The following is a 65,118-nucleotide window of genomic DNA, read 5'->3' as shown; positions in this document are numbered from 1 at the left end:
TGCAATTGCAAAAGGAATTATTTTTTCCACTTTTTCTGACACTTCGTTATTAGAGTATAGGATTTTTGAATGTTGATTTTGTATACAGAGACTTTATTGTATTTGCTTACTGTTTCTAGTAGTGTTCTTGTGGAGTCTTTAGGGTTTTCTATATAGAGGATCATGTCATCTGCAAAAGTGACAGTTTGACTTCTTGGTTTCCTATTTGGATGCCTTTTCTATCTTTCTCTTGTCTGATTGCACTTGCTTGGACCTCCAATGTTGTATTGAATAACAGTGGCAATAGTGGACAGCCCTGCCTTGTTCCTGATCTTAGAGAGAAGGTTTTTAGTTTTTCACCATTAACTATAATGTTGGCTAAGTGTTTGTCATAGTTGGCCTTTATTATGTTAAAGTACTTTCCTTCTATACTGATTTTGTTAAGTGTTTTGATCATAAATGGATGCTGTATCTTGTCGAAGGCTTTTTCTGCATCTATTGATATGATTATATGATTCTTATTTTTTAATTTGTTTATGTGATAGATCACATTAATTGATTTATATATGTCGAACCATCTTTGTGCCCCTGGGATGAAGCCCACTTGATCGTGGAGTATAATCTTTTTAATAAGTTGCTGTATTTGGTTCGCTAGTATCTTTTTGGGGATTTTTGCAATTGTGTTCATGAGAGATATTGGTCTGTAGTTTTCTTTTTTTGTGTTACCTTTACCAGTTTTTGGTATCAGGGTTATATTGGCCTCATAAAATGAGTTGGGAAGTATTGCCTCTGCTTCGATTTTTTGGAAGAGTTTGAGGAGAATAGGTATTAAATCTTCTTTGAATGTTTGGTAGAATTCACTGGTGAAGCCATCTGGTCCTGGACTTTTACTTTTTGGTAGGTTTTTGATGATTGTTTCAATTTCCATACTGCTGATCAGTCTATTTCTATTTTCCAGATCTTCTTGATTCAGTCTAGGAAGGTCGTATTTTTCTAAGTACTAGTCCATTTCTTCTAGGTTATTAAATTTGATGTTATATACTCTTTCATAGTATTCTTGTATGATCCTTTGTATTTCTGTAATATCAATTGTAATTTCCCCTTTATCCCTGATTTTGTTGATTTGTGTCCTTTCTCTTTTTTCTTTAGTGAGTCTAGCTAGGGGTTTGTCAATTTTATTAACCTTCTCAAAGAACCAGCTCTTTGTTGTATTTATTTTTTCTATTTTTCTACAATTTCATTTATTTCTGCTCTAATTATAATTATTTCTTTCCATCTGCTGATTTTGGGCTTCAATTGTTTTTCCTTTTCTAGTTTTTTAAGATGACACATTAGGTTGTTTATTTGGGCTCATTCATGTTTTCGGAGATTGGCCTGTAATGATATGAACTTTCCTGTTATGACTGCTTTTGATGTGTCCCCAAATTTTGATATGTTGCACTATCATTATCATTTGTTCCTATGTATCTCTTGATCTCTCTTTTTATTTCTTCTGTGACCTGGTTATTCTTCATTAGCATGTTGTTCAATCTCCATGTATTTGTGGTTCTTCCTGATTTCTTTTTGAAGTTAATCTCTAGTTTCAAAGCATTTTAATCAGAGAATATGGTTGGTATGATTTCAACCCTCTTATATTTGTTGAGGTTATCTCTGTGTCACAGTATGTGGTTGATTCTTGAAAATGTTCCATGTGCACTAGAGAAGAATGCATTAGCAACTGTTTTGGGAGGAAGGTTCTGTAAATGTCGATTATGTCCCGTTGGTCTAATATGTCATTTAAGGTTGTTATTTCCTTGTTGATTTTATGTTTGGATGATCTGTCTACAATGGGGTATTTAGGTCTCCTATTACAATAGTATTTTGATCTGTTTCTCCCTTTAGTTCTATTAGTAATTGTTTTACATATTTCAGGTCTTCTTGATTGGGAGCATATATATTAATAAGTGTATGTCTTCTTGGTGCATGTTTCTCTTTATCATTATGAAGTGTCCCTCAGCATCTTTCTTTATCATTTTTATTTTGAAGTCTATTTCATCTGATATTAGTACCACTACTCTCGTTTTTCTCTGAATGCCATTTGCTTGAAATATCATTTTCCACCCTTTCACTTTGAGTTTGTATTCGTCTTTGGAGCTGAGATGTGTCTCCTAGAGGCAGCATATAGTTGGGTTTTGTTTTTTGATCCATTTGCAACTCTGTGCCTTTTTATTGGTGAGTTCAGTTAATTTACATTTAGGATGATTATTGAAATATAGCCATTTTATGTTTTCCTTTCTGGTAGCTCAGTGTTTCCACTGCTTCCTTGTTCTCGTGTTTCTGTTTTCTTTATTTTGGTTGGATTTTGTGGGTTTTACCTCCAGTTCTTCTTGTTTTATGTTATATATTTCAGTTCTGAATCTTTGGTGTGTGGTTACCATTATGAATATGTAAAGGATAGTTATATATACATATATATATACAGTCATCCATTTTCTTTTGTGCATGCCTTATCTCCATTCCTCTTTGCAAATTTGGATCTTTGAATCCTCCCCTTTTTAGTCACTGTTATCTCAGTTTGTCCCTATGTATGCTGAACGTTCATTACTATCTTGCTATAGCAATTCTCTTATTATTTAAACTTATAATGCCCTGTTCTCAGTAAGGATTGTACTCCTCTGCTTCTATTTGCTGGATAGTCACTTTACTCCTAATTTGCTTTTTTTTGGGTCATTTTGTTTTTGGTGAGCTGACCCCTTTCAGTATTTCCTGTAGTGTAGACCTCGTAGTGGAGAATTCCCTCAAATTTTGTATGTCTGGAAAGGTCTTAATTTATCCTTCATATTTAAGGAGAATTTTAGCTGCATATATTATTCTAGGCTGGTAGTTCCTTTCACTTAATAGTTTAAATATTTTATTCCATTTCTTTCTGGCTTATAAGGTATATGCTGAGAAGTCCAATGATAATCTAATGGGTTTTCCTTTATAAGTTACTGTTTTCTTCTCCCTGAAAATTCTATCTTTATCACTGATTTTTGATAACTTTCATATAATATGTCTTGGTGAAGGCCTCTTTGGGTTGAGATAATTGGGTGTTCTGTTAACTTCTTGAATTCCAATCTCCAGCTCATTCCTTAGATTTTGGAAATTCTTGTCGACCAGACTATTTGTCTGTAAATGCTTTCTAGACCCTGCTCCTTTTCCTTGCCTTTGGTAATGCCCTTTATTCTTATGTTTCCTCTCCTGATGGTATCAGCTAGTTTTTGTATTTCTCTTTCATTATTCTTCATTCTTTGGTTTCTCTCTTCCTTCTGATTTATTTCTAGATTTCTGTCTTCGATATCACTGATCATTTCCTCCATTTGGTCAACTCTATTTCCCAAGCTTGCTATTTCATTTTTCAACTCTCAAAAATGTTCTTCATCTCCAGAAGTTCTATTTGGTTCTTTTTGAGAGTTTTAGTCTCCTCGCTCTGCTCATCTAGTTGTTTTTTCAATTCTTGAAATTGTTATGACTTGTTTCAGAGCTCATTGAGTTTTTTTCAGAAGTACCATCCTGAATTCTCTGTCATTTAACTTGCGTATTTCTATGTCTGTTAGCTTGTTTTCTTGAGATTTTTCTCTTTCTTTCTGAGATGCATTGTCATCTTTGTTTTCATGGTGTTTAATGGACTATTTTTCCTCCTAGGCATTAACAAAAGTGTATTCTGCTTTTTTTACAGAAAGAAAATTTATTATAAAAGGTCTCTCTTTAGCCTATTGCAAAGAAGACACTTTTCTTTTGGTTTCCAATAGGTTGTGTCTAAGCCACTTGGATCCCTGCTTTATATAAAGCCTTAAAAATGCCTTTTTATTTTCTTATAGATATTTAATCATGCTCACTACTCTCAGTTTCAGTCTCTGTCAGTGTCAGCGATGGTCTTGGCAGCATTTGCTCAGATTCCTCTGGGACTCCACAGTGATCGGTCTCGGAGAGTATGGGGTGAGTGGCTCTCTGGGTTGGGAGTTTGGGGCTGCAGCTCAGTCTCGGTTTTGCACCTAGGGCTGGTAAAAATCAACTGTTGTTTCTCTGTGGTCCTGTCGTGCTTCTCTGCTTTCTGCTCTGATGACTGGGCTCTGCCGCTGGTGGCGTAGAAGTTGCGGCATAGAAGTCACTGCATTCCCAGGCAACGCTGTTCAGGGAAGTTGCCACAGCTTCTCCCCTCCCCCTTCTCTTGCAGGGAGCTCTGGAGGCTGCAAGAGCAGCTTCAGTCTCAGCAACATTTGCTCAGATTCCCCTGGGTCTCAGGGGTATAGGAGAGGGGCCCTCTGGGTTGGGAGTTGGGGACTGCGGCTCAGCCTGGGTTTTTCAACTGTGGCCAGTAAAAATCACCTGTTGTTTCTCTGTAGTCCCATTGGCTTTTCTGCCTTCTGCCCTGATGGCTGGGCCCTGCTGCTGGCTGCTAGAAGCTCTGGCACTTCCAGGCAGGTTGATCAGGGAAGTCGCCACACCTTCACCCTTCTCCCTGCCTCCTGCAAGGAGGCAGCTTCTTTATTTGCCCCAGTCTACTGCCTGACACCCAGGTTTCTGACCTATGGTAGCTCTTATGTGCAGATCCCACGCTCAAATGTGCTGGTATGCAGTTTGGGTGTTTTTTGTTGAATTTTAGATGTTCAGCTTATTGTTGTTTCAAGGGGAGAGATCTGAGGACATCTCTCACTCTGCCATGTTTTTCTGACTCTCCCCTCTTTATCCTTTTGTCCACTCCTCACCTCCTTTCTCCTCTGGTAACCACTATTCTGTTGTCTGTATTTATGAATTTATTTTTTATTTGTAAAAGTATATGTAGCTTTATGTTCATTGCAGCATTGCTCACAATAGTGAAGAGATGGAAACAATCTAAGTGTCCTTTGACTGATAAAGAAGATGTGGTACGTATATACAATGGAATACTACTCAATCATAAAAAAGGTGAAATATTGCCATTTGGTCAGTCTGTTTATTAACCTTATAGGTGTGTAGTGTTATCTCACTGTAGTTTTAATTTGTAATTTCCTAATGATTAGTAATACCAAGTTTCTTTTCATATGTTTGTTTGCCTTCCATATATGTTTTGTATATATTGGTGAAGTGTCTGCTCAAATATTTTGCCCACTTAAAAATTTGGTTTGCTTATTTTCTGCATTGTGAGAACTAACTATATATTCTATATGCAACTACTTTTATCAGAAATTCAATTTTAAAATATTTTCCTCTGCATTGAGGCTTGCTTTATTCTTCTTTTTATAGTGTCTTTTGAAGAGTAGTAGTTCTTAATTTTGATGTGGCTCAATTTATAATTTATTATTAATTTGGTAGATTATGCTTCTTGTTTGATATCCTAATGACACAAAGATTTTTCTTCTGTTTTCTTTGGGAAGTTTATAGTTCAGGTTTTACAACTAGATCTACTTCGAGTTAATTTTTGCATATGAGATCTTTAGTTTGACTTTGTTTTTGGAAATTATTTTCATTGGCTTTTGAATTCTAGGATGACAGATACATATATCTGTTTCAACAAGAAATCTGCTGCTTAGGACACACCAAAGGTAAGCATTACTGCATTATTCTTGTGGAGTTTCATTCTTGTTCATATATCTTCTGGACACAGATTGTGACCATTCAACAACCAGAAATATGTCATTTTAAAACAAGTTAAACTTAATTCCTGTCTAAAAGTAATTGTTTTATATTTCAAATGAATTCAGTAGATATGGTCTTCCAGAGATATAAAGGACTTTTAAGTTTGGGTATGACCTGAGCTGGGGCACCACCACATTATACATGTCTGAGGCTTACCATGTAGGTGTTTTAGGAGACAACATGACGATAGGAATTAGACGAGGATCCTCTGCATTTTTGGAATAAAGCATTTGCTGCTTAGCAAAACATTTTGCCGGGCAAATCAATCTTGGACCTGTCCCCAAAGAGAAGTATTAAAAGGAAATCTCTATCGACAAATTTCTCCCAAGATACTTTTAAGTAAATAAGTTTTGATTCATTGATATAATTGAATAAGGTAAAAATTTATAGTTCGTATTGAAACTTTCATTTGACTATAAAATTAATATTATAGATTATTATAAATCTTTTTATTTACTGACTTCTGCAATAAATAAAGTCAAAGATTTTATTATAGTATTAGCCTGATTTGTGGAAACCACGCTAATTTTTGGTTAATTATAATTGCAGTTAAAGGCAATTTGCTATATTTAATGCTAGAAAGTAGGTAAACATTTCAAATTAACATGTGAAATACTTTCTGAAATTCTGCCAAGATATTAATAGTATAATATAGACACATTAAATAAGATAATATATAAAATAATATCCATATGTAATTGAAACTGCTTTCAAAATACACTGTAGTTTTTGCATTTTAACGAAACAAAGAATCAAAGAACTAGAAAGAAATTTATTCTATTCCATTCTATTTCTATTTATAACTAATATTGGACCAATTCGTGAGAGAAAGATAGGTATTTACCTATTTTTATTTTTATGTACTCTAGAGAAAAAAATTTCTACAGTTGAATAAGTACAATTAAATAAAATCTGGTGAGGTATATGATGTGGCTATTTTCTTTAATCTTTTAAGATACTGTATATCAGGTTTAAGAAAATAATTTCTTCTTTCAGCTTAAAAGCCAAAGCCTATAAATTGAAATATTTAACCAATGAGCAGAATAGCAGTCTAAAAAATCATAACGATAAATTACCATCCATATAAAAATATTAACTGTTAAATGTTAATAAAAATGTTAGTAATGACTGTCTCTTTAGTTTTCTTTATCTAATTAAAAGTATTATCATGCATTTCTACATACATACCTGCTTAAAATATTTGTATGTATTCTTATTATTCTCATACAGAATAAGAGTAAAATACAATAATGAGGTTTAATGTGATTTATTTTTTCTCAATTCTTTGAATTAGTCTTAAAATTGAGATTATGTCTTTTCTTATAAAAAATTTGTTACTCAGCTATGTTTACCACAAGTTGTTTCTTCTTTGAATCATATGTCTATTATATCTATTGTTGTCAATTTGATTACCCATATCATACTGGAGTCGTCACTGGGTTATTGTTCATTTTGAAGGTAGAATCAAGTCCATAAATTGCTAACATGACTATTGAATTTAAAGCAGTTAGCTGAAGTCTCTTTCCCCAATATCCCTCTTTAGCAACTACCCTCCCCACTTCTGAAGTTCTTTGAATCATGGTTTTATAATATGTGACCATGATTTAGCTGCCTTTAGTTTAATTTCATCACAATAGACTTTTATAAAATAAGCTCTTTATTTCTTTGGAGATTATGTATATATTCCCCCCACCCAATTTTTTTATGTATATATATGTGTGTATACACACACACACACACACACACACACACACACACACACACACACATACTTTTTTCTGCTTTTCCGTTTATACTGTGTGTAATTTGGGTCTTAACAGTAATGAAAATTCTTTTAGAAATAGAATGGCTAGCTTTCATTCACTTAGACATCTAGAATTATCTGTGATAGGGTTAGTATGGAAAGAGAAATATTACTTAAGACATTTTGTAACAATAGTCTATTGGATTCATCAGGAAAAAAGAGTTAGGGACCCAAATAGCTTGGAGAAAAATTGTAGCATTTGTTTCTTTCATTTTAACATGCTATGATGTAGAATATAATGTTCTTCCTTATATTTTTTTTTTCCCAAATTTTTTTGGTCTTAAGTTTGCTAAAAATAATGGCATAGAAACAGTGTATTTTTTAGGCTTATGAGATGACAGGAGAAGTCTTTTCATATGTGTGGCAATATAAAGAGCTGAGACAATGGGGAACAAGCACCATAGCCGGCACCACAATGCACTTAAACATTAGGCACATGCTCCATTTCCAAGGGCATCCTGCTGAATATAACCTCTGAGAAGAATACCTGATTGTGAGGACATGTAGTGCACATCATTTTAACAAATAATACTCAAATGAACTTAAAAGCCATTTCTTTTTTATAAATGGCATTTCCTCTTAAAGGACATTCTTGATAGGAGCTTTGAAAATATCAAGAATTGTGTATAAGCTGCATCTTCTCATTAAAATGGTTTGGGTGGCAATATCCATCGATTATTATCCATTATTGTTGTCCTGAGATAGGAATACAGTGTTATTGTTCCTTTAAAGCCAATGGATTGCCCAGTATTTTCAGTTATCTGAAAGAGTAAGGGTTATCAATTACATTACCAGATTTGATCTTTTGTTACTTGTTGAGAATTGACATTTGGCATACTTGAGTACTTTACCTCTTATCAAACGTAATGTCAGAGGTTTTAATTGCTTTGGACATGTTTGATGAGGATAGGATATTGGGACAACTTAAGCAGCCAACTTTGTTTTCTATTGAATTAGCAGTATTAAGTAAGGTGATTCCTCTGAAGCACATTCTATTAAATAAGAGAGACAGCAATAATGAAAAGATTCATTCTTGCATCCAATCTAAGTATCCTGCTGGGATAAGAGTTTTGTAACAACACAGTCTTACAGCTGGTTAATAAGTTTTCAGCACAAAATGATTGTAGTAAACTTCATTGGACTTGTTTTGAGATACTCTTATCACTAACTATGTATATTTATCAACTTCTATGCGAAACTACATACACACATATGTATATCACACTATGCATGTGTATGAGTTAAATTAATATTCGAGTTGTTTAAAAGGTTTTTAAATTTTTTTTCTCAGTCTGTGTAATAGGTAATTGTTAACAAATCATGGCTTAAAAACATTGCTTAAATTAAATCTTTCCTCTGTGTGTGCTATAGTTATAGTATTGATGATCTTTGATCAAATCATGAGGGAACAGTGTAGCAAAACAAATACTGCCTGGAAATCCACAAATCTGAATTTGAACGAAGGCACTGCCACTCTGAAGCTCTATGACTACGAGAAGCAGCATCCTCTAAAAGATCTCATCCTTCTCCTCTTCGTCAAGTAGATTAACAGTTCTCTCACTTGGCATACCACAATTCTTATACTCACTTCTGTTTGCTTCTGTTAGAGCAGTAATCACAGTGTTTTGCAGTTTTGTGCTTCTCTCTCTCTCTCTCTCTCTCTGCCTCCTTTAATAGTCTGTGAGTTCTTAGAAGGCAGTGATGATGTCATATGTTTAATTCTCACTGAATGATGCAGTGTTTGCCATATTAGAGAACATGCAATAAATGTGTCCTGAATGAACATATTTGTATATGAGAGAGACAGAGTAGAGTATTTTTAATAACTTAATGATTTATACATATAACTTGATATTTAGTTGGTAGTTATTTAATAGAATTGGTCTGTAATAAATTTAGTTGAGTGAATGACTCTCAAATTTATCATTGGATTATTCCAGATTACAAATTCCTGGATTAACTGGGTTTTCCATGGACATCTAAGGTCTGTTATGCATTGGTTTGCAACTTACTAAAAATAATTGGAATATTTTATAGTCATTCAGTCATATTCTGATCCTTAACAGTAAAAGAATTTATGACTATTCATGAAACAGAACAATATAAAGATTATTGATAATCAAAAATGTATTTTTGATTATTAATAGCATCAGCTCATTGAACACATTAGTTACTGACATTGCTAAAAGAGGCAGCAATGCCATAGTTTTAAATGTGATTTTGATACTTAAACAACACCATTATTTTACTTCTGTATTTCCATGTATATGTAGGGATGGACCTTCATCTGGATCTGAAGTTTGAAGAGAAATAACAATTTGGCTATTGAATTCAACTCTGGGATTAGTTTATTGTTTCTTGGGCTTAATTATTAGGCTATGCCTCAGGTAACTGGTTAGAGAAAATACCCCACAGATGATTTATTCTGACATTCATAGAATTCTATATTTAAATATTTACATATTTTTAATTTTGATTGTCTTCTTTAAATTTTAGTGTTGTTTATGATAATGAAATATATTCATATAGTTAAAAATTCAGAATTACAAAAGAATGTGTAATGAAAAGTTGATCACATACCACTGATTTCGTTCACTTAGTTCCTCTCTCTAATGCAACCAGTATTATCTACAGCAATATTATATCCATAAGAAGTATACACAGACATATATATTTTCCCTTTTGAAAAATTAAGTTGGTAGTATGATATATAATTTTCTACATCTGTTTTTTTTTTAATCTAATGATATATTTTAGAAATTTCTTAGGTTGAAATTGTTGAAAAAACTAAATTCAGTCAAAACAGGGGCATGGACTATATAAAACACCCAACTTCTTTTTTAGACTATTCATTTGATCTATATTTTATTTATAGCTGTTATTCTTACACTTATATCTTATTCATATGTGTTATATTGTATATAATTTTTAGTCTATTTGGTCATGATACATTTAATCATGGTGTATTCAGTATGATCAACTATTCCTCAAACTGACTGTGGGGAAGGGAAGCAAAGGATAATGTTTGTGGGCATGGTATAAGTTTATACTCTGAGCTTCACCCAAAGTCCAGTTTCCTTCAGCAAACACACAATAGAATATACAGATGTCAAATTATAATGTACACCTGAAAATTATATAATTGTATTAACCAATGTTACCCCAATAAACTTAATTAAAAAAAATAAGAATAAAAAAGTAAACTCTGGGCTTCAAACAAAAATTTTTATGTAGAACAGAGGGACTATGTTATTCAAACGTGTAAAAACTATGATTTAATGAAGAAACATGCAAATAAATGAACACTCAATTATTGTCCTCAAATGTTTAAATGTTATGTAAAAGAGCAGTCTCCAACCTTTTTGGCACCAGGGATCGGTGCTACTAAGAGAATCTAATGCCTGATGATCTGAGGTGGAGCTGAGGTGGTGATACTAGTGCTAGGGAGTAGCTGCAAATACAGATGAACCTTTGCTAGCTTGCCCTCTGCACACCTCCTGCTGTGCGACCCAGTTCCTAACAGGCTATACAGACCAGTACTAGTCTTCAGCCTAGGGGTTGGGAACCTCTGATTATAAAAAGCAATTAGACTTATGTGGTTCTAGAGCACAGAACTAGAACTACACTGAAATTTATAACACACCATTTCTCGTTATCTTAACTTTAAGCATACTGTATTAAGTTTCCAAAATGAAATAAGCTGTCTCATGAAGTGCACAGCAGAGACTAGAATGGCCTTTTTCTGGAATTTTTTTTTTTTTTAATAAGAGATCCCTGCACTGTACACATGAACTACGTAACCCCTTTAGGTTCCCAACCCTGACATGTTCTCTTCCACACCCGTGCTCCTGACAAGGCCAAGTATTGGGGCTGCTTAAGGCTAAAACTACTCCTCAGTTATGCATTTCCCTATAGAGGGAGCAGCAATGCCAACAGCAGATCACATTTGCAGGCAGGGGTGAACCGTCAGAGCTCTTACATATGAACAGATAAGTATAATAGAAATAAAATAGATTTTCTTTGCATGAAAAATAATAGAAAAAATGTAAGAAACATTTCAGACCTAAATAGCACCATTTTTATGTTGAAAGAAACAGTCCATGTGGACATAATTTTAGTCATTTAGAGCACCTGGCTGTATAGGTCAATCTTAGTGCATATATAGTGAATAGTAGAACAAGAAATTCCTTTCCAGAGCTGACTAGTTTCTTGATCTATTTTTTTAAAAAAAATTATGTAATTAAAAGTTTTCAGAAAGCTTCTTGAGACCAAGGTCGGTGTCTAATACCTGTAAAAAATTATCATCCTATCACAGTGTCTTGCTCAAATAAGTATGTGTTGAATACATTAATAAGACATATGCTTGGTGCAGGCCAATTTCTTCACTGTCCTATATGAATATTTGTAATGTTCATTATTAGTAGGCATATACCCTCAATAGTATTTCTCCTTCTGAGCCTTCATTCATTTTGATTTACTAGCCTAGACTCTGTCCTTTTCTCTAGTTTTTTCCCCCCATATTCTACAATCCTTTAAATTTGGGATCTACCTTTGTACACCTTATTATTGACTCTTTCTCTTCTCACATCTGTCTTTAGATATCTTAATACTTGCTCCATATAATTTACACTATATTATCACAGTCTTGTATCATGTATGTATACACACACATACATACACTTTTTTGCATATGTACAGATATATACCCCATGGCTACCAGTTTCCCCTAGTAGTAACATCTTGCATTAGAGTGGTACACTTATTACAGTTAATGAGCAAATATTGATACATTATTAACTAAAGCCCATAGTTTGCCTTAGTGTTCACTCTTGGTGTTGTACACTTTATGGACTTGGACAAATATAAAGCAACATACATTTATCATTATGGTACCACACAGAATAGTTTCACTACCCTAAAAATCCCCATCGTCCTTCTCCCCACCGCAGAAACATCTGGCAACCGCTGATTCTTTTACTGTCTCTATAGTTTTACCTTTTCTAGGAGGTCATATCATAAGAATCATATAGCCTTTTCAGATTGACTTTTTAGTTTAGCTATATGCATTTAAGTTTCCTCCATATCTTTTCATGTTGATAGCTCATTTCTTTTTATTACTAAATGATATTCCAGTGTATTCATATACCATGTTTATTTATCCACCTATTAAAGGCCATTTCTGTTATTTTCTAAAGAATAATATTTTCTTTATGCAGTGTTTAAAAATTAATGCAGTAGTAAAAACTATAACTAATATAGTTTATTATTTCCAGAAACAAAAGAGATTAGAAAATATGCCTCATAGTGAAACATTTAATTAAAATCTTTTTAGCTCTGAAATAAATATTTATTTCATCATTAAATGACAATATTTAGATTTTTAAAATAAACACTCTTTTTCTAATAAAAAGCAAACTTAAAAAAATTTATTTTCTGCATAATCAAGATTTCCAAAAGCATGAGAGCGTAGAGAGAAATCTCTTTTGGGTATTTATCTCGCTATTACTTTTCACAAAAAAAGTGGCAGTAAGAAAGTTCCTAATGTATATATTATTAAGGCTTATATTGTAGAGTCATTGAATATACAAGGGAAGCTTAGAGTCACCTGATCCAATTGGTTACTTATATCTGAATTTCTTTTCTGATATTGAAGGCAGGTGGTCTTAGAGCATATGTTTGAACATGTGGAGTAATAAGAAGGTTACTCTAAGTCAATGGGTTTCACTTTTTTAGATAACTCTTAGCATTGGAAAGATATTCCTTTTATTGAGCTAAATTCTGTTTTCCCATAATTTCTACCTACTTATTCTAATTCTATTCTATGAATCATAAAAAAATAAATTTATTTTTTTCTAATGATAGCCATTTGAATATTCCAACTATAGCTATAATGTCCCTTTCCATATTAATATTCTTAAGCACCTTGTCATAGACATTTTCCTCTAAATGGTTGTGTTAATGCTGCTCTTCCAAAAAACATTTTGTGGATGCATACCTAGGTTTTTCTCATTCATTTATTCATTCATTCACTATTTTTTAAGTGCCTATTACCTGCCACACACTGCATTAGGTGCTGGAAATATAATGGTAAACCTGACAAAAAGTGTCCTTCTATCATGAAACACACTTCCCAATGGGTAAATACAGATGAACAAAGGGCAAAAGTAAATGAAATAAAATGGAATAATTATAAATAGAGAAAGATATTATGAAGGAAAGAGAGAAAGATCTAAGAAAGAGACTAATGGGATAGGGAAGCCTCTTTAGAAAGGTGTTCAAGGAAGGCCAGCCTGAAGAAATGCCTAAAGAAGAGACTCCAAGGAGAACATTCCTACACATGTTCACATGTGTAGAAAGGAGTTAGCAAGTTCAAGGAATTGAAAGACTATCACTGGGACTAAAATACAGTGAGAAGAGTTTCATGTGGTGGTTTTAAAATATGTCTGCATATTTTTTCCAAAGATGAAGCCTATTCTTTCCTCTTAAATAGAATGTGCAGAAATGATGCTATGTGGTTTCTGAGACACGGCCATAAAAAATAAAAAAAAAGAGTAGCTTCCACCTGGTTTGCTCACTCTTGGATAGATCATTTTGAGAGAGTCAGCTGCCATGTCGTGACTCAGCAGTCTGCAGATAATCCCATGTGGGAAGGAACTGAGGCCCCTGTCAACAGCAAGCATCAAGTTGTCAGTGTGAATGGTCCATGTGAATGAACCATTTTGGAAGTGGGTACACCTGCCCCCTGTGAAGCCTTCAGTTGACTGTATCCCTGGTCAACATCATAGCTAAAATCTCATGAGAGACACCAAACCAGGACCACCCAGTTAAGTCATTTCTGAATTTGTGACTCATGGTAACTGTGAAACAAGCCACATTTATTGTTGTTTTGAACCACTTAGTTTTCAAGTAGTGTGTTGTGCAGATAACTGATAGAGAAAGGATGTGTCAGTCAGATTGCTTTTGGCTTCAATAACATAAGCCCCAACTAAAAGCATCTCGAACAGTGTAGCACATAAGAAGCTGAGAGATAGGTCTTTGTAGCAGTAGTTTCTGTCATTACCTGGAGGAGAGAGGCACTTCCTCCTGTGCATCTTTTTACAAATAATACAAATCTTTCCCTCACTCTTGGTGGCTAGAACCGGATAAAATATTGTCCTTAAACCAATATCTGGCAAATGAGACAGAGAGAGCAGAAGCTTTGGATATGATACCTAGATTTCTGGCTTGAGCATCAAGAATAAGGTAAGTTTTTTGTTTGCTTTTTAGGCTTTTTTTGGGGGGGAGGGAGTGCTGTGGGAAAATCAAGAGTTCTATTTTGTATATGTTAATCTGAGATGTCTATAAGACATAAAATTGAGATGTCAGGAAGCAGTCAAATATTTACATTTGGAGTAAAAATAGGAAATAAAAATGTAAACATAATCAACGAAAAGCTGGTTTTTGAATACATATAGTAGATGACTTCACCACACAGGGATAGATGAGAGGTGACAAAAGGAGGCCAAGAGCCAAGCCCTGAAAAACTTGACCGTCTCAGAGCTGGGTACAAGAGGAGCCAGTGAGGGAAAACCCAGGTAAGTAGAAGGTGGGAGGGAAAGCAGAGAATATTGTCCTGGAAGCCACAAAGGCAGCGTTTTTCAAGAATGAGGGAGTGGTTAATTGTGTCCTGTTTGCCAAAAGGTTGAACAAAATAAAGACATAAAAGTGACCTTTGATTTTAATACCACAGTTTCTGTGGAGCAGTGACAAAGGAGGCTAATTCATTAAAGGTTGAAGAATGCAAGGGACATAAGCAAGTAGAGAGCACACAAATACAACTCCCTAGAGAAGTTTTGCTGTGAAGGAGCAAAGATATCTACAAGGTAATGTAGGATCAAGGAGAATGAGACTCAAGTCAAAAGACACTAAAGCCTAAAGCATATCTATATGCTAATGGAAACTTTCCCTCAAAAAAAGAATGATTGATAATGCAGGAGAAACTAGGAACAGCTGAAGATGTAAAATTTCCCAAGAACAACACATGCACATTTATATACATTCACATGAAATTTTAAGATCATTTATTAGAGTACAAATGAAATATCCATTGTTTGGTGAAAGGGATATAAGCAGGATGTTGAATTTATTAACTATTTTTTGGTGAGACAATTTTGCAAAGTAGCTAGGAATCCAGGATCCTGGAGACAGATCGTTGGAGGTTTCAAATTAGCTGTGTGACCTTGAGGAATTTACATAGCCTCTCTTTGCTCCACTTCCCTGATTTATAAAATGGAGATAGTAGGACAAGTACTCACCTCATAGGGTAGTCATCAATGTGACTTAAGTTAATATATGTAAAGCATTTAGAACAGTGCCCGATATATGGTAGATAATCTATGTGTCAGGCAAATACTTTCTAGTATTTGCTGGGTTTGGTTTTACTAAGTAACTTAGGCTAAAGGTGCTGTCTTTGGAAAAAAAAAATTGATTTAAATTTTATTATTTCTACATACTTCTTGGGTTATGGGTAGAACTTTATAAAAAGTGTCATATATTGAGATTCAACCTCAAATATCATAGTAAAATTTACATTTTGAAAGATAGTTATCTGAGCATTAGTAAAAAAATTGGTTAGTATTTCAAATTTATTATTTTCTGCTTTTTGAAACTCTTGTCTTGGTATATAAAAATATGATAGACATTTATCAGAAAGAATCCAAAGAATATTTTAGGAGAGGCAGTGTAGATGCTAAATTAAACAATATAATATTAAATAGAAGATGGATACAGATCTTGTACCCCATACACGGCACTCTCCTCCACCCTGACTGAATGTTAATTCCCACCCAAGACCATCTAGTTGTTTGCAGGAGTGTGCAAAGATAGAACATTTATAGGAGTTAATGCTCTGTAGGTATACAAGACAGTGACCCTGAAGAACTAAAAAAGCGTGAATAAATGTATTCCAATTACAGGCTAATGCAGGAAATGGGTTTATAGTACTTAGAGGACTGGATCTGTTCTCTGACAGCCTGCAGACATTAGGAGCCCCTCATGACTCGCCTGCAATGTAGGCATTATGGAGTGATTTTTACTTTACTGCCTTTTCCATCAGATCATCCCCTTTCTTTCACACACAAGGTTAATTCACTTCTTGATCACATTATTTCCTCGCTGCTCTTTGACAATATAAAAATTCTGAGTGGACAGCTCAATCCCTCTTCCATCTCAGATTTGATTGTTATGGTATTGCCTGGCGTCCCTGAGAGGCCTCCAGCAGCCTTTGCTGCACTTTATGACACTTAAATGGCTCGACTACAATTTTCTCCATCTATTCACGAAATGCTGTTAATAACTCATTTCCAAAGAGGCCCTTCTTTATGTCTTGGCATTAAAGGAATTTTTATTAGGTGCCAGGATAGGTGACACACAGCCCCAGTAACCAAAGAGTTAATTAATCTGTTGAAATTTATTGCCTTTTATACTGCACTCAGTGTGACAGTCCCTAAGAGAAACAGATACTATATTTACAACCCGGGTTGAAATATTCAGTAATATAGTCTGCATACTGACCTACTCCATCAGTGTATGCCTTCTGCTAGAACATCCATTAATCACAGAAGATGAATTTGTGTAATCTATCTTCTTTCTTATTCTGAGATTCCAATAAATATTGAAATAATAATTTATTGATTACCTTGCAATATAAATGTGTAGTAAAGTCACCCAAGACATTTGCATGGTAATGCATTTTGGAAGTTCCTGGCATTCTGTGGGAATGAAAGGGAAAACTGTGATAGGAGTGACATGGAGTACTCTTGTGGGCAAAACACCAAACTTAATTTTTTATTGTGTATAGACAAATGATAAGGTAGTTTTGAATTACTAAAAATCATAACCACAATCACAGTAATTACATTCTCCAAAGTAAATGAGTATTATCACATTTGCACCTTACCTCCTTTGTGTATTATCCCCAGAATATTTTAGATAACAAATAATTTCTTTGTGCTATTTTTTACTTGTACATCCCCTCTTTTCTACACTTATTGGACAAAGATGAAAAGAATATAGGAATGTTGGGTGCTATTTTCCATTTAATTCCATTAAAATTTCTGGCACCATTTTATAAATTCTTTAGGTTGAAACCTGTATTTCCTAGGACTGTTGTTTGGATAGTGATTTGGGCTCTTGTCCTACATCTGTATTCAATTCTACAATTTTCATGAGATTTTGCTATTACTTATGGGGCATTAGTTTTGTCATAATGCTAAGATCATGGTAATTTTTATATCAAATCTGAATTGGTCCAGAAATGTTGAACAAGTATATAAAAGGTATTATAGAACAGTGAGATGCCCTGTGGATCAAGCATAATTATTGTTAAAAAACTGAAAACTCTAAATGTCTTCGTGTCCAGAGATACTGTACTTATGCCATGTTGGGTTAAACATGAGCTGAATGACCAACATCATCTGTTCTGCACATGTACCACCACCAGCAGCATTACACCTTAGAGTTTGTTATAGATGCAGTTCTAGTTGAATCATGTACAGTTAATGTAGCCCATTTCTGGTCTTCATAATAATTTATCTCAGTTTTGGGTAACATTTTATGATCAAGATAGCTCTTAAGAGTGGCTGGAATTCTAATATGTGAGGTTTGTTTTCTATTGCTTTACCGATAAGGTTAACCAGATAGTGAAATGTAATAGCTTGGAAGATCCAGTTTTGATATATAGTCACTCATTTCTGAATGATAACAGAAAAGCAAATAGGAACAGAGCTTTTTATATTCTCTACTTGGTCATGAAATTGAAAATATACTTTTTTTGGAGGATAAAGAAGTAGCTCATCATAATTCTCCTGACATTTAAACCTCTTGGCTACATATTTCTAAAAGAAGAAAAAGTATCTTGAAAATTTTGCAATAAATTTATATATAGTATATTTACATCACATTTTAAAATAAAAATTATGAAACTTTTTAATGTCACCTGAAATAGTGTTTCTGATGTAGGTTTCAAAACTAAATATATTTTCTTCAATATTTTTACTAAATATGATACCAATTAAGTCATACGTTTCTATTATGTCTATTTTATTTTGATGAAACCTCAAATCGGTAATTATCAACATATTATAGAATTAAGTAGCGTTCATCTTTATTCTGCTATAACACTTCTAATTTGGCACAGATATTATTTATTGAAGATAGAAAATACAGCATTTCATCAGGTTTGCTTTATATTGATTTGAATTATTTTAATTATGAATATATATCTTAAGTATTTCACAAAGGTATTATGTCAATGTATTAGGCAACAGATATTTCTTTGGTGATTAGGATTTCTATGAGATGGCACATTACCATTGATGTACTACTTTTTTTTTTTGGTCCTTTTTACTTGTCGATATTAACAGTTGCTCCTTGTTCTGCTCACATAAAGTTACATTCTGATTTAAGTTCTCCCTTGTGTTTGGCTAATTGGACTATTCATTTAAAGTATACTATGTTTTATTACCTTATCTTCCATGGTATTTTATATTTTGGATTGACTGATTCTAATTCCTGTTTCACAGTAGTATAATTTCACAGTAGCATAACCTTGGGAATCCATTAAATTTGGCCTTTAAAACACTGCTTTGTTTTTCTTCATACACTAGTGAAAAGCTGTGGCATTTTCTGGCACCCATACTGACTCTCCCTTTATATAGCAATGCTATTGTCTCTTCCCTTTTTAATTCAAATCAATGCAGCACAATACATATTTATTAAGCATCCATTACATGGCAAGTTCTGTTATAGGTACTGAATATATGAACTTAAATAGGCATAATTGCTACTCTCAGTCTGTTCAAAGTCGGTTGAGTGAGACAGAAAAGTAACAATGATTTTTAAAAACGCTTTTTCTCTATCACATTAATTCTTTAAATTCAGAAACTTAAAGTTAGGTAATTTTGGAAGCTATCTGTTTATTGAGCCTTTATCTGAGGGCATGACATTTTTGAGCTCTTGAAATAGTTATTTTAGTACTTTATCTTAACAAGGCAAGTACTATCATTATGTCATCCCCATTCTACGGATGAGTGTTACAGAGATGTTAGGAGACCTGCCCTGGCCCTTAACTTTTAGTGTACCTGAGGAGGGATTGGAACGCTGCCACCTGACTCCAGTGATGGACACTTGACTACTCACTATCTCTGCTCTGCAGGATGAGACATAGGTTATTCCGAATAAGAACTACCATTCTATTGTGTATTTATTGTCCCATCTCTGATTATTGAATCTTTTCCCCAGAAATTGCAATACCTCTCTATCATATAACAGGTTCCTCACATACACAAGACTATTCCTAGGCTCTGTTTTATTCCTAGGTAAACCTATTCTTTTGATTTATTTGTCTGTTTCTACCCTATTCTTATATAATTTTTTTCTGCACTCAGGCAATGAATATTTATTAAATAACAAGTCAGGGCTAGGCTTTGTTCTGGGTGAAAAGAAAACAACAAACAAAATTCCTGTTTGATGAGGGCTTATATTCTGGAGGGGAGAGCCATTCAATAAATAAGTAAACAATTTTGGATAATCAACTTTCTCAAATTCACACAGCTTACCTATTATGTAGTACAGAACCCAGATTTTTTTTCAACTTTTATTTTTCAATTAGAGTTGACATTCAACATTATTTTATATTAGTTTGATGTGTATAACATAGAGGTTAGACATTTATATAATTTATGAAGCGATTCCTCAATTAGTCTAGTTCCCACCTGGCACTATGCATGTTAATACAATATTATTGACTATATTCTCTATGCCATACTTTATATCCCCATGACTAATTTGTAACTACCAATTTGTACTTCTTAATCCTTTCACCTTTTTCTTTTCTCAGTCCCCAACTCCTCTCCTGTCTGGCAATCAATCACTGGAATCTTCTTTGTATCTACCGAGTCTGTTTCAATTTGTTTGGTTTGTTTATTTATTTTTTTCTTTAGATTCCACATATGGTATTTGTCTTTCTCTGTCTGACTTATTTCACTCAGCATAATACCCTCTAGGTGCATCTATGGCTTTGCAAATGATAAGATTTCATTTTTTTTTTTTTATGGCTGAGTAATATTTCATTGTATATATGTACCACAACTTCTTTATCCACTTCTCTATTGATGGGCAGTTAGATTGCTTCCATGTCTTGGCTGTTATAAATATCGCTGCAGTGAACATAGGAGTGCATATATCTTTTTGAATTAGTGTTTTGGTTTTCTTTTGATGTATGTCCAGAAATGCAACTGCTAGGTCATAAGGTTTTTATGAGGAACCTCTAAATTGTTTTCCATAGCAACTTCACCAATTTGCAATCACACAAATAGTACATGAGAGCTTCCATCATGAATCTATTATCTGGGTCAAGAAATAAAATATTGCCTTGATATTTTTCTTGTTTTGATTCTTATTGATTTCATTCTTTTCCCAGCCCCTTTCTTCCTCCCAGTGTTAATAAGATGAAGGTTTTCATGTTCATTTTCCCTTGTTTTTCTTTATAGTTTTCCTATCTATGTGAATAATATATATATTTTTGTTTTAGTTGTTTATGGTATTTATATAATGAAAACAAGTTGTATGTAATTTTTCTAACTTCTTTATTTTGTTTAATGTTATGTTTTTGAGATTCATCTATGTTGACATAAATAGCTGTAGTTAATATATTTTCACTGCTGTATAATATTCCATAGTATGAATATAATAAATTATTTTTCATTATACTATTGATCGACATTACATCCATTTCAGGTTTTGCATTTATGAGTAATAATGCTGTTATCATGCTTGTACATATATTCTGGTATGCATGTGTAAGAGTTTCTCTCAAGTATGTAATAACTAGTGGAATTGCTGAATCACATGGTTGGCACATGTTCAAAATTTTTAGGTAATGTCAAAGTGTTTTCCAAAGTGTTTGTACCAATTTATATGCTTGTCAGCAGGTTGTGGGAGTTTTTATTGCTCTATAGTTTGCCAACACTGTGTTATCTAAACTTAAGAAAATTGTTCTTCAACCCCTAGGTATAAAATAATAATGCATTATGATTAAATTTTTTTATTTCTCTGATTGCTGATGTGTTTAAACATTTTTTGGCATATAATTTATATACATATAAGTTATATATATAATATTATAATATATAATATATAAATATATAATTTATATAATATTATATATATTTAAAATATGTATATGCATGTATATATTTGTTTTTCTCTTCTGTGAAGTACCTGTCTAAATCTTTTTATATTGGGTTGTTTGTCTTTTTCTCCTTGATTCATAGGAGTTATTTATATATTCCCAATATAAGCTCTTTTTCACTTACATGTGTTACAAACATCTTTTCCTAGCTTGGAGCTTATGTTTTCATTGTACGGTAACTTTTAATCATTAGACATCTTCAATTTTAACGTAGCTGAATTTATCAATATTTTTTCTTTGTAGATTGTTCTTTTTTGTGTTTTGCTTAAGAAACACTTCCTACCATAGGTCGTAAAAGATACTTTCTTATACTTTCTTGTAATATCTTTTTAGAGATTAATGCTTTTGCCTTTTACACTGATTTTCAATCATCCAGTAACTATTTTTTTTCTTGTATTGTGTGTGTGTGTGTGTGTGTGTGTGTGTGTGTGTGTGAGAGAGAGATCATTACTAAGGTTATGGTAACCTCATAAACTGAATAGGGGGTAATTCCCTTTTTTATTTTCTGAGAGAGTTTGTGTAATATTAGATTTGCCTTTTTCTTGACTATTTGGTAGAAGTCCATGTAAAGCCATTAGGGTCTGGTGTTTTATTTGTTGGAAGAATTTTAATTATAAATTTCCTTAATGGTAACAGGACTATTAATATATTTTTTTCTTGTGTTACTTTTGGTAAGCTGTGATTTTAAGGAGTTTACCCATTTCATCTGGTTCTAACATTTACTGTCATAAAATTGTTCATAATATAGTTTGATTATCTGTTCTATCTATGCAATTTCTGAAGTTATGTTCTCTTTTTTATTCTTAATATAGTTTTAAAAACTCTATCTTTTAGCATGATTACTCTTCTCCATGGTTTATAAGTTTTTTTCAAAGAACAAACTTTTGGCAGTTCATCTTCTCCATAGTATATTTGTTTTCTATATTTTTAACCACATGTTTTCTATATTCCTTGGGCTTATTCTGTGTGTTTTTTTTTTCCTTATTGTAGTATTTAATGCTATGAATTTACAACTAATTAATACTTTAATAACTACATCCCATTGTTTTAATTTGTAGTATTTTTTTATTTTTAAATCTTAAGGATTTTCCAATTTCACCGTTAATTATCTTTTGACATGTAAGCTATTTAGAAGAGGATTTTAATTTCCAAACAAGTGTTGTTTCCTTAGTTACTTTTTAATACCAAATATTGAGATAATTTTATTGTCATCAAGACTTTGCTATTCATGATACAAATTCTTTAAAGTTTGTATAGGCTAGCTTTGTGACCTAACACATGGCTCACAGGGTTCCATTGCATAGATAGACATTCCATATATGCCCTGTAAAGAATGTGTCCTCCAGATTTAGAGTGCAGTTATATAAAGCCATTAGCTTAAGGTTGTTAATTGTGCAATCACATCTTCTATACCTTCACTGATTTTATAGACAGTTACCTTAAAATCTCTCACTATGATTTGGAATTGACAATTTTAACTTTACATATATGGAGGCTATATTATTAGTATTTGTACTTGATATATCTTCCTAGTGAACTGAAACTGTTATCTCTGGTAATTTGTTTGACTTTTATCTCTGTAGTATGCTAGACTTTTAGTCTATTTTTCCTGGTGAATATATGTTTATGACAGCTTTCTTTTAACTAGTATTTGTTTGACATATCTTTTTTCCATTATTAGACTCTCTGGTTTTTTGCGTTGTGTTTTAGATGTGTTTTTTTAAAGTAGCATTTAACATTTTGAATTTTAATCTTATCTGGCCATCTTTTTCTGTGACCTGAAGGGTGTCATCCATTTACATTTTTCTACTATTAATATATCTGAATTTGGTTAAGCCAACCTTTGTTTTACATTATGTTTTGTCATTTCCATTGTTGTATCTCCACTTCTTTGCCTTCTTTTGATTAATTTCTTTTGTTTATTTTCATTAAATTTTTTTCCTCCTCAATCTGTTTGGAAAGTACTTGTTCTGTGTCTATTTTTTAATCCATAACCTAACTATTGTAACTTGCATTCTTTTTTTTTTTTTTTTTAATGCCTACAGCACCTAGTATTTCTAGGTGGTCTCCCATCCAAGTACTAATCAGGCCTGATCCTGCTTAGCTTCCGAGATCGGATGAGATTGGGCATGTTCAGGGTGGCTTGGCCGTAGACTTAACATGCATTCTTAACAAAGCCTAAAGTAAATTATTAATTCTCTATTTTTGAGTCATATAAGCATCTTAGAATGCATTAATCTTGATAAGTCCCTCTGAAATTAAATTCAATTGTTGACAAGTATTTTAGTTCTGGCTAAATTACACATTATTATTATTTCTTCATTTTATCAAATTTAAAAGATTTTCTCACATATTTTCTAATAGATTTTGTTACCAATAATTCTTAAAGAGCAGATTAATTTTGGGGGTCATTTTTCTTCTGTTCATAAATACTTCATTAAATTTTCCCTTATTGAAAGTCTTCTGGTGATAAACTCTCTACCTTTTTTCTTTTATAAATTTATTTAAATTAGTTTCAAGTTTACAGTACTTTGATTAGACATCTATATAGTTCATAAAATCTACTTTTTTACTTGATAAGATTTTTTTTCCTGGATGTCTTTGAGTTTTATTGTATTTTTTTAATTGAAGTGTAATTGACACATACGTTATATTAGTTTCAGATGAGTAACATAATAAGTCAATATTCGTGTACTTATAAGTTCTTTATTTATCCCTCATTTTTGAAAGATAGTTTAACTGCATATAGAATTTTGTGTGTACAGTAAAAGACAACATGCTCACAATAAGTGAAAAGATGGCAAATCTTGGGATAGAAATATAAACGATGAAAAAGAACTAAATGGAAATTCTAACATAGAAGAAATTTTACATTAAACATAATCCTTTAAGGGTCTTAAGAATATATATGAGTTAAAACATGAATAAGTTTACTTAGAAATGATTACTATAAATTATTTCATCTACAACTCAAGAGAGAAAAAATAAGCCAGAAAAATGAACAAGTCTTTGTGGAACTATTTTAGCCATCTTGACACATAGATGGACCATCTCATCTGGTTCAGATGTCAAGACTAATGGCACTATACACACACACCAAGAGGGTATGAATATGTTTATTACTCGCATAACAAGGCTGTTTGGGAGATCTAGGCAGGCCTCTCAAGTTGATCTGAAAAGGGCTAAAGAAAGTAAGGAAGGGTAGTGGTTGGAATCTCCTGCTGGTACCTAAGGAGGCTTTTCAGCTTCTCCATATGTAGGACAGAGGGGAAGAGAGTAGACTTAAAAGCTGTCCACAGTTAAACATTAAAAAACAAAGACAGACTTTTATTACAGAGATAATATCAAAATGTCTAAAATATATGTAGTTGGTGTCTAGGAAGCAGAGAATAAACGAAGATATGGCAGAAAGAATGTTGGAAGATATTATGGCCGAAAATGTCCAAATTTGATGAAAGACAAATATACAGACTCAAGGAGATCACAAACACAAAGGAAACCACAGCCAGTCAAATTGTTGAAAACTAAAACTAAAAAGAAAATATTTAAAGGCTACCAAATAAAAATTACACATCTTGCATGTACCAGATACCTGGAAGTGGGTTAACTAATTATATGATGTAACAGTCAGAGACCAATCAGGAGAAGAAATCACAATAATTTAAGCTGTGGAAGTATAATATAAAGAATTATTAAGCTATGTAGGAGATTATGTAGGAGATTAACTATATAGATGTAGAGGGAACTCTAAAGGATACTCTAGGACTAAGGGAGAATACCCATAGAATGATAAAGATGGAAGAAGGGTACCTTCCCCCCAATTGGAGTTAGACTGCATTGGAGGAAGTGCTGTTGCAGTATACTGGATGGTAGAGAAGTTCACTGGGTTGCTGTGGCCAGAGCTGGTCCCACAATTGCCAGGCAAGCAAGAAACAATGCTTTGGGGTGCAAGTGAGCTGACGAAGTGGGGCAGGTGCACAGAGGCATAAGGTTGCTGTTATGCAAATGAGGTCTTCATAACATAGTATCCATAGGAGGGCCATGACAAGGTAGTAATTTGGCCCAGGCTACTGCAAAGGGCTTGCCTATCTTGCATACTGTGGAGGTATATACCATTGGATACTCCCCACACAAGTACTGCAGATGGACTATGCAGATGAGCAAACAAACAAACAACAGCACCAGAGCCAAGAAGAGAAGCTCCTTGTTCCTGCAGTGTCTCTCTAGTACCCTCTACTGACAAAGCTTACAGAATGCAATCCTTTATTGCTGAGCAGCTTCTGAAAGATGAATTTGAAATTAGGCAGTACATTAATAACTAGTATGTGTGTTTAAATGTATAAAAAAAAGTTATACTGTTTTCCAAAGTATTTGTACCATTTTCTATCTACAGTGGTAGGAATGAGAGTTCCAGATAGCTCAATGTCCTCAGCAATGTTTAATATTGCTATACTATGTATTTTATTCATTCTAATGTATATGTAGTAATATTAAATTATTTTTATTTGCATTTCTCTAATGACTAATAACATTTTTATGTACTTATTTACTATCCATGGATTTATTTTGGTGAAGTGTCGGTTCAGATTTTTTTGCCTATGTTTTAAAAATAGGTGGTTCATCTTCCTGTTGTTGAATTGTAACTTTTAAAATATATATTCTGGATGTAAGCCCTCTTTTAGATTTATGGTTTATAAATATTTTCTTCCAGTTTGTGGCTTAACTTTTCATTTCTTGTTATCTTTAGAAGAGCAGATAATTTTAAATTTTGGTAGTGTTCAATATGTCAGTTTTTGTGGTTTATGTTTTCTGTCTCATTCTGGGACATATTTGTTTAACCTAAGTTCACAGAGATTTTCTTCTAGACGTTTTATAGTTTAGTTTTTATGTTAGATTATGTGATATAATTTGCGTTCACTTTTGGGATGTAATAATTTGTTTGTTTGTTTGGTTGGTTTTTGTTCATATAGCTTCTAATCATTCCGGGACCTCTTGTTGAAAAAATCTTTTCTTTCCACACTGAGTAGCCTTGATGCCTGCCTCTATTGAAAATCAATTGATCGTATACATTTAAAACTATTTGCTGAAATTTTGTTAAAAGTTTTTGCATATATATTTTTTCAGGGATATCTATCTGTACTTCTAAGTTGTTACTTGGAGTTGACAAACCAATTTTCTAGGGCACAGTCCTTCCCACTGCTAAGTCTTCCCAGGGCTTCTAAAACCAACTGCAAGTTCAAGGAGTTCTCAAAATAACCTGCAATTTTGATCATTTCTGGAACTCACAGAACTTACTCACAGCTGTATACTCGCAGTTACAATTTATTATAAGGAAAGGATACATTAAATCAGCTAGTGGAAAAGATGTCTATGGCAAAACCTGGGAGGATTCTAAACAAGAAGTTTGCATTGCTCTCAGGATATATAACCTTCCCAGTATCAATGGCTGACAATTCACATGAATTACTGACAATCAGAGAATCTTACCTGAGCTACTGCTTGGGCTTCATTACATAGGCATGATTATTGACTCACTGCCCATATGCGTGAACTCTATCAATAAGCCCCACTCTCTGACTAATAACATTTCATTAGAGGGCTCAACAGGAGTCACCTCATTAGCATAAAATATTAGGTGTATACTGAGGGTCCTACTATGAATAACAGAGCCACTTCTATCACCTTGGAAATTCCAATGGATTAGAGGTATCTCTTAGGAGCTGTGGACAAAGGCTAGACCTCTCTTTTGGGCAAGGCCAAACTCCTTACTGCACAGTTATCTTGTGGTTTTGATATCAAATTAATTATCTCATAAAATGATTTTGGTGATGTAGAATTGGTATTGTTTCTTCCTCAAGTATTTGCTAGAATTCACTAGTGAAGTCAGTTAATCCTGGAATTTTTGAGGAAAACTTTTCTACTAAGCCAATATCTTTAACAGCTATAGGGAGATTCATGTTATTTTTGAGGAAGCTTTAGTAGTTTGTGTTTTTGAAAGATAGTTTAACTGCATATAGAATTTTGCGTGTACTGCATCTGAGTCGTGAAAATTTTAGCACAGATTCATTCGTAATATTTAATTATTTTTTAGTGTCTGTAGGATCCATAGTTATGCCTCTCTTGATTTCTACTTTCATATTTACTATTTATTGTCTGTTTGCTTTTGGTTTAATTTGTTATTTTTGGTTTTCTTTTTCTAGTTTCTTAAAGTGGAAGCTTAAATTATTGATTTGAGACATTTCTCTTTTTATAAGTATTTAATGCTTTAAACTTCCCTGCAAGTATTTTTTTGTTTCAGACAAATTCTGGAATGCTCTGTTTTCTATTTTAGTTCAGTACAAAATATCTTAAAATTTTCCCATGTGATTTCTTTGGGCCAGGAGTTATTTAGAACTATGTGGTTTACTTTCCAAATATTTCCAGACATATTGGTTTATATTTTTATTCTATTATAACAAGAGAACATTTTTTATGATTTTAATCATTTTACTCTATTTATGACCTGCTTTATGACCTAAAATATAGTCTATTTTGATGAATTTTCTATGTACTCTTGGAAAGAATGTATATTCAACAGTTTTGGTGTAGAATATCCTGTAAATGTCACTTATGTCAAGTTTATTAACAGTATCAATTAACTTTTTAGTATCTTTGTTGATTTTCTTTGTTACTATTAATCAATTATAAAGAAAAGAGTGTTGAAATCTCCAACTATAATCGAAGATCTTTTTATTTCTCTCAGATCTATGTATCAGTTTTGTTTCATGCATTATGGAGTTCTGTTGTTAGGTGCGTAAACACTTAGGCTTGTTTTGTTCTCGATGAATTGACCTCCTTACCATTAGAAAAAAATAACTCTAATTATCCCTAGAAGTAATGCTTGTTCAGAATCTTTGTTATTATTGTTATAGCCACTCCAGCTTTCTTTTGGTTAGTGTTTCATGGCATACCATCTTTTTACATTCTTTTATTTTTAATTTATTTGTATCTTTATATTTAAAATAACTTCCTTGTAGACATATAAATAGGACAGGTCAGTGGCCTGTTAGAAACCCAGCCACACAGCAGGAGATTGAGCGGCGGGTGAGCAAGCAAAGCTTTATCTGTATTTGCAGCTGCTCCCCAGCACTACTAGTAACATGGCCTCAGCTCCACGTCAGATCATCAGGCATTAGTAGATTCTCATAGGAGCACTGGTTCCTGGTGCTCAAAAGGTTGGGACTAATGCTTTAAAGAGTTCTCTCCATTTTATTCTGACTTTCATAGTTTCTGATAAGTCTGTTTTATTCTTTCAATAGCTCCTCTGTATGTAATGTATCTCTTTTTCTCTGCTTCTAAGATTCTTTTTGTATTACTGGTTTTAGGAAATTTGATTATTATGTAGCTTGACATAGAATTTTTTACATTTCTTCTGCTTAGGCTTCACTGAACTTGAATATGTTTACTTTTCGTTTTAATTACATTTGGATATTTTTCATTTGTTATTTCTCCAAAAATGCTATCTGCTTCCCTGTCTTTTCTGGGATTCCATTTTCAAATATGCAACATTGCTAGATATTGTTCCATAGATTATTGATGCTCTACTAATCTTATTTATTATATTTTATCTATATTTTACTTTGGGTAGTTTCTAGTACTATGTATTTAAGTTCCATAGTTTTCTTCTCTAGTGTCTAATCTATCATTAATCCCACCCAGAATGTTTTTCATTTTAGGTATCGTATTTCTCATCTCTAGAAGTTCCATTTAAGTTTTTTTTTTAATATCCTTTATTTTTCTTTTCATCATGTTGTAGATCCCTCTACCTTCTCACACAGAGAGTGAATATTTTTGATAGTAGTTTTAAACTCATGTTGTTCTGTGTTATTTCTGTATCTTGTTCTATTGATTTTATTTTATTCTTTTCAAGGATTATATTGTTCAACTTCTTTACATGCATGACAATTTAAAAATATATAACAAATTAATTTTAATAGAATATATTTTTAAAAACATTATAAAACTCTTAAAGGATAAGGAATATCAGTAGAATATTCTGACTCTGAAAATGTAGGAATCATTGACCTAGATCAAATTGATATTAAAATATTAGATTGATATTGAAATGGCTCATTTCCATCTATATTTCTATCTCAGACTTTCTGCTCATAATATTTAAAAGAAGAAAATAAATATAAATGTTTTTGCCCAAATAATTCCACTCCCCACATGGCCTACTCTAACAGTAAAGGGAATACTACTGCTGGACAGTGATGAAATTATTGGCCACCCAATAAGAAACTCTAACAACAACTCAGCCTCAGTGTAGTTAAGTGAAATGGAACATTAGACTTTCCACACAGCCATTGCTGAGATAGGGTATGGAGCTGAAATTTTATTCTGTAGTGATCGGCTAGAATAAAGTGATTGTTGTATAAAGTATTTTTGCTAGGCTGCCATTTTTCTGATTATTTGGCTAGAGAAAAAGAGAAGGCTTTTCTTGGAGCTTTATTGTTCTTGTTATTGTTTGCATCTATTGGCATTTCTGGTTTTCTGGCTTCTCCATTACACAGTCTGGATATATTAAGCAAAAAAGAAAACCTAGATTTATTGCTGTGTTGTTCCTTTGGTCTGCCTTCTCTTCACATTTCAGAATCTTCTTATATTGTATTATAAATAATGTCCAGGTTTTGTTTGTTTGTTTGTTTGTTTTAGCTGTACTCAGCTAGAGGGCTGGGGAGAAGTATCTATTCCATCTTATCTCAGAACCAGAAAGCATGCTTTACTTATCATTTTCGTTTGGGTTTTGGATAATATGAATTTTATGGTCTTTGATGTTGATTTTAAAAAATATTCTATTAACTATTACTAGGATTTGTTCTGGGATGGAATTAAATGACTTTAAAAGAGTTTTGTTATTTCTGAGCTTACTTTTAAGTTTTGTTAGGACTCTTCGGTCTAGAGCTAATTTGACTTCACTCTTAATACAATATCCTCTATAGAACTGTACCTAATGCCCTATATATTGGAATGTCTTTCCACACTAACTACTGAGAAAATAAACTATTCTCAGCCTTCTTTGAGCTTCAAGGGATGGTTTCTCCTATTCCATACAGGTGGACCTTTCCTCGCCTTGAATAACATCTTCACACTCATGTGCAGATCAGTTCTTAGCCAAAATCTTTTAGAGGATCCCTCTGGAAATCTCTAGAGGGAACTCTTTCCCCATCTAGTTTCTTCTTTGATGTTTTGCTCCCCAAATCCTAGTCTTCTTGGTCTCTCTAAACAGTGGCTCCTTAATTCAGCCAGGCCAGGAGATTTTATTTGGGGTTTTCCACCCTGTGTTGCAGATTGGAAATTCTCTCCAGGCAGTAAGCTGGGGGAAATTATGAGATTCACTTCTTGTGTTTCCCTGTTATCCAAATGTTTAAAAACTATATATCATACATTATGTCTGGTTTTCTAGTTCTTTAAAGGCAGATAGTAAATTCTTCCCTTCTTAATTCTTCCAGGACAGAAGTGAAAGTTCTGCCTTCCTTCTTGTACCATCATTTTTCCTTTTGTGATTTTGTTTCAGTTACTTTTTAATTATTACTCATAGGTTTGTTTTTGTCTCTTTGTCTGTCTATCTATCCATCCATCATCTAGCATTTATTTATCTACCTATCTATCATCTATTTTTGTGTGTGTTTTTTTTTTGTTTGTATTTTTGCCAATATTTCAAGGGTTTGATTATCTAAAAATATCTTTATTAGGCTGACACTCTGGAATGATATTTTTGGGAAGTGTTATTCTAGAGTTTAAGTTATTTTACCTTAACACTCTAAATCCTTTTATTCCATTATATTTTAGCATTAATTGTTGCTAAGAAATATCTGCCATCAGCCTAATAATTTTTCTCTCTATATAAGTAATTTATATTTTTCAGTTGCTTGTAAGAATTTTTTTCATTGTTTTAATGTTTTACTGTTTCACTTTCACATATCTAGGTGTCAATTTGTTTATTTTGTTTTCTATAATTTAAGACACTTGTTTTTCTTTAATATTGTAAAATGCTCAGTTATATTTTAAAATATTAGGCTCTTATTTTTCTCCTTTTGATATTCCTATTGAATAGATATGAAATTTTCTCATTCTGTCTTCTGTGTCTCAACTTATTTTTTTCCTCTCTCACATTTTCTTACATCATTTTTAAAAAATATGACTCAAATAAATTTATAAAGAACTCATACAACTTAACAAGAAAAAAAAACAATCAAATTAAAAAATGGTCAGAAGACCTGAATAGGTATTTCTCTAAAGAGGAAATACAGATGGCCAATACACATATGAAAAGATACTCAATGTCACTAATCATCAGAGAAATGCAAATTAAAACCTCAATGAAATATCACCTCACTATGAAATATCATAATCAGATTGGTTATGATCAATAAATCAAAAAGAAAAACAAATGTTAGCGAGGATGTAGAGAAAATTGAACCCTTTTGCACTGTTGGTGTGATTGCAAATTGGTGCAACCACTATGGAAAACAGTTTGAGTTTCCTCATAAAAACTACCTTATGACCCAGCAATTGTACTTCTGGGTATTTATCCAGAGAAAACCAAAACACCAATTGAAAACGATATATGTACTCCTGTGTTCACTGCTGTGCTATTTAAAATAGCCAATATATGGGAACAACCTAAGTGCCCATCAATAGACAAGTGGATAAAGTATGGTACATATACACAATGGAGTATTACTCAGCCATTAAAAACATGAAATCTTACTATTTGCAATGACATGAATGGATCTAGAAGTTATTATGCTGAGTGAAATAAGCCACACTGAGAAAGAAAAATACCATATGATTTCACTTATTGTGGAATCTAAAGAACAAAAGAAACAAACAAACTAAATGAAAACATACACAGATACAGAGGACAAACTGGTGATTGCCAGAGGGAGAGGTTGGGGGGCTGGGTGAAAATGATGAAGGGATGAAGTACAAATTAGTAGTTACAAAACAGTCATGGGAATTTAGAGTATAGCACAGGGTATACAGTTAATATTATTGTAATGGTTGTGTGTAGTGCCAGATGGGTGTTAGAGTAATTGGGGGGATCACTTCATAAATTAAATAAATGTGTAACCATTGTACTGTATACTTGAAACTAATATAAAATAAAATAAATATGACTTGAATTTTTGGTTATTATTTCAGATCTATTATTTAGTTTATCATTTGCTTAGTTGCTTCTAATTCAGTTGCTTGTTAATTCAGAAATTCAATTTTAAATTCAGTAAATATGGTTTTGACTTATAGAAGTTCTGTTTGTTTCTTTTCTCAAAATTTCTCTTTTTATAATTCCTGGTTTTTTCATTATGTTTCTATTACTTCTTTGTTATCTAAGTATAGATAACATACTATATTATTTATTCTCAGATACTATGAAATACAGCTTCCTTGTATATTATTGTTTCTCCTGTGATTTGTTATATTTGATTATGAAATCGTCTTTAGCAGGAATCATTTGTTCTGTGGAGTCTAGTATACCTGTTTTTTTTAAATGTATTCCTTCAGAATATATTGTTGATATAAATCTCAGAGCATGAAGTTTAGTGGGGCTACCAGTTATCAATTTATTTAGTTTAAATTACTATGTCTACTTCACCTGTAACTTTTCTTGTTCTGTTGTTACTTTATATTTTATTCTTTCTGCCCCAGACTACTCTCATTTATAATTTGTTGTAGGTTGAGAAATCAGATAATCTAGCTTATGACTAGTTCATTTAAAATGCAATTGCTTTTGAAAAAATTTTGACCATTCTTTATCTGTTTATGTCAGGATGTTGAAGTTGCCTGAAATCTGAATTTTAGTTTATTGAATCATTTTAGTTAATTATTTTAAAATCATAAAATTTTTATGCAATACAACACCAGAGAGATTCCTTCTCTTTTATTTTCTAGATGTGGAAGTTGAGATCCAACATAATTTGCTTTAGGTCACATTGTGAAACAGCTGGGTCTAGATCCTAAATTTGGTGTTCAAGGTGTCATTAGTCTCAGTTAATAGTCATTGACAGTCTTAGAAAGGCTCACCAGTATGTTTAACCTCTTTCGGACTCACCTATCTCCATAGATAATTTTTGCTAGCTAATAAAATAATTATAAAAACTGTCACTTATAAATTCTCTCCTCTGCACCCTGCCAATTTTAAAATGAGAATCACCTTTTTCCTGGTCCAATCAAGATAGTGCAAAATGAAGAAAAATCAGATTATGTCTATTTATCTCAGCTCTTTCAGGCTAAATTTCGGGCTATGCTGTGTGTTGGGACTGTAATTTTTCTCAAAATAATAAACACGGAGTTACTAGTCTGAGCAATTTTGGAGATTTTTTTACTTTCAAAAGTAAAATAACATAACTTAAAAGCTTGCTTTTTACTTTTCTACACCTATCACACTTCTACACTTTCTCCATTACTAGGTAAAAATATTACTTCTTATGTGGTACCTTCTCCAACCCCTTAGATAGAGTTGACGCAACATTCTTTTCATTACAAAATTAAAAATACCAGCTTGTACCTATTAAAAATGTTGTGATGAATTAAGAGACCACCAAATGCTGTTGAATAACTGGATGATTAATGAAGAATATAATATGAAGGAGCCAAATTTTTTTCATTTCTGTAAAAATGTTGGGAAATATTGTTATCATATTATTGTTTCATGTGTTATAAAATAAAAGGAGGAAAAAACTTACAGCCAAGATGCTGAATTTTTAGCTTTAATTTAACTCATAATTATAAATTTGTTATCAAAAACTAAAATGGAAATGTAAAAATTATTAATGCAGGACTATAAAAAATAGGTGCATATGTATAAATCTTGACAGTAACAAATTGGCAGATAAAGCACGTTCATATTTTAAAAGCTAAAGTAAAAATACAAACTAAATCAAGTTAAGGATATGTTAAAGCATGTAGAATATGAACTACTGTTAGTTTATGTTTACCCATATCCATTAACTAGTGACCTTACATGTGGTGTTTATACTCTCAAAGGGAAAGACTTCAAATATTTGTTCTCTAAACTATGAGTCTATTCTATGAATATTATTCATTTCTTCCTGTTTCATTTGATACTACAGTACAGTTCAGATTTTCCACATACCTATTAAATGACTTTATGTTCTCTTTTTTGACCTTATACAGCATTTGAATAATGCTTTACATTTTCTTTTTCTGTGTACTCACTAAAATAGGATTTTAGTAATGCCCTTAAAAGTTCAATTACACTAAATGTTATATTGTGGTACTCTAAGAAAAACTTAGAAGGAGTCCAAAACTTGGAAAGTCCAAGTGGGAAAAAAACTTTTATTTAAAAATTAGAAAGACTTAGATTATTATCTTAGATCAGTGACCAACTTTAATGTTAGGCAAATTATTTAATGTCTCATCAGTAAAATACAAATAATTGTTTCTTATACTTTAGTTTTGTGGTGAAAATAAAATGGACCTAAGCAAATAAAAGTATTTTACAATAAAGATTTTTACTGAGCAAGAATCAGTAATTGAAAGACATGATATTAGGTTTAGAATAAAATACAGTAAAAAGAAAAACCTAATAAAGAGTTGCAACAGAACTAAATATATAAGAACACTTTAAAAATCACATTGGAGATAGAAGTAACTGGTATTGCAGATGTACAAAAACAAAGCAGATAATTGAAAAATATAGAATCTCTCTCCGAATGCAGAAGTAAATAATAAATGTAAAAATGAGGAGAGACTGAGTGATAGCTATGGAGGACACAAGTGAAAGCCAACATTTTAATCTGTTTGTAAGAAAGTGGCACAAATACAATAAAGAAAATGATATATATAATAAACAGTGACTTTATTTAGCTGAAGAAAAGCATGTTTATGCAAAGTATGTGTAAGCAAACTAAAACTATTTGTGGTATTATAGGCAAAATCAGCATAAGGAACCATACTTGTCAATAGACTAGGGAAAAATGTTATACCATTATGTTAAAAACAAATTCTATAGGCTTTCAAGTAGAACCAGAGTAATAATGTGGTCTCTATTATTAATCATATACTGGACCTTATCTAAATGCTTGGGAAAGTTAATTTGTTTTTTTTCTTAGCAGCTCAAGGCTACAGATACTGTTGTTGCTCCCACTTTACAGATGAAAAAAGTGAGGCTTAGAGAAAATAAGGTCAAAGGTTTTGTGGTAGTTAAGAAACAGGATCAGGATGTGAACCAAATCTTTGGTTGTTATGACTGAGACACTATGCTACATGCAGCCTCGATGTATTTAAAATAAGCTCAGAAAAACCTCAATAAAATACTAGCAGACAAAAATCCAGCAGTGTATAAAAAGATTATATACCATGACTAAATGGAATTTATCCCAGAAATGCAGTGTTGGTTCAACATATGAAAACCAATAGATGTTATATATTATATAGAATAAAGGGGGAAAACATCATCTCAGTAAATTCAGAGAAAGTATTTGACAAAATCTGATGAATTTTCTTGATTAAAAAAAGATACTCAACAGACTAAGAATAGAAGGAAACTTATACAACAAGATAAAGGGCATCTACAGAAACCCCACAACTAACATTATACTTAACAGCCAAAGACTAAGAAGCTTTCCCTCTAAGATTAGGAACAAGAGGAAGATGTACACTCTCACTACTTCTATTCAACTTTGTACGAGAAATTCTAGTCAGGTAACATGGAAAGAAAAAGAAATATAAGATATCCAGATTGGAAAAGAAGAAGTACAATTATTTCTGTTTCCAAATCACATGATCAAAAATATAGAAAACTGTAGAAAATCCTTGAGAAACTATTAGACATAATAGTCCTCTACCTCTACTGGTTTCATGGAGTGGTCTGCAGCCGCGGAGCTGTGGGTAGCTATTCTGGAGGGCTGGCTATATAGGAGTAGCTTCTGACCCACGAAGACAGCCTGGCGGGGAGGCTGGCCCGTGTGGGGGGCACCCGCCCTGCCAGAACCTCTCAGCCGCAGGGCTGAGGTTGAGTACGTGTAGTTGGAGTGAAAACGTGAGTGACATATACATGGAACCGCCCATTGGAAGTAGCTGTGTGGTGGCACTGCTTTATTAAAAAAGCTGGCTGCGTCCTGCGGGGGCGGGAAGTGGGAGAGAACTATTAGACATAATAAATGAGCTTAGCAAATGGTAGAAGTACAAATATACAAATATCACTTGTAATTTTATACACCAGCAATGAGTAATCCATAAGTAAAATTCAGAAAACAATTTTATTCACAACAGCATTATGACTAAGACACTTAGCAACAACTTTACGAAAAGAGTATAATATTTATACATTAAAAACAATAAAGCATTGTTGAAAGACATTAAAGATATTTTAAAAATTGTTGAAAGATTAATAAAATAAATGGAAACACAGCTAGTATTCATGGACTGGAAGACTTAGTATTGTTAGAATGGAGATATTCCCCAAATTGAGCTCCAGATTCAACATAGTCAAAATTTCAATTTCTTTTTTCACAAACTGATCCTAAAATTCGTTAGGAATTGCAAGTTGCACTGGATAGCCTAAACAATCTTGAAAAAGAAGAATAAAGTTGGAAGATTTGCTGATTTCAAAACCCATTAAAAAGCAAGGTTAATGAAAACAATATGGCGCTGGCATACGCATATATAGTTCAATGGAATAGGATTGAGAGTCCAGAAATAAACCCTTACATGTATGGTCGATTGCTTTTCAATAATGGTGCCAAGACAGTTCAATAAAGATAGAGTAGTCTTTACAAAAAAACTGATGCTGTGACAACTGGATATTCACACACTAAAGAATAACTTTGGATGACTACCTGAAACTATATACAAAAATGAGATCAGAATGAATCAACGATGTAAATATAAGAACTAAAACTATAATATTCTTAGAAGAAAACATAAGTGTATATCTTCTTCAGCTTGAACTAGGCAGTAGTTTCTTAGATGTGACATCAAAAGCAAAGCACGGTTAATGAAAAAGTAGATCAATTGAACTTCATCAAAATTAAAAACTTTTACCCATCAAAGGGCACCACCAATAAAGTGAAAAGGCAATCTGTAGAATGAGAGAAAATATTGTGAATCATATATCTGATAAGGGTTTAGTATACAAAATATATGAAGGACTCTTATAGTAACAGTAAAAAGGAAAGATAATCCAATTAAACAATGGGCAAGGTTTTGAATAGATATTTCTCCGAAGAAGGTGTATAGGTGGTCATTAAATACATGGAAAGATGTGTAATTTCATTTGGGGAATGTAAATCAAAACACAATGAGATACCACATCACACCCAATAGGATGACTATAAAAAAGAAACAAACAAACAAAACAAACAGAAATTAACAAGTGTAGGTGAGGAAGTGGAGGTATTCAAACATAACTGGTGGTAATGTAAATGTGTTCAGCCACTTTGGAAAACAGTCTGGTAGTTCCTTAACTTTAAACAAAAAAATACCATATAACTAATTAATTTCACTCCTAAGTTTATATCTAAGAGAATTAGAAGCATATGATTGTACAAAAACTTATACATAAATGTTCATAGCAGCATTATTCATAATAGCCAAAAAGTCTAAAGAACAAAAAATGTTTATCAACTAATGAATAAACAAGCCATAAAATGGAATATTCAACCACAAAAAGAAGTGAAGTACTGATATATGCTACAGTGTGGATGAACCTTGAAAATATTATGCTTAATGAAAGATGCTAGACACAAAGGCCACATATTGGATGATTTTATTTATATAAAATGTTCAGAAAAAGCAAATGCATGGAGACAGAAGGTGTATTATGATTTCCATGGGATGAGGAATGGGAGCATGAGGAGTGACTCTTAATGGGTATAGGGTTTCTTTTTGGGGTGATGAAGAGGTTTTAGAATTAGTAGTGATGATTGTACAACCTTGTGATTAAATTGAAAAATGCTGAGTTGCACAAAACTGATAAATTTTATCATATAAAATATATCAATAAAAAATGAATATTCTAAAAGAGCAGCTCAGACCTATCAGACTCATATTTCTCTGCTACAGCATTAAAAATTAGGATAAAATTTTCCAAATGTTGAGGCAAAAAGGTTGTGAACTGTAACGTTTTACACAAATCTATCGTATCTCAAGTATCAAGGTAATTTATGATTTTGAAGATGTATTCTTGCCAACTGCAGGTGATAAAAAGTAGATCAGTGGTATAGAACACAGACAGTATAGTTGGAGCTAATTCAGAGGGTATAAAATTGTAAGACAGTGTAAGATAGTGTAAGGTAAAAATTATTCTTAAAGGATAGATGCAAACATTAAAAGTAATACTGTTGTAATGAAAACCTGGTATTAAAATCTGAGATATTTATGAAGACTGAAACAGGGGGAGAGAATATTTTTTCATATAGAAGGACTCAAAGAGACTTATTTATCATGTCATCTGACAATTAATTGAAAAATCTTAAGAATAATAACTAACTGAATTAAAAATTAGAAAAAAAATCTTTCAAAAGAAACAGCAGACAAAAAAGCAGACAAATGGTGTCCATGTAGAAAACAATAGCAAAGAAAGAGCAATAAAAAGCATAAAAATAGAAAACACAAAAATAAGAAGACAAAAGACAAAAGATCATATTTACTACAACAAAAATGAATGCATTAAAAAGACAAAAGACTCAAATTAGGCAAATGAAAAAGAAATCAGGGATTGAAACATTATAATCAATTTAATATCAAATATCACGTAGTTATTAAGCTAACAAATATATGTAGAATCTGTACAGGAAACTTCACTGAGGAACTTAGAAGAAGACTTTGCATAAATGGGGAAACTATGTTGCTCATAGGAAAGACCTAGCATTGTAAAGATTATGCTTTCCCAAATTAGCCTATAAATATGCTGTATTTTAATTAAATTTTAATGGCTTTTTTCAAAATGATGATATTATTCTTAAAGTCACAGGAAGAACAAAAAAATAGCAAAGATAATTGTGATTAAAATAAGGCTTCTAAAGCCTTACTTTGGCTTACTAAAAATTAAACATATTAGGGCTCTAATAATGTAATCAATATTACACTGCAAGAATAGACAAATATTTAAAATAGAAAAGAAGTCTGTAGAGAAACCTAAATATGGCAAGTAATTTACTTTACCATAGAAATTGATTTTGTTTTTGTCACTGAAGAAAGGATATTTCATAATAGTGCTAGGGAAAACCATAGGGAAAATACAATGTCCCAATCCTATTTCCCACCTTACCACAAAATGAAGTTCACATGCATCAAAAACTTAACATTTGAAAAGAAAATTCAAAATGACTAAAAGCCAATATAAAGAAGCTTTTATAGAACATTCAATTTGAAATCGTTTTGCTTTTGTTCTGGAAGTACGAACTCAGTGGATTTCAAATAAATTTGTTCCTTCTTAAATTTGTGGATGTTTGATGGTCTTGTCACATGATGGGAGGGGTTGCTACCGACAGTAAGAGCCAGGGATACTAAAACCCTGCAATGCGTGGGACATTCCCACACAGTAAGCAAATGTCCCTGCCTCTAAATGGTAAAAGTACCTCCACTGAGATACACATATTGTTGAGGAACGTCAATAATCATTTAAAAATGTCATTATTAATCATGAAGTTTCAATAACTAATAAATATTTGTACCATTCTCACAGCAAAATGCCTGTAAATGAGTAGACATTCGAATAGTGAATTTCCTGTTCCCATTTTTCTGTGTATCAGTTTTATCAAAATGTCAAATTTAAGCAACTTGCTTTTAAAAATATAATAAAGAACCTATTGTTGATGCTGTACATTGTGGTATTTGTAAAGAGAGATCTCTAGACAAACTAGCATTAGCCATGTCTCATTTTGTCTCTTTTGTTGCACTGGTTAAGGGGGGGTGTTACTTATTGAGACAAAGCTGAAGAAGTTGTATTTTTTCAGTTTACACAATTACTGTAAAAATTTCTCTCAGACAAGCTTGAGCCGGGATATTCCCGAGTTTCAATCTAGAGGATGTCATATGCCACTATTTCTTAATATTCTTCTGATCAAAATACCTTTTTAAAAACTTACTTCAGTCCCTTAAAATAGCCATGACTATTAAAATGGGAGATTTGAGCCCTGGTAGCTAAAATATAAAACTTTAGTGTACAATAAAAATATTTCACCAAAATTTTCAAAAGGAAAGAGACACCTTCGCTGAAACTGAGTCCTGTTCTTAAGAGCTCTTCTTCTTTTTATGAGCTCTCTGTTAAGCTCAGAAATCATAACTTTGATCTCATGCCCTAATTTAAAAAATATTCCTTTATATTTTTCCAGAGTAACTGGCTTCCCACTCATCAGGGTATTTTCCTATTTCCAACAGATAGAGAGAGTCCTGACATTTAAAACCCTTTATAAACCTGATCACTTGGCCTAGGGTCCCCTTGAAAGTACACTCTAGGCTTTTGCAGGTTCTGTGCTAGTTGGCTGGGTTTCTCGAGTCCGTCAGGGAACCGCTGGAACAATTGCCTTTGGAAAATCACTAGGAGGATCAGCATACCGTGCTTCATATTTTCATTACTCTTAGACATGAAAGCCTTTACCAGTAATGTACCCCGACCCCAGTTTGTTTTGTGGTGTGGGCCTGGAGCCAGTGTATATGCCGTGCGGAACTCTGCCTCTTAATCAGCTAGGTGACCTTGAGCAAGTTACTTAACCTCTCTTTGACTCAGTTCTATTATGTGTATAGGGGTGATAAAAATAGTAATTTCTTTACAGAGTTGTTGTAAGGATTAAATAAATTAATCCTGAAATAAGTGCTTGATAAATATTATCTTAATAAATGTAAGTGCTTAATAACTAAATTAAGCTTATTCTTTACTAATTATGTATTATAAAAGAATTTTAGAATTTCTCTTTGAACAAATATATTGAGAAGTGTTGAAAGTAAGTAGTGTACAATTTCCTGGGCCTGTGTGTGTGTTTGTGCCAAGTTTTGGAGAGAGGTTTATTTATTCTGGAATCAAGGAGAAAAGAGAGAAGAAAAAGGAGAAGAATGGAGGAAAGAGAATGAAAAGAAGTCAACAAGGTGGGAGAAACAGAAGTCGTGGGATCATTGAAGTTCTAGGGTGGTAGGTAGTCAATAGACATTTGAAAGTTGATGCACGTGACAGCGCTTCTTATACTTCAACGTACACATAGATCACTTGAGGGGATTTTGTTAAAATTAAGGTTGATATTTAATAGATCTAGATTTCTAGCAAGTTCCTACATGCTACTAATGTCGTTGGCCCATGGTCTGTATTTTGAGTCTGATAAAGACTCTTTTAAAGTTGCATTTCTACCTTATCCTACAGATTTTGAACTTGCTAACCTCCATCATTATGTGAGTGAATTCCTCAAAGTAAATTTTTCCACACACACACACACACACACTGCCTGTAATGTGTGTGTGTGTGTGTGTGTGTGTGTGTGTGTGTGTATAATATACTTTCTATTTGTTCTTTTTCTCTGGACAACCCTGAATAATAAACTGTGCCACTCTTCATGCTATTTTGTTTCCCATCTACACGATTAGAAGAAAAATTCTCCAAAGATGGTAGAGCCATATAATGGAAGAAAAATTCTCCAAAGAAAGCATACTGCTCGACATCATGAGACCTGTATCAGACTTTGTATGAGCTATCAATAAATGTTCTGTTAAGTCACTAGAAAAAATAAAGTTTTATTCTTATAATATAGCACAATTCTAGTTTTAAAAAAGCCTCAATTCAATTTTTAATATGTTCAGTGGTGGAAACCTGATGCCCTAGCTTATTTAAAGTTCAAGCTCTCCCTCCTGTTCCTTCAGTGGCCTTATGGTAGGACCTACAGGGTTGTAAGCTGACTACCTCTTTCTTATGGGTTTTTTTGTGCAGGAGACCTTCCTTCATCCCCTTCATCACTTGAAATCTCTAACCCATAATTTCTTTGACTGAGCTTTTTTATTTCCCTACAAAGACACCTTTCTGCACAAAGTCACCTTCTAATCTAGTGGCCATTGAGGTTGGCCACTTTTTGTCTGGGTGTCTTAGGTGAAACTGATAAAGTCTCCATTTTATTAGTAGTATTAACCTTTATTTTATTAACAATATTAGTATTAGTAGAAATTAATATTTCTACTGTGGTTTCTTTTCTCAAGAGAGATTTACCTAGGCAAGATCTAAAGCATCTGAGCCTGGCTCTGTTTCTCGAGTGGGTCTTATTTAGTTCATAAGAAAAACCTCACACATTCTTTACCTAGACATATTCTGGGAGACCAGGCCATTCCCAATCAGGATAGATAAATAGTTACTGATTCTCACTCTTTGGATTTCTCAGGCTTGAATTAGACACCAGACCACTGTGCTCCCTTATCTTCAAAATGGCCCCACTAATGGAGGTGAGGAGCAAGCACATGTAACCTCTCCCCTTTGGGCAAGGATGCAGCACAGCCCTCTCCAAGACAACTTCTGTTTCAAGTAAAATTTAATCCAGCTTCTCGAATGATTTAAACTTTTTAACTAGGTTTCCAATCACCACATTGCAAGTTCTGTATAGAGGATCTACTAATGCAGTTTGGAATGTGGGGGGAGTGGTTGGCACAGGGCTTTAATCAGACAAGCTGTGCGTAGCAGAAATCCAGGAGTGCCATTCACCTAGTCATTGAAGTTTTATACAGTGATGATGATTTTTCATGATGAATTTTCTTAGTTGCATTTTGTACAATTAAAGAAAGGAAAGGTTGCCCTTTTTAAATGCATAAAGTCTTCTTTTGTCTAGTGGCAACTTATTTTGTCACCTATTATCTTGGGTCTTCAGAAAAACTGTTATTAGGAGTATTTAAAAATCATGAGTGTTTAAATGTATAAAATGTAATGAGGGTAACTTGTATATATTTAATTACTTGTTATTACCCCTTGAATCCCAGTGCAAGTTCATCTTTGGTGGTTTTTAATAGTTCATTTGCTCATTCTGAGAGCTTTATAACTTAATTTTTTAAAAAAGTAAATATGAAACAGAGGTATTTGAATTTCAGTTATTGTTTGCATTCACATATTCTCAAATCAGTAAGTTCGGTTCCTTTAGTTGGCTTTTATTCCTTAATATTTCAAAGCACATGTGTCCACAAATCTTAATTTTAGTAGAATTTATTATTTTAGGCTTCATTCCTTTCAGTGAAATATGGAGTGATATTTATCAAATAAGATGGCTATTATGTACATAGATTTATAATATAAATTAGGCAAAGAACATTTTATAAAAGTCTTTTTGTGCAAATTAGTTTCTTTTGAAATTTTCACATATACGTGTATTTGTTCACAATAGGAAGAACCTACAGGGAAATTTAAATAATTCTAATTAAGAAACATATTTTTTGAGTTTATAAATCTTATGATTTAATCTTGCAGTCATCCTTCATAATACTTACAAAGCTTAGCAAGATCATGAAGAGAAATTGCATTTCATTCTAGAACCTGTGGTAGAAGTCTCTGGAGTTTATCTTTGTAATTTCTCATTCTTCCACCAATGTTCATTCCACTATCTATGAATAATTTTAGTTGACAATCAAAATATATTAACCCCCAGTGACCTTAGAGCAATGAAACCCCTTGTTTCTTATTCTGAAGACTGTTACTTAAATCACATGTACACTACAGAAAATCTTATAAATGAAAAGCTCAGTGAACTTTCCTACAAAATAATTCCTAGCTATTTTAACATGTGATTTCTGAATTATATTGCTTTTATCTTGCTCATAGAAAATATAGTCAATTTCATTGTGTAAGACCTGATTTTAAAGCTGATGGTGAAGACAAACCTGTTCAAATTCAATAGTGAAAATCAAACTTCCCTCCACCTTTGGCCAGAAGAGGGAAGCAGCTGACTGCCTCTGAAGCATGTGCAATGATTCCAAGACATGTTTTTACTTCAAATTAATTACCACTCAACAGTTTAAGAGTTAAAATAATGCATAGCTCTTAAATGCTATCTTGTAAAATTAAGATGTATCAGTAGTGCATTTTATTTTCATTTATTTATTTCTTGAAATTATTGGTTTCTCTTCTATCTTGTGTGTTTGTGAAATTTAGTAAATGCTTGCCAATTTATGGTCAATCACTATGTTAAGTCAAAGCATTACCAATGGATTTGCAAATCAGTGACAAAACAACTGAAAGACCCTCCTTATTATTTAGGGTGTAAATTATTGCATCTGATTTAAGAATGTTATTTTTTAATTGCTCTACACGTTTAAAAACAAGCTCATGGCAACATAGGATGATATATTTTTACCTCAGATATTTCTTACATTGATATGTTTTTATCTTTTTTAAATTAAGAAGGAGTTACTCCCTTATATTGCTTCTTTTTACTTTTGTGTTCTTGCTCTGTATCTGGTATATTTGTAACATTTAAAGTTCATCTAAAATGTTTTCCTAAATTATTTTGTACTCCAGAGTTTATGTGGTATAAAGATATGAGGAAAATTTTTCTGGATAATTTAAGAATTAAACCGATTATTGAGTAAACATAGGGATTTAGGTATTACTGTATTAATAATTACAAACTTCTTTTTTCAGTTTGAATTAATACTATCTGCATTTATACATACACATATGTTTACTAAGACAATAGAATACTAATTTGATCTGCTTGCCTCATGATACATTGTATTCAGTTAGGCCTTATAGAATAAATTTACTAGGTGACCCATTGTGAATTTATTGTTCACTGTTTGTTCAATTGCAGACATAGTTTTAGTAGGATGATGCTGGTCTTCAGTTTCTTCTCTCTATTTTTTATTCTTGAATATATTTAGTTTTTCTATTTTTTCCTCTTTTCACTCTGATATAACTTCACAGTAGGAACACGTTTATGAAGAGCCTGAAACAAAAGCATATACCCAATGAAGCATCAAAATATCAGTAGTTCAAAAATCTATACTGTATTTAAGTGAATAAACAATTTGTGGCACATTAAAGACTGCCATAAATTCTTTGAGATTCCTACATCAAGAAGTGGAGGTCTGTGTACCTTCCCTTGAATCTAGGTAGGTTCTATGACTACTTTGACCATTGGTACATAGTAGAGGTAAAGCTGTATTCGTTTTCTGACTAAGACTCAAGGAGATTGGTGGCTTTTGCTGTTGGATTACAACTGTTATGCTGTGTGGAAGCCCAAGCAGCCCCTGTTGAGGGACCTATGTGAAAAGAGTAGAATCCCCTGTCTAAGTTAGTTGACAGCCAACACCAATTTACCAGCCATTTGGGGAACCACCTTAGAAGTATATACACCAGCCCCAGAGCAGCTGCCTCAGCTCTCATTGTTTTAGAGTGATTTGTTATACAGCAATGCATAATTCTACATATACAATTTTCTTTCATAGCAGTGTGTTCATAATAAATGATATAAAGTTGACAATTTGGTCTTTTAAAGCAGCAGTCCCAACCTTTTTGGCACCAGGGACTGATGTTCCTATAAGAATTTAATACTTGATGATCTGAGGTGGAACTGAAGCAATGATGCTGGCACTAGGAAGTGGCTACAAATACAGATGAAGTTTTGCTGATGGCCCGCCTCCTGCTCTGCAGCCCAGTTCCTAACAGGCCATGGACTGGTATTGGTCCATGGCCCGGGAATTGAGGACCTCTATTTTAAATATTCTCATACTGTTAGGAGGGAGATGTAGCAATGTAGGCTTGTAATCAGCAGTAGAGAAAATTGAAAACTATTGTGATATTTTAAATTCTTATACTCTAAAACACCACTTTAGGGTTGCAGTGTTTACTGACAAATATCTACTGAACAGATTCAGTAAATTTAGAATTTGTACAATGTACCAAGTATAAAATTGTGTCATGACACAGTTTGTCCACTTATATGGGCAATAAAGTTGGAATGGGTTTCAGAAACACTAATTTAAACAAGTTATTATATAATGATGCTCTAAGTTTGTTGTAACAAGTTTAACTAGCATACTACAATGAAAGCAAAGAGCAGTAAAAGATAAATAACACTCATTTTCCTGTTTTCTGTTTGAAAAGAGCCTTGTAAAGAGCTTTTTTTATTCTTTTAGAAGGCATATTCTCATTTCATACCATTTATTTTTATAAAACAATTCTTTTTAAGGAACAAGATTATGTTTATACTTAAAGCAGTATTTCTAAAACTTTAGCAGGTGTTGGAATCATCTGCAAGGCTTGTTAAAAGACTGTAGGGACCCAACGCCAGAGTTTCTGATTCATTAAGTCTGAGGTAGGACCAAAGAATTTACATTTCTATCAATATCCCAGGCAATGTTGATCTCATCGTTCTGGAAAAGTCACCTTGAGAACCTCTGGATAAAGTAAAGTAATTCATAGCTAGTGCTTAGAACATTACTGGTTACCCAGAAAGTAAATGTTACCTATTATTATTACCTCAGGTATCAATTTGAGAATTTAATAATCAGTTAGTAAACAGTTCAACAGTAAACATTTATTGAATGCTTACTATGAACTAGGCCCTATGTTAGATTTGAAGATCTTCTACTCTGGTCTTATGGGGACAAATAGGAAGGAAATAGCCTGCACATGGGGTTTATGGAGACCTTCCTGTTGGAGATGACTCTCGAGCTAAGTTTCAACATCTGAGCAAGAGTTAGCTATGTCAATAGAAACTGAGGGTTCTTTTTTAAAAATTATCTTTTTTAAAATTTGTTTTAAATTTTTATTATTTATTTTTTATTAAAATATTTTATCAAAGTATAGTCGACACACATTATATTGTTTCAAGTGTACAACATAGTGATTTGACATTTATATACCTTATGATGTAACCATCATAAGTCTAGCAACCATCCGCCACCATACAAAGTTATTATTGTTATTGACTCTATTCCCTGTGTTGTACATTACACCTCCATGACTTATTTATTTTATAACTGGAAGTTTGTACCTCTTATTCCCCTGTACCTCTTTTACCCGTCCCTGAAACCATATCCCCCTGGCAATCAACACTTTATTCTCTGTATCTATGAGTCAGTTTCTATTTTCTTTGTCCATTTTTTTTTTTGTTAGATTCTATGCACAAATGAAATCATGTGGTGTTTGTCTTGCTCTGACTTATTTCACCTAGCGTAATACCCTCTAGGTCCATCCGTGTCATCTCAAATGGCAAGATTACTTTTTTTTTATTGCTGAGTAATATTTCATTACACATATGCACACACACTACATTCATCTATTGATGGACGCCTAGGTTGCTTCCATACCTTGGCTATTGTAGATAATGCTACAATGAACATAAGGGTGCACATATCTTTTCTAATTAGTGTTTCTGTTTTCTTTGAATAAATGCCCAGAAATAGAGTTGCTGGGCTGTATGGTAGTAATATTTTTAATTTTTTGAAGAACCTCCATACTTTTTTTCATAGTGGCTGAATCAATTTACAATCTTGTCAGTAGTGTACAAGAGTTCCCTATTTTTCACATTCTTATTATAGCTGTTCTGACAGAGTGAGGTGATATCTGATTGTGGTTTTGATTCACATTTCTCTCATGATTAGTGAGGTCGAGCAACTTTTCATATGCTATTGTTCATCAGTATGCCTTCTATGGAGAAATGACTATTGAGGTCCTCTGGCCATTTTTTTAATCAGATTGTTTTTTGTTGTTGTTGTTGAGTTGTATAAGTTTTTTTTTTTTTAAATATTTTGAGTATTAATTCCTTACTGGACATATGATTTACAAATATATTTTCTCATTAAGTAAGTTGTCATTTAGTTTTGATGATTGTTTTCTTTGCTCTGAAAAAGCTTTTTAGTCTGATGTAGTCTCATTTGTTTATTTTTATTCTGGTTGCTGTTTTGCCCAGGTAAATGTATCCAAAAAATATATATATTGCTCAGACTGATGTCAAATAATTTACTATGTTTTCTTCTATATTTATTTTTATGCTTTCAGATCTTACATTTAAGTTTTAATCTATTTTGAGTTTATTTTGTAAATCGTTTGCATATGGCTTGAAATAATGGAGCTTGATACCTCCCACTTCATTCTTTCTCAAGTTTGCTTTGGCTATTCAAGAACCTTTGTAGTTTCATATACATTTTAAAATTATTTGGTCCAATAACATATGAAAAATATTCTATGAAAAATGCCATAGGTATTTTGATAGAGATTGCAATGAATCTGTAGATTGCTTTGGGTAGTATGGACATTTTAACAATATTAATTCTTCCAAAACATAAGCACAGTATATCCTTCCATTTATTTGTGTCATCTTCAATTTTTTTATTGATATCTTACAGTTTTTAGAGTACAGTTCTTTCCCCTCGTTGAATGGATTAATTCCTAGATATTTTTTTTGATACAACTACAAATGGAATTGTTTTCTTAATGTTTCTTTCTAATATTTGATTATTAGTATATAGAAATACAAAAGATTTCTGTATACTAATTTTGTATCCTGCAACTTTACTAAATCCATTTATTAGTTCTAATTGTGTGAGTGCGTGCGTGCGTGCGTGCATGTGTGTGTGTGTGTGTGTGAAATCTTTAGGGCTTTTTCTGTGTAGAATTATGTCATCTGCAATTTTACTTCTTTCTTTCCAGTTTGGGTGCCTGTCATTTTTTTTGTTGTTGTATGATTGCTGTGGCTAGAACTTCCAATACTGTATCAAATAAAAGTGATGGGAGGGGGCATTCTTGTCTTATTCCTGATCTTAGAGGAAAAATTTTCAGCTTTTCACTGTTGAGTATGATGTTAGCTGTGGGTTTGCCATATACAGCCTTTATTATGTTGAGGTATGTTCCCTGTATATCCACTTTGTTGAGAGTTTTTAATCATAAATAGATATTGAATTTTTTCAAACAATTTTTTGCACATATTGAGGTCAATTATTTTTATTTTCGTTTTATTAATGTGTTGTATCATGTTGATTGATTTGTGTATATTGAAACATCCTTGTATCCCTGGAATAAATCGCATTCGATCATGATATATTCTCCTTTAATGTATTGTTAAATTTGGTTTACTAATATATTGTTGAGAATTTTTGTATTTATTTCATCAGAGATATCAGCCTATAATTTTCTTTTTTTATTATGTGTTTGTTTGTTTTTGATATCAGGGTAATGCTGGCCTCACAGAAAGAGTTTGAAAGTATTTCTTCTTTAATATTTTGGGAATAGTTTTAGAATGGTAGGTATTAATTCTTCTTTAGATGTTTGGTAGGATACTGTGTGATGCTGTCTGGTTCAAGACTTTTGTTGCAATTTTTGAAAAAAATTACTGATTCATTTCATTGTTCATAATTGGTCTGCTCAGATTTTCTGTTTATTTTTGGTTCAGTCTTGGAAGTTTGTATATTTCTAGAAATTTATACATTTCTTCTAGGTTGTCCAATTCATTAGCATGTATGTGTTTACAACATTCTTTTAGTATCCTTTGTCGGTTATAACTTCTATTTCATTTCTGATTTTCTTTATTTGGACCCTTTCTTTTTTTTTTCTTGATTTCCCTACTTTGACCAAAGCTTTATTAATTTTGTTTTTCTCTTCAAAAAATCAGCACTTAGTTTCATTGGTCTTTTCTATTGTTTCTTTAGTCTCTATTTCATTTATTTCTTTTCTGATCTTTAGTATTTTCTTTCTTCTACTCACTTTGGGTTTTGTTTGTTTTTCTTTTTGCAGTTCTTTTAGGTATAAAGTTAGACCATTTACTTGGGATTTTTCTTGTTTCTTGAGATAGACCTGTATTACTATGAATGTTCCTCTTAGACTTGATTTTGCTGCATCTCATAGATTTTGGAAAGTTGTGTTTCTATTTTAACTTGTCTCAAGATATTTTTTGATTTTCTCTTTAATTTCTCCTTTGAACCCATGGTTGTTCAGTAGCATGTTGTTTAGTCTCCATGTGTTTTTGTTTTTCCAGTTTTCTTCTTGTAACTGATATCAAGTTTCATACAATTGTGTTCAGAAAAGATGCTTGATATGATTTTATTCTTGAATTTATTGAGGTTTGTTTTGTGGCCTAAGAAGTGATCTGTTCTGGAGAATGTTCTATATGCCTTTGAAAAGAATATGTATTTTGTAGTTTTGGAGTGAAATGTTCTATTATATCTATCAAAGTCATCTACTCTAATGTGTCATTTTAGGTCGTTGTTTCCTTATTGCTTTTCTACTGGATGATCTATCCATTAATGTAAGGGAGATATTAAATTCCCCCACTATTATTGTAATAATGCAGATTTCTCTCTTTACATCCTTAATATTTGCTTTATATATTTAGGAGCTCCTATTTTGGGTATGTAAATATTTATGAATATTAAATTCTCTTGGATTGACTCCTTATCATTAAGTGATGCCCTTCTTTGTCTCTTTTTACAGTCCTTGTCTTAAAATCTATTTTGTCTGATATGAGTACTGCTACCCCAGATTTTCATTTATACTTGCATGGAATATTGTTTTCCACCTCTTTACTTTCAGATTGTGTGTGTCTTTCCATTTGAAGTGAGTCTCTTAAAGGAAGCATATAGATGGGTTGTTTTTTATCCATTTGGCTACCCTGTATCTTTTGATTGAAACATTTAGTTCATTTACATTTAAAATAATTATTGATAGGTATGTATTTATGCCATGTTGTTAATTAGTTTTTGATTCTTTTCATAGTTCTCTGTTCCTTTCTTCTTCTTTTGGTCTCTTCCCTTGTGGTTTGCTGGTTTTCCATAGTGTTACTTTCTATTTTTTTGTGTATATTTTGTAGGTTTTTGATTTGAAGTTACCATGAGTTTTATATCTATCTATCTATCTATCTATCTATCTATCTATCTATCTATCTATCATCTATCTTCTATTTATCCACACCACACACATATGTATATGTATTCTATTTTAAGCTGATAGTGTTTAAGTTTGAATTCATTCTAAAAACACTACATTTTTACTCCCCCTCTTATACCCTATGCTTCTGATGTCATATCTTAGATCTTTTTGTTTTGTGTATCCCCTAACTTCTTATTGTAGTTATAGTTAATTTTGTTACTTGACATCAAACAAACAAAAAAATGGTCATTTGACCATTTAATCTTGTTATTATGTTCATGCCGACATACTAGAAAAATCTAAAAGTCATATACATATGAATCAAATATCTTGTATAATAAAAGCATCTCAATTTTGAAATAAGCAATTTTTTAGGTAAATTCAGGAAATTAGAAAATGATTTAGGAATGATAAAATAGATCTGTATTTCACATAGAACATAGACATGTTGAGCAGGAAAAAAAAATTGAACAAAAAAGAAATATAATGTGATGAAAGACAGTCTATTGCTTTAATAGCCCAACAAAGCCAGAAACATGATGCATATACTCTTTGATGTGTTACTATGACTTTAGTTGGAGCTATTTAAATATTTTACTAAACATAATTAAATGTGGGCACAGTAGCAAAATCTTTTATAACCTTTCTGTTCAAGCAATATTCACACATTCCTTATTACCTTTCTGTAGGTAGAGAATATGCTTAACCCTTTAAAGTATAGTTATACCATTTAACATTGCAGGAAGGACAACCAGTAACACTTCAAGATCATGAAAACTGTTTTTTTAAGTGTAATTGATTTAATTAGAACACCTAAAGAAAGAAATTCAAGAAAAGGAGAGCAGAAACATTTTACTGGAACATCTTTCACAAATTTAGATTCTAATCCTGTGCTTAAATAATGCTTGTGTCAAAATAGAGAACTGGCTTTCTGCAAAGGGTGTCTTTGAACTGGTTTTTACTTGCGGAGTTGTTTTATGTACTAAAGATTATCCACTTGTCAAGATGCCATACTGAAACCCAGATGAGTAGCTGAGAAGCTCATTCTACTTGCCCTCGGGACAGCTAAGCTTTACATTTTTGATGAAAGTGGAACGCAGTAGTTTATGTCGTGTGTGTGTGTGTGTGTGTGTGTGTGTCTTTCTTTTGTTCTAAAGCTTCTGTTTGGGGTCATCTTAATTATAAAATAAGCATGAATAAGGGAAACATCCTTTACAACTATCCTTCACTTTTCACTTTAAGGTAATGCATTTCAATACTCTGATTTTCTCTTCATTTTAATTCTAGAAATAGTTTATATAAATGCTATTTATGAAAAGCATCAAAAAAGAAATTTAAAGCATTACACTAAGTCACTTTGCTTGCTTGGTGTAATGAATTATATTTATACAGAGCATGAGAAAGTTATAATAGAAGCTTAAAAGAGGAAATGTATAATATTAAAGACACAATTCAAAGAAGTGATAAATATCTTGGACTAGGACATGACATTTTTGATAGAGCTATTTAATGTATAACCAACAAGATGCATATAGGGAGATTTGAGCCAAAGGATATGAGCAGGTAGTGTCAGAGAGGCTTTAGTGAATAATGAAGACTGAAAATTTGTTTAGATATTTAGAACTGCCCAAACCACAGCCACTTTGATGGATACTGCATTTATGAAACTACTTTGCTGACAATTCTAGCTTCTCTAGAACACTAATCTCACCAGGTAGACATCCCAGAAGATAATTACTATTCTATTCACATAGTAAAATTTGTAGGGGCAAAAAGAAAGCAAATCCTTGGTCATATAGAATAGGGCAGATGGGAAAGGCAATGATATTCACAGACTTGACATTGACTCTTATGAGCTATTCCAGTAATGGCTAATTTTTAAAAATCTCTGGCTCTCATTACATAACATAAAGATTATACCAATAACCCATATAGGTGATGTGAAGATTATATGAAGCAATACTGTAAAGTGAATAAATTATATGCATTTTTATATAATTTAGTGTCTGAAAATAATGGATGCTTTCCTTTTAGTTTTTTCTTTCCTCTTTTGTTCTTTTCTCTTTTTGTTGCTCCTGATCTTTTCCCTCACCCTCTCACCGTGGAAGAAACAGAAGTTTTCAGTTAAAAGACCTGAAAGTCCCAATGATCTGTTGGGTTGCTCCTCAAGGTATTATAGTCTTAGGTATAGGTGGTTCAGCCTAAGGGCTCTCACCAGGGTGCTGTAGGCATTTTTAAGAGTCTCTCTTCAACCAGTTGCTTTTATCTCCTGTAGGCTCTAATGTACTTCCTGGAATTAGAGCTTTCCTAGAGCTACCTATTGGCAATGACAGATCTCGCCATTTTTTTTTTTTTCAAAGAATAGTTCTACCAGGAAGGAATTATATGGCCTTGTCTAGGAGTACAGGGCACAAGCTAGATATGTTTTTTTTTTTTCTTTGCTTTTGCTTTTACTGTAGAGCCATTAGGTTAACAGATAAAATCCAAAAAGATTTTATCTGGGGTACTGCATTAAAGTATGTCACAGAAATACCTGAGAAGTGGGATTCCATTTGTATCTAGGCATTAAACTTGACTGAATGTGCCACACAATTTCCAAATTAGTTTAGTATGAAGGATAATACCCACAATCAGTTTGTAAATTAAAATATGCAAAAAACAGCTTCTGCTAAATAAAGTGCTTCCTTTTGATAGAATAATGTTCCAATCTATCAATGTAAAATTCAGGAACTAGAACCAGGTGATTTTTATTGTTGATGAGAGAGCGATTTTGATGTTTGGCCTTGGGAAAATGTAGTAGTTCATGCATAAACAAAACAAAACAAAACAAAACAAAACAAAACAAAACACAAGAGTTCAAAAGTAGAAGTTATCCCTGGAAACAATTTATCAAAAAGCAACAAATATACTTGCGACAACATATCCTTGGGACTTTATTAAAACATTTGCTGGGACTCTGAATAGTTTTCAAGGTCCCTATGACTAGCACAGTAGCTATCACTAGCAGACATGGAAGAATGTACAGTTTAGCCCCATCTTTGTGGAACACTGAGAAATCAATACAAGGGAAAAATAAAAAACTAGAACCAACTCAAGACATCAGGACTCTGTGGCCTGGCTTTTCATAAAGTTAAGGTGAGCTCCCCATAACCTGCAGACTTCTAAAGGATCTGAGGGGCAGCTCATGCAGTCTGGTTTGAAAGCGTGAAACATTCCTTTTATTCTCGGAGATAAGAGAAGAAAAAGTGGAATAAACCCCTAAGGAAACATAGTGCCCTTGGAAAAAAATCTAATAGGCTGTTTAACTGCATATAAAAAATGTCATCTGCACAATAGAAATGTACAAATGTTACTAAGACATATCAGATGCTATTACCTCAGTATTTCAGAATCATACTGATAACTTAAATTACTGAATTTAACTGTCACTGAAGATCTTAAATTGAATTATTATTTTAAATTTGTGGAAGGCCACGTAATGAGTGGTTAAAAACGTGGGCCCTTGTTTCTATCTTTATCTCAAACCTGTTGAGAAAAAAAAAATCTTAGTTTCCTTCTAGTTATCTTTAATCAATATTATGTCTACCCAGATAACTCAGTACTCTGTGCAGTTGAGAATCAGAAGTCTAAACCTCTAATGTTTCTTTTTCTTGCCCAGATTCTTGCCCATTGGCTCACTGAAGGAAGGAACATTAACATATAATGTAGATTTGTGTTAACTTTGTTCTGATTAGAAGGGGCTTGTATCTAAAAAGGATACGTGCCCTCACTAAATGAAAATACTACTGATAGGTATTACTAAATTTTATAGGAAATGCTATCTTCTTACAAAAAATTATACAGCTCCTTAATACATTATTATCTTTATGATAGTTATTCTAATTGATTTAATTATTTGAATTGTATACTTGTCTTAGAAAATGTAGAGATAGACAATATATTGCTAAATCTTTTCCAGGGTAATAAGTCGTAAGCTTCTATTTAATTTTATTATATAGATGTTTCATAAAATTGGTTTAAATTAATGACACCATAAACCCAAATCTTCTCTGAATTATTTACATCTTTAAATTACTTAAATTATGGCAAAATTAAATTTAAGGCTTTAAACTTTATGTTAGGATTTATCTTCTACCAAAATTTCTCCTTCCCTAATACTACCATAATAAACGCCTCAGTCCCTCTTTATTTTTTATCTAACAGATTAATACTTATCAATTGATAATCTCTTGAGTTAAATTGCATAACCATGACAAGTTTTCAGAAGGTGAGACTGAAATACAGAGAAATTTAAGAAAATTTGACCAAAGTTATATGCAAGTTGCCCACAAAAGAAAGATTGGCAAAGAGTTTCAAACTAGAGAAAAACATGACATCATCATCATCAACCACCACTACCACCCAACAACTCTACATTGGTTGTCATTTTAAAAATTCAAAACAGGAAGTCTCCAATCGAATGACATCTTGATGTTCCCCATTTAACTACTCCATTATCTAGTAAGATGAAAAAGTAGTCTAGCTCAAATAATTAGTATTCTTTTCTGGTGACATCTTGATGGCATTTTTTTCCATAAGAGAGACTTTCTTCTAAAACACTTTCAGGCTATAAATCAACTGTTAGCTGTCAGTAGCACAGCTGTTGCTTCCTCTTCCTCTGAGTTAAGGATTACTCCCCAAGTCAAAAATAAAGAATTTATTTAATCAAAAAGTACTTGACATATTTTAGAATGTAACGAGACAGCATCATAATTAATTTTAAAAAGCTATATCAAATGTTCTAATGGATCAGTTTGAATAAATGAAAACTTCTAAGATAGTAAAATTTATTGTTTTTACTTTACTAAATGTAAATGTTGAGTTTGTTGTTTTATTTATATTTTACTCAATATGAATTCTGAGTATTTTCCATTTGCTGTAACTACAATCAAATTTGATAAAATAAACTTTGCCCCCAAGAAGTTGGTTGCTAGAACATAAGCAAGAAGTCTGCTGTCACAGCTAATGGGGATTTTAATTAGGATGGGGAATAGATATCCTGGGTTGGAGACAGACTTCCTCCACATTCTGAAGAAATATTACTGGAGTTCTAAGATACTACTGCCATTACTATTTTCATGGGGGAAAGGGTGATACAACTCAGGGAAGCAAAGTATTAAAACATCAGTCTTCTCTATAGCTGATGAAATCCAACAAATTCTGGACCAAATGTAATGCGAAATACTAAGGAACTCTTTCTGAAGCACGAAGAGATTTTAGGACACAACAAGGAATAACAGATAAATCTATAAAATATGTACCACAAAATCTCATGAATGTGTTCATAAGCACCCTTAACGATTATCATTAATTGACTGTTGGATATTGAACTTTGTTTTTGATGTCTTGAAAGAGACTTTTCGTTTTAGAAATAATTTCTAGCATTTATTATTATACACTATGATAAGTACTTTATACATATTATATTATTTTCTCCTCATATTTTTTTTTGGAGATGGAGAAATAAAGCTTAAAGAGACTGAGGAACAGCTGGTAAGTGGTAGAGGTCAGATTCAAATCTAACTTCATTTTCTCTTTATAAAATAGGGATATTAAAAACATATTTACTTTTTAAAAATAGTCTAACACAATTTTATTAGGCTCTGGAAACAGAGAATATATATTAGACAGAAGGATATGTTTACTGAGCAAAACTAACTAACACATGCAAATATTGAAGCAAGAGTTTCTTGTTTCTTTCCATATTTGCATGTATTAGCCTGATGGACTTGATTTTAAAGTGTCAGAATATTTAATTACAAATATGTAGTCAATTATGGGGGCTTTTGGTCTTGTTTTTGTTTTTTTAATTGTGGTAAAATGGTCATTGAATTTAAATTCAGAAATCCAAATTTTAATTATTTTAATGTTGTTTTGCTGTTTGTAGATATATTATTTCAAAATCTCTGAATTTAGCTATTTATTTTTAAATTTTTGAACAAATTTGACATGTAACATTGTGTAAGTTTAAGGTGATAGTGTTACTTTGATACATCTATATATTGTAATATAATTGCCATTAGAGCAATTATGAAATAAAATGCATTTTATTATATTTAATTTAATAAAATATGTTTAATTATATTAAAAAATAAAATATATTTATCAGGTTACATAATTATAGTACATTATTGTCTGTATTCATTATACTGTGCATTAGATCTCTATGGCTTATTTACTACTTGTTACAAGTTTGTTCCCTTAAACAATTTCACTTTCATCCACCATTCCCCCATCCCTGGTAACCACCATTTTACTCTCTAATTTTTACAGGTTTACCTTTTTTAGATTCCACATATATGTGATGTCATATAGTAATTGTCATTCTCTGTCTGACTTAACTTACTTAGCATAATGTGCTCAGGTTTCATCCATGTTGTCACAAATGGAAGGCTATTCTCCTTTCTCATGGCTGAATAATATTCTGTTATGTATATTTGTACTAATCTTTCTTATCCATTCATTAATGAGCATTTGGGGTTGTAATCGTATCTTGCCTATTGTGAATAATGCTGTGATAAACATAGGAGTGCATATATCTTATCAAATTCCTGTTTTCATTTCTAATATACATAGAAGTGGAGTTGCTGCATCGTATGGTAGATCTATTTTCATTTTTTTGAGGAAACTCTATATTGTTTCCATAGTGGTTGGGCTAATTTACATTTCTACCAACAATGTTTAAGCGTTCCCTTTTCACCAAACCCTCACCAGCATCTGTTATCTCTTGTCTTCTTGATTATAGCCATTCTAACAGGTGTAAGGTGATATCTCATTGTGGTTTTGATTTGTATTTCCATGATAGTGATGTTGAGCATCTTTTCATGTGTCTGTTGGCCATTGTCAGAACCGAGCTGATCAAGAAGGGAAGGTTTCAGTGGTGAGACACCCAGTTGGAAGAATGCACAAAAGGCCAACATGAGAATGAAATGGGCAGGCACCAACTTTATTGTGGGGAGCATATTTCTGTTGCAGGAAGTGCAGTCTATTGTGGAGAGCAGGCTTCTGCTTCTGCTCTTCTTCTGCTCCCCTTTCTTGTGCTCCCCTTCTGCTCCCCAGGGGACTGCATGGCTCCACACATATCAGAGTACAATAATGGCATTCAGCCACACATGCATGATCCAATAAGATGAATTATGTTTATGATTTTTAGGCACCCTACTACACTAATGTAACATTCTAAATCCAGAGTCCTATTCCTAGCCGGGAGCCTGGATCACAGCTAGACCTGGGACCGGCCAGGCCTGGGACCCACACTCCACCTCTACAGGGTCATGGTGCAGGATCTGGCCCAGAGGGTGCTACCTTGGGTCCACAATCCACTTACCATTCCTGGAGTGGCTTAGTCCCGCGGGGCATCACCCTCGGGGTACTCTTTACCTGTCGTCTCTTTGGATGCTGCTCAGCACATCAGGGGCTTTGTGATATGGCAACTTGTGCTTGTGCCTGCATCAATAATAGCCCCCATTATTTTACTACCTGTTCCATAGTATAAGCCGTTTGTGTACCAGGCATCCTTAGGGATGGGAGTTCAACCCCATCTCAGCAGGCTCTGCTTGGAACTGTACTCGTTCCAATAGGGGGTGCAGGTGACCTGACAGGGGACTCGCAGAGAATTGTATCCACTGTTCCAGGTACATCCCTCCACTTGGACAGGGTGGGGTCTGTGCAATTCCCATACAGGGAGTCTTCTCTAAGACCATAGCCACCCTTCCACAGGGTATGTAGACTGCATGGTTACAAGATTAGGGCTAGTGATGGCCTCACTGGCCAGAAGGGCTGCATATATGGCAGCCAGTTGCTTCTCTATAAGACAATACAGTGCTTCTGCACCTATCAGAGAATACCACACTTCAGCCTTTTCCACAATTCCGACCAGAAGCCTATCGGTACCTTCCTAGAACCATGCTTCTGTCACAAGCCCCATTCAAACTCTGTATCATCCACCTGCACCATAAGCAAGAATGGGAGGGCTGGATCTGCAGCTTGCTTTGTAGCTTTAAAGGCCTCTTCTATCTTGGAGATCCAATCCCATTGGGCACCCCATCGCACTAGACGGTGCAGGTGTCACATCAAGGAGGCTAAACGAGGAATGAACATTCTCCAAAACCCCAGAAGTCCCAAACAGGTTTGGAGCTGCTTCACAGTCTCAGGTAGAGGATATGCCTGTATCTTATCAATCGCCGCCTCTGACATTACTTTTGTCCTACCTAATCAGACAACTCCCAAGAATTTAACAGAGAACCCAGGTCCCTGGACCTTGTCCTCATTGGTGAGAGCTTTACACAGGTGGTCACTACTGCTTCTAGTTCTGTAAGAGTATCAGAGGTTAGCATTATATCAATGTAATGATACAAGTGCAGAGTGAGCAGTCATTCCCACATGGCTAAATTTTGAGCCATGAGACTATGGCATAGGGTAGGACTAGAGAAAAAAGCATTTGCCAAGTTCACCACATATATAATGGTATAGTACAAGTTCACGTGACAACCAGTCCATGATGTATGTGACGTTCAACATGGCAGCATGCAGGGGTGGTGTAACCTCATTCAGCTCCTGCGGCCTCAGGTCAACCAGTTCAGCTCCCCTGCCAACCGGATGCCCTGGCTGAATCCCTAATCCGGGAGGTAATTGGCCAGGCACACCTCACCGGTTGTGGCTTTCCCCTGAATAAGAGTGAATTGCTGGTCAGGGTGCAGCTGATTCCACAGTGCCAGCAGCACTTCATTAAGTTGCTGCTCAATCTTTCCTGCAGTGACTCCTGCCACAAGGAGGTCAAATCACATTTGCCTGTGGCTCACTCTCACAGCCTAATGGTCCGGGCACTGCTCTGCTCCTTTTCGGCCATGCTTCAGTCCGTGCACTGGCTGATCTAGGAGTGTTGTGGGCAGTAGGGCCTGCACTTGGGTGGAATGTTCTTTGCGTTTCACTTCCACATCCCCCAACCTAGCCATAGTGGACGTCACTTCATGGATCCGCCTATCCATGTAAGGGGCCAGAAGTGCCGCCATGGCACCAAAAGTACTGGCCTGGCCAGAAGTCAAAATCAAGTTCTTCATATGGGTTGTAAATACCTCTTCATCAGGGCTCATATACTGGGCGTGAAACATCATCCTGTCACATGCCCATTTCCTGAATTATCTGGACCAGATCTAAGTACGTGGTCCATCTGCTCACTGTTTTTGGCAGGTTCCCTGCGTCAGCCTACACTGTCCATGCAGAGGACATGAGCCAGTTAATCAGGGAATGATTGCCCGCACCCTGTGCCATATTTGCCACATTCTGGAGGCACTGCCTGAGGGACAGTATCACTGTTATGGAGGCCAGCCAAGCCATCTCTGCCAGAGAGATAATTCAGTCCCTTGGCCCTGTCATCCCACAGCTATAGCAGCCATCCTGGAACCATTTCCTCAGCTCTCTGTCATACCTATTTCATCAAGTCCCAAAGTTCCGCGAGGATATATTGGATCAAGGTGGTTTGCTTTTTAGCCTGGGAGGCGCCGTCAGCTTGCTATCCACCATCCCACCCCCCACCCGCTGCCCGCCGGGGCCAATGGCTGTTCCACTTCAACCTGCTGCCATATCTTCAGCTGCGGCTGCCCACGGTATAGCCAATGGGCTACCCCAGGAGGATGGCAGCCACCTGTTAGGGTCCTGCAGCGTTTGCTCCGCTGCTGCCAGCCGCCTTTCCAATACTTCTTCCTGGCGTTGTAGCTGAGCCTGATCCTGAACCTCCAGGCTGGCCTGCCGCAGCACCTCCAGGAACATCCAGGCCACCCTACCCTCTGCTTCCTGGTAAGCAGTCGGGACATTCGGCACCAACATCTCCAGGGCTTTCTGGACATCCTCTGGACACAACTTCATTCCATCCCCAATACTTGGTGGGCATCCATGTAGCCAGATATGCAGCCATGGGATACCACTGGGAGGTGGGGGACCACATGTCCTCCACCATAGTTTCCTCCACCCAGGAATCAACCGGAGCACTGAGACCTATACACACCTCATCCTGCTGACTATGCCGAGTGTCAGCTCTGAGCTAATCGAGAATGGAAGATTTTGGTGGTGAGATGCCCAGTTTGAAGAATTCATAAGAGACCAACATGAGAATGAAATGCAGGCACCAACTTTATTGTGGGGAGCAGGTTTCTGCTTCTGCCCTTCTTCTGCTTCCCTTTCTTATACTCCCTTGTGCTCCCCAGGGGACCGCATTGCTCCATGTAGAGTACAATAGTGGCATTCAGCCACACATGCGTGATACATTAAGATGAATTATGTTTACATTTTTTAGGCACCCTGCTACACTAATGTAACATTCTAAATCCAGAGTCCTATTCCCAGCTGTCATCCTGGATCACAGCCAGACCTGGCTTCAGACAGGTCTGGGACCTACAGCCATTTTGATGTTCTCTTTGGAAAATGTCTCTTTAGTTCTTCTGCCCATTTGTTAATAAGATTGTTTTTTGTTGTTGTTGTTGTTATTAAGTTAATTGAGTTATTTATGCATTTTAAATATTAACTTCTTATCTCATATATGATTGGCAAAACATTCTTTAGGTTATCTTTTTATTTTATTAATTGTTTCTTTTTGCTATGCAGAAGCCTTTGAGTTTGATGTAATTCCATTTGTTGATTTTTGTTTTTATTATTTGTGCTTTTGGTGTCAGATTAAAAAAATAATTTCCAGGACCAATTTTGATGAGCTTCTTCTCCACATTTTCTACTAGGAGTATAATGCTATCAGGTTTTAGGTTTAAATTTTTGATCCATTTCAAGTTAACTTTTGTGAGTGGTGTGAAGTCAGGGTACAATTTCATTTCTGTGTGTTTTTCTCCAGTTTAACAGCACCATTTATTAAAGAGACTATTCTTTTGCCAAGGGTATCCATGGCTACCTTGTCGAATATTAGTTGGCCACATATACTAGCATTTAATTCTGGGCTCCCTATTCTGTTCCAATGGTTGATGTGTCTATTTTTGTGCCAGTACCATACTGTTTTTATTACTATGGCTTTGTCGTGTACAGTTGACCCTTGAACAATGCAGGTTTGAACTGCATGGGTCCACTGATACACAGATTTTAAAAACCTGATTTCAGTGGACCTGTGCAGTTCAAAACTGTGTTGTTCAAAAATCAACTGTATTTTTTATCCATGATTGAAATATACACAGAGAGCCTATTTAAGTTATACTCTGAAAGTTGACTGTGTAGGTGGTTGGCAGTCCTATGCACCATGTTCAATGGTCAACTGTGGTTGGAAACTTGGAAGTGCGATACCTCCAACCTTGTTCTTTTTTTCTCAGGGATGCTTTGGCTTTTTGGGGTCTTTTGTAGTTTCACACAAATTTGAGAATGGTTTCTTCTATCTCTGTAAAGAATGCCCTTGGTATTTTGATGGGCATTTGGGTGTTTTATGTTAAATTTGTAGATGGCTTTGGGTAGTATGGATAGCTTTGAGTAACATAGACTTTTTAACATTATTTATTCTTCCTATACATTAACATGGAATATCTTCCTATTTCTTTGTGTTTTCTTCATTTTTTTTTTCAGAAAAATCTGTTAGTTTTAATTGTTCAGACCTTTCATTTTCTTGGTTAAATTTATCCCTAATTCTTTTATTGTTGTTGATGTTGTTGTGAATAAAATAGTTTTCTTTTTTTAAATTTCTTTTTCAAATGCTTCATTATTAGTGTAAAGAAAGGTAATTGATTTCCACATGTTGATTTTGTATGCCACTTTACTAAAATTGTTGAATAATTCCAATATTTTTTGATTGATTCTTTGGGATTTTCTCTATATAAGATCATATCATCAGCAAGTAGCAAGAATTTCACTTCTCTCATTTGAAGGCCTTTTATTTTTTTGTCTTGCCTAATTTCTAAACTAAGACTTCCAATAATATATTGAATAGGAGTGGTGAGAGTAGACATCACTGATCTTAGAGGAAACACTCATTTTTTTCTCCATTGAGTTTAATGTTGGTTATAGGTTTGTCATCTACAGCCATTACTATGTTAAGGTATATCTTTTGATTGGTGAATGTAACTTATTTACATTTAGGGCAATTACTGATATATAATCAATATTTACTATTTACAATATTTACTATAAAAGGTTTTACTATTACCATTTTATCTTTTGCTTCTAGTTATTTTGTCTCTTCAATGTTTTTATCTACCTTTATAAGTTGGTGGTTTTCTATGGTGATTTGCTGAGTCTTCCTTTTTTAATGTTTTGTGTCTCTGCTCTAGATTTTTGTTTTGTGTTTGCTATGATGTTTATATAAAATATTTCATAGATAAAGTAGTCCTTTTTCCTCTGATAGCAATTTATCTTCATTCACCTATAAAGGTTTTATCCTTTGTTCGTCCACTTTCATATTTTGCTACTGAGTTGTAGTAGCTATAGTTATTTTAAATGCTCATTTCTTTTAACCTTTATGCTATAATTAAAAGTTTCTATTCTAAAAAAGTTACAGTTTTCTAATTCTGACTGACAATGTATCATCTTAATCAGAGTTTATGCACTTTTGTCTTTTTATTTCAGCTTAATGAATTCCTTTCAATAGTTCTTATAAGGAAGGTCTAGTGGTGGTGAATTTCCTCAATTTTTGTTTGTCTGGGCAAGACTTTATTTCTCCTTCATATATGAAGGTTAACTTTTCCAGACAGAGTATTCTTGGCTGGCAAGTTTTAATCTTTTAATATTTTGAATATGTAGTTCTCTGCATTGAAAGGTCTAAGAGTATGAGGAAGCAGTAACAGCTAGAGGTAGATGAGAAGAATACCAGAGTGAAGAGAGTTTGCAGAGAGAAAGAGATGCAGAGCTCTGCATAGGTTTTCTCCTGAGTCTGCAACTGCCATGTTCATGTGGAGAAACTACCTGAGGCCAGGGAATTAAACCACCTGAAATGATTAGAGGCAACAATCTCTATTACTTACATAGGGTCAGTAATAGTACCTGTTTCTACCAGCCAGAGTGGAGAGAAGAAGTTGATGGGACAAAAATTATAGTTCTCAGAAGGGTATTCCCTCTATAGTGAGAAAAAAATTAGTTCTAGACTAAATGATGCTCAAATATCATCTTACAAAGCTTAAGAGTATGTCTCAAAAGGATCAAACTGATTACAAGTAGCCCAATCGCATTCTAAAATAAAGAATTATTTGCAGGAATACAAGGTAGCCAATACCCAACAATGTACATTTTACAATACCTGGCATCTGTTTAAAAATTACAAGATACACCAAAAAGCAGTAAAATATGTCCCAGGACAAGGAGAAAAATTAACCTTAGAAACAGACCAAGAAATTACACAGATTATAGAGTTAGTAGACATGGATATTAAAAGTTGTTAAAACTATATATGAAGTTAGATGAAAGATAGAATATATTGAGTAGAACCATAAATATATCAAGAAGACTAAAACAAAGTTATAGAGATGAAAACTACAATGTCTGACATTAAAAATATGCTAGATGGAAAGAACAGTAGAATAGATACTACAGAAGAAATAATTGGTGAACTTAAAGACATAGTAATGGAAACTATCCAAAATGAAACACAGAGAGAACAAGACCAAAAAAACTTGTTTTTTTTTT

At 33.4% G+C, this 65,118-nt stretch overlaps 1 pseudogene; it reads right to left on the bottom strand.

The window, feature by feature from the left end:
* Nucleotides 1-23,686: 23,686 nt before the first annotated feature.
* On the bottom strand, nucleotides 23,687-23,805 carry LOC120607776 (uncharacterized; annotated as a pseudogene).
* Between the last annotated feature and the right edge of the window lie 41,313 nt (nucleotides 23,806-65,118).

Source organism: Pteropus medius, unplaced genomic scaffold, assembly GCF_902729225.1.
Source record: "Pteropus medius unplaced genomic scaffold, Ma_sr-lr_union100, whole genome shotgun sequence".
NCBI lineage: Eukaryota > Metazoa > Chordata > Mammalia > Chiroptera > Pteropodidae > Pteropus > Pteropus medius.
Note: the sequence above shows the minus strand (reverse complement) of the source record. Positions and strands in the feature narration are given on the sequence as shown.